This window comes from Mugil cephalus, chromosome 6 (genome assembly GCF_022458985.1).
Source record: "Mugil cephalus isolate CIBA_MC_2020 chromosome 6, CIBA_Mcephalus_1.1, whole genome shotgun sequence".
Classification (NCBI taxonomy): domain Eukaryota; kingdom Metazoa; phylum Chordata; class Actinopteri; order Mugiliformes; family Mugilidae; genus Mugil; species Mugil cephalus.
In genome coordinates, this window is record NC_061775.1 from 6552579 (window position 1) to 6612243 (window position 59665).

Consider the following 59665-nt stretch of genomic DNA (forward strand, 5'->3'; position numbering starts at 1 on the left):
TTCATGTGACTTGTTTAACATTTAGTTTCTTGTCCTTAGAACTAAATATTTCCCATATCCACTTGATACATTTAATATGTATATATATATCTCTTAAGAGCTACAGCACGTTTAATTTGCTTGTCCTTTTTTGTGCATCCGTCTGTTTTGCAACAAACATCTTGTTGCACCGGAAGATAGAATAGACAGGAAAACAGATGATGGAAATTACATAGGGACTTGACCGCATGGTAACCCATCCCTTCCCTCATCCGCACAATCTATTATAAAGCATCACAGGCGTGCAAAGTTCCATCTAAGTAATGACTACATACTGTAATTAGCCTGCACTGCACCATATATTTTACACGAGACCCATGTCATTCAGAACATTATTCTACTCGTGCATATAAGTAGATTTAAATGTGCACAAAGTACATATTAAGTCATTAAATTGATTGCTTCTAGTTAAAGGTTGGTAAAAGTCTCCATTTAAGCCCGTTTATACGTTTGTATATTTACTTGTCTGCATGAAAGGAAGAGGCTGAGACAGATCACAAACACTCAGAGACTAAAAGTGCATTGCAGTCTAGGAAATATTAAATCGGTCATAAACGTTTTCCACGGGTTTTTTAACATCTCTAACAAACACCATCAACAGATTGTTACCGCCCAAACAAAACATAGGATTTCGTAATGATGGCTAATGGAATATATGTCCAAATATATGTCCAGCTGTGAATGGAAGCTGTTAAAATTAAAAGCGAAAGTCGTCAGTCCCATAATAAACAGTTCTAACATGGCAACTGACATCTCTTCCGGTTTGTGAAAACATCACATTTAATTTAACCAAGGCTGCTATGTCATAGATTTGACAGGAGGAATAGTTGTAGGTCACTTTTATAGGGGCTTAAAATTAAACGTATCAGTACATTCTGTCACGACCCAGCTGTGAAAGCTCTGCGTAAACGTCTGTGCGTTTACGTGGAAAATATTCGTGACGTTAACTATTCCTTCGCGCGGCGTGCGACGGAATCGTGATCTGTACGGCTGCCCCACGCGAGCGCAGTGATCCCGGTCCCCTCGGGTGACGTCTGCTCCCTCCCTCCCTCCCTCCCTCCGCCGCCTGTGGCCCCCTGCCATGTTTATTCATGCCGGCAAGATGGCGGCGATACGGACGAGCTGTTATTACCAGTGGACGTGAAAAGGCATTTTATTCAAATTATAAAAACCCAGACAAATACGTTTAGACACCTGGCCGCGCCGTGTGTGTATCTGCCGCGGAACGACCGTCGACGTATTTTTTATTTTACGCGTTTCACGGTGTTTTTCTCACAAAATGTTCACGCTGTAAGTCTCCTGCTAACCGAGCAGCTGGCTAACAGGGAGCAGCGATTAGCCGCTAGCCAGCTATCTATCACAGCCAAGCCGCCGTGGAGTGTAGGATGGGAGAAAAGCTGGAGCTCAAGCTCAAATCGCCGGTTGGAGCAGAACCTGCTGGCTATCCGTGGCCATTACCAGTATACGTAAGTGTTACGCCTCAAACATGAATGCTTAAAGATTTATGGTTTGTCTTTAGTTTTTGTCTTTGTTAGCTACATTAGCTCTACGCTAGCGCTGGCTAGCAGAAGGAGCCATAGCACGTTCGTCCGGGGAATCAGGTCATACTGGTCTGGATGGTGACAGCCAGAGACCATGACTTATCAGATAATCAGATTGTTATGTTTTTCTCCCGTGGTAACCGTAAATATACAAAACCGCCAAACAGGCGCAAACACTCTACGGTACATTTGATCGGAGCAGAGCATCTAGATAGTAAAACTGGTACTGACACCCTGTAACGTTACTCGGTCGCTGTTTTCAAACTGGATCAACTTGATCAGACACCATTAACATCCATGGCAGCCTCTTGGTAACTTAATGTCAGTGTTGAGGCTCTTCCTGTATCATACTTGATCACAAGGGGGTTGCGGTCCCTTCTTTGCGTACATGTTTTGAACCTAATTTTCTCTGCTTAAATCTGCAATGTCATATCTAAACATTGACAAAGTGATATAGCGCCTATATGCAAGATGCACAGGCAACATGCAGTGTTTGTGCGTGTATGTGTATCCTCTCTGCATGGGAATGACAGCACTGCATTCCTCGAGTGCCTTCAGTGCTCTGTTATCTTATAACATCCTTATGAGTGAGAGCAGCTGAGTTGTGTTTGTCAGTTTAAAGTCTGTACATACTGGTGCTCCCTAGTGTGTCTGTTCTTAGTGCAGTCGTAGTAGTAAGAGGGGCCATTTCTGTTTAAGGTAGTTATTTCCATGAAGCTGTCAGCACGTCAGCTCATCACTTGACTCATTGAATAGAAACGGAAGGGGAAGTGGTTGCATGTTCTGCGAGCGTAAAGTTAGTTCAAAGCACGTTTCTCATTTATAGTAACTGCGGTGAGAGAGTCAGCTAAATTCATCAGAAAGTCTGAGTGGGGTCTTTTCTGCACTTTTCCTTTCCACCTACACTGTCCTGTCTGCTCAGTTTCATCACTTTAGTCTGTTTATCCCATCGTCACTGTGTGACTTGAAAGAGTTTCAAGTCACTGAGTCAGTGGTAGTTGACGCAATCAGCCACTCCCCTCTGCTCTGGCTGACAGAGATGACTCTCCCTTTTACACCAGGACAGAGCCTGATAACACTCACAGTGCCTCTCTCTCAGTAATTACCTTATGCTGTGATCTGTAGGGATGAACAAGGGAAGAGACACGTCAGGAATTTTATTTATTGTTGACCTTCGTGATAGCTATTTATACTGGGACTAGCTGGCGTGTATTGAATTAGAAACAGCTGATGCATGTGGAGTTCTGCAATATGGAGCTTATTCATGCGGCGCTCTCTTCTTGTCTTCAAAGTGGAAAGACTTCCTCGGACTCCCCCCCCTCGTCCATATGGTCAACTCTGCAGGAAGGAAGATATAAGAGACTGCTCCTGTCCAGCAGTGCTGTATTTATAGAGTTCAAATACATGTGCCGGTACCTATGGTTTTCTCCAGTCACGTTTAACCATCAGGTGTTAGCCTTGTTGAACTGCTCTCTGGTAACAACAGATCCCACTCCATGTAGATTCATCTTCACTCCCACAGAGCATTAAGATTGCTTATCACACCCACAGAGCATGAGCACAGTGGTGTCTGTGTTTTGACACACACAACATAGCTGCTCTACTGACTGTTGCAGTGCAAGGCGTGCTGTTAGAGCCAAGCCCATATGCTCCCTTTTGTTTTATTGATCTGAGTTTTTCCCCCCGTCTCCCCCTAAATCCTCACATATGTGGATCTGTAAGTGCTTCCATATGAAGAGCACCTCTGCTGTGGTGCAGCTTTTTGTCCATCTGGTTCTGGGTGCAGCTCCATGCAACATTTAAAAGACACGCCGCTGTTTAAGTGCTGCTGAATGTATTTGATAAAGGGATCTACTAGTGTCCTCAAACTAAAAAACGAAGGCGATTGTCATATTAGCTGTTATTTCAATATGTAGTGTGTGGCGTAAAACCCCTACACTCACAATATGTCCCGCTAATGTGAGGAGAGATTGACTGAAGAGGTGGCGAAGAGAGGAGTTGTACGTGCGCCCACTGGAACCCACTGAGGGGAGAGAGGAGGGTCTTCTGTTCTTTTTTGTCTGTCTCTTGCTTTCAGACAGTGTTTATTTTTAGCAGCAGCCCTGTGCTGGTGTTGCTGTGTGCCGTCTTTGTGTGAGCAGGTGACCTCCCCCCGTTGCATCTCATTCGCCTGCTCACACACTCTCTTTCATACACTCGCATACGTTTTAGAGCTTCTGTGTTTAGTGGGACACAGAGTGTTAAAACTGTTGTGCTCATATGCATTCACGAGCGGTAGCTCACGCTGCTTATTAGCCACACCACAAGCAGTTCAGTTGGCTCGATGTATGTCGCTCTCACAGCGACGCTGTGAAGACAGAAATAGAAGGAGATTTCCTGTGCAACCATGAATATTTGAGTGTGTGCGCATGTTTTAGCTTTGGCGGAAGTTTGCGTAGTAGTGGCGGGCAATATTGAGCGGGAAGCAGGGAGCTCCAAGCTGTGAGCTGTTAGCTGTGGCGGTTGTGCCAGGCCTCAAATAGCAGGCGTCCCCATCTCTTTCAATGTCCCCCCGCCCCCTCGCTCTCCCCAGTTATTAGTTTTTCTCGCGTTCACTTTCTTCGCTTTCTCCCCCTTTTACCTTCTGATTTATTCACATTTTTTCCACATTCCCTCTTTTCTTTCTCTCCACCAGAGGCTCTCTGTAGCAAGGCGCTGGAGCTGTAGAGAGAAAGTGGGTCAGTGGGTCAGCTCAGGCAACGGGCTTAGGCTGCCTGCGCTCTGGGTGAAACCTGAGTCCTGTTACTCCCACAGAGCTGCTCTGCACACTCCAGCTAGGAATACTAACTATAAATGACATTCCCTACATGCAACAAATATAATACTAAACAATGGTGCTGAGGCACGATTAAGTCTAATTAAGTCTACACAGAAGCGGTGGTTTGAGCAGCTCCAGCCCTCCCAGTGTTTACACAGTACTGAGCTGTAGGTCATCCCTTCTTTTGATGGTGTGCAAAACACATGTTACAACATTTTGCATTCTCTGGAAACAGCTGAATTTGTCCCTATCAGATGTGGTCCATGAAGAAATGGCCGAAACGCTTTCTGTGCAGACACATTAAACCGTTTTAACTGATATCCTGATATAAGGTTATAATTATTCCAGATTAAAACAAGATTTATGTCAAACCCACAAAGAGGTAGGTGCTACTTCAAATTAAATATACGGGAATAAAAAAAAATCCTATGGATTATTTGGTAATATATTGCTACAAGGTTGTAAACAGACTCTGTTTTTAATAGGTGACTAATCCCTGTTATGTTATGTTGTCTCATAAAAACAAATTCAACACCAGAAAACTTTTATATATTTCCAGCTCCTCATTTATAAAGGGAGTATGGAGGATTCATATTAAAACTTGACAGCCCCATCAAAGGCAAAAACTCCTCCAAAAGAAAAAATCACCTCAATAAAACTGCCCACTCGCAGGTCTGCACATTTTCCTTATAGATCAGCAGTGTGTTGAGGCATAGGGGCTGCTTTGTGTTTATTAAGCATGTTTATGGACAGATACATAGCTACTAATATTGCACAGTCGATGTCTGTGAAACAAACATCATATTTATCACCACCATACTAACTACTTTCACAGAGGACCATGAGTGCAGGAGGTGGAAAGGGGGAGAAGGCAGGGTGTGCATGGCAGGCCCATGTTGCCCACAGCGTCTCTATTGCCCCAAGCATCACTAAAAACAAATTGTCACTCAGGATTAAGTATTCATTGTGATATTTTCTCGTGTGTCAATTCTCACTCTTCCAATTCTTTGCAGAGCTTTGATTTTGTTCATGTGTTTGAGATGAAAACAAAACTTACTGTAAAAAAAACACGGCGGCCTGACTTGGCAGACTCTTGATGCATCTAACACTCATGCTGTGGGACACTCCACAAATATTAATTAGGAATCTTAGATAGCAGTCACATAGATGGTAGACATGCATCTTTTGAATTCTGAGGTATTTATGGAATGATTTTTATTTTACGAGCATGAACATAGTGTAATTAATAGGGAGGTGTTGTAGAGTCTTATGGCCTGAGGGACAAACGGCCTCCTCAACCTGTCCATGGAGCAGGACAGAAACCGCAGCCTGGCACTGTAGAGGGTGGTGGACATTCACAATGGACTGGATTTTGTTCAAGGTCCGTGTATCTGCTATTTGCGAACTTAAGTGCATGTAAACACGTTACTCCGACTAAAATCAGAGTTCTCTTTATCCGATTAAGACACCCAGATAAATCGATTGGAATTAGGTTTTCTCCGGCATGTATACACTTAATCATACAACTAACAGTGTGTGTGTGCGCATGCTCCACAACCGCTGCGCTGGCATGTGACCCTGGAACAAAAACAGCCAAAAAACGGTCGCAGAAGAAGAAGAAGGTAAACAGAGCCACTAGAAGAACCGTCTGAGGGACAGCGCGCATCTTATCGGCACCAGAAGTAGTGCACACATCATGTACGAGATTAAAAAATATATACTATTGTTTGAAAAGCCAGTCTGCCGCCACATGAACGACTCTTGTTTATTATATGATGTAATAGATGAACCGGAAAGCGAGCCGTAATAACATGGTATAAACCCGCTGAAAAGACACACATCGCCACCTAGTGTGGAGGAGGAGGACATGTTCCCGTCCGTTATTCGATTTTCTCCGTTGCATGTAAACTGGGACAAGGACTGTAGTCAGAAGGGCGAATTTCAAGCATAGCTTGATTAAGCTCTGCATGTAAACGACTGACTGATGTCAGGGACTCCAGATCCAGATCTCCAGATGCCCTCCCACAGAGCCTGTGGCCTGTATCACTTTATCCAGCCGTGAGCTGTGCTTCTTCTTTTGAGTAATTTATGCTTTTGCACTAAAGTGTTGCAGAGGCTCCTGCGTTAATGCAGACCCCTTTGGAGAATTTGCACGGACTTCGCTTGAGTTACCTGCCCAGAAATGTAACTAACTCCCTGTGGTGACGCAGACCACTAGAGCTGTGGTTGGTCCATTTGGTTGTTGCGTATTTCCGTTTTAGTATTTCTGGCTGCTTCTCTGCCACCATGGTTTTTGAATTGGTTGTTTTGGATCAATAAAGAATAGTAAAGGTTAACTTAGGCGGTTGGGGTACATTGTGTGAATTGTCATATGACATTTGTTGAAAGTGAAGCAGGAAGTGGAAACAAAAGTTAAACCAACTGGTAAAAAAGACACAGTGCCATCTAGAGCTTGGGTGGTGGCGTTACTGACAAATGCAAAAGCATAAATGTCACTAAATAGTGATTTAAATTGCATTCAGGCCCACTGGTGTTCACAGCTGTGTCTGAAGTGGCTGTTCCGGCCGTCTGATGTTATTGAAATAGGAGGATGAGTCAGAAGTAATGGTAGTTGTGGTCATTGCCCTGTATGAGCTCAAAGCTTTAATTAAGTCAGTGTGCTCTTCTGTATAGTTTATTTCCAAATGTCCACAGCATTAATTACTTGAGCCACATAATTAGCCTGTCAGGGAATAGTTATTATATAATATTTATTTTGATGTCCTTTAATATGATTGCTATTGTAGTGTTGAAGTTTTAAGTAAGTGGTGTAATAAAATTATCCACACTTCAAACGAATCTGTTGAAATCAAAAGCAGATACAGACAAAACTGACAATGGTCGTGTATTCTTCTACACTGATTGTAGTTTTGTCTTTTATTCACCAAATCCACTAGGGACCATGATTTTCCATTTTTGGTGCTAGCGTGACACGGAGGAGGGGAAAACAATATTCTTCTGCAAACTTCCCCTCACCATGGGCATGAAGTGTTTGTGTGACCTACTGCACTCACACCTGCTGAAGTAGAACCGATATTTCCCACGCTGTGGAGGGCGGGGTATTCCCACAGCGACATTGGTTGTTAATGCAACATAAGCAAACGCATAAAAGGTGGTGGATGACATCCCAGTGTGCACTCCAAATTAGAAAGTTTGACCTGATGGTGGCGCTAGAGGAAAGGTCATATCGTCACCAAAGCCCTTAGGGTCCAAACTCTTGTGGTCATTAATGTTGTCAGTAAATTTAAGAAGATTTGTATGAAAACGTTAGAAAATACATTAATTCTAATTTAAACCTTTGGCCTGTTGGTGGCGCTAGAGAAAAGGTCAACTCACTGGTGGGTTTCATTATCAAGGGGTTATTTATGTAGTCAACAAATAAACACAGTCCCTAACACAAACACTTGGTCAACAATTTCATGTAAATCATTTCCTAGAGGTAAATATCGCTTAAAAAAATGTGTTATTACGCAATATTTGAGGATAGTAGGAGGATTCAAAGGTTGTTTTCGATTAAACATTATAATTGCTATACTGTTGTTACACTTAATGGCTCACAATATTTTGTCTCTTTTTTGTCTACTTAGGATAAACATCATGATGCTGCTCATGAAATCATCGAGACCATTCGGTAAGCATTACCTTAACATTATCTTCCCCCACTCTGATGTGGCCCATGAACATGTCCCCAATCACGTCACTGTTGTGATTTAGTGATGATCTTATGGTTGTGGGTTTTTTTTTCTTCTAGGTGGGTGTGTGAGGAAATTCCAGACCTCAAACTGGCAATGGAAAACTACGTACTCATTGACTACGACACCAAGAGGTGAGTCTGAGATGGTGTCACTGTGAAATCTGTGTCAGTATGTGTCACTGGTAATGGAGAAAAATGGCTGATAAGGAGCGAAATAATTAACTTTAAAATAGAAGTTTATGAGACTTTCATCCAGCTAAAGTAACTACTGATCTAGCAGCATGTTTGTGTGTTTACATTCAAACATGTAAAGTGATTCAGCCAGGTTTCCTCAGAACAAACACATCAAACATGAGCTCTTGTATCGTCAGGAAGGATGAACTTTGTTTTTGTGTCTGCTTTTTCTCACAGCTTTGAGAGTATGCAGAGACTTTGTGACAAATACAACAGGGCCATAGACAGCATCCACCAGCTGGTGAGTACATGCAAAGTGTGAAGTTGTTCATTGTCCGTGACGGTGAAGTGAAAGTGAAAGTGTTGGTCACAATACATGTCAGTGTTGACTAGTTTCCAGTACATATATTATTATTATTGTTATTGTTATTATTAGCCTTTATTTATATCTCTGTTGTTTATTTTGACAAGGACATATTAATCAGTCCTCTAGACCTTCTCTGGAAAATGTTCTGGTACTCTTCATGCTACACACATGACGCTTATCCTTTGTGGGGCAAAAATGATGGTAGCCAATCAAATCAGTCATAATCTTATATCTGCAAAGGCTTAAACAGATTAGGGAAGGTTTACGCCACCCCTTTCTGCCTGGCCCAGATCAGACTGAGGTCATCACATGGGGCATTTTAATCCGATGGGGCTATTCCTATCATTAGTGTAATACTGGCGCCCATGTGAATGTAGCCCCTGATGTATTGAGAATACTCTTATGTCTTGCTCAGTATTTTGTTTTTGAATAAATTTACATATCCATTTCAGTGGAAAGGGACCACCCAGCCCATGAAGCTAAACAAGCGTCCTTCCAATGGGCTGCTGAGACATATCCTACAGCAGGTGTACAACCACTCAGTGACTGACCCAGAGAAGCTAAACAACTACGAGCCCTTCTCCCCTGAGGTTTATGGGGAAACCTCCTTCGACCTGGTAGCTCAGATCATTGATGAGATGGAAATGATGGAAGAGGACACCTTTGTTGACCTTGGCAGTGGTTAGTTAGCTGTTATTTTGGGATTCATCTTTTAACACACTCCTCACCTGATCTTTAAAATATACAGATTCACATTACAGTGTAGTGGAATAGTAAAGGTAAAAATGTTTTGGTGTTAAGAGACGAGAAGGGTGTGGAAAGTTAAGGGTTGGTTGGTTGGTTGTTGGCATAAACATGTTTGAGACTTAAGTGGCTTGTTTCTAATTTGCAGGGGTGGGGCAGGTGGTGCTACAGGTCGCAGCAGCAACCAACTGTAAACACTACTACGGTGTGGAGAAGGCAGACATTCCAGCTACCTATGCAGAGGTAAGTGGATGGTTTCTCACAGGAGCGGAGCGGACAGTGCAAAGCAAGACTGAAGGCTCTGAGCTTTGTCCGCCAGGGCCGGTGCAGAAATATCTATGGAAGTCTACGGTTTTAGGCTGCACATGAGTATTTACATGTGCTGAGATGCACTGTCTTAATACATAATTCAAATATAGCATCAAACTGCTATTCTCAGATAATATTGACCCACTGTGCAGTAAGCCTCATAATAATCATAATGCAATAATACTGCATCAGCACAGCAGACCAGAGCATAAAACCGCTCAGCACGTGAACATGTTCTCTTAGTGTGCACTAAAACTGCTTCCTAGTTGGTTCTTTGGAGGAAAAAAAAGTCATTTTGCTGATTTCTGTGGCAAGACACCAGCAATATGTCAAACTGAGTAGGAGAAGAGGAAGCATTTCAGGCTGTCACTGTGACCCAGATTGTGTATTTTATACTTTCAAGTATGTTTTCCTGCTTTTTGTATGCGTAACTGCAGAGATTTGATGTGGAGATTTGAATGTCTCTCACATGTGGGTGCTCCACATTCAGTACAGTGCTCTGTGTAAAAACCGGTGGCTGCTCCATTTTGTATAAAAACGAGTGTTTCCTTGCTTCAGTTAATCTGAAGAAATGTAAGTCGTACTCAAAGGCTCCGTGTTAGCTGTGATGTAAAAGACACAGTCAGGATTTTGTGTGAACGCTGAATACAGTATTGTTCTCAAACCAACTCTGGTACACACATACTCTGTGTTGATTATGTATTTGTACAACTACTCAAATTTAAGATTCATATGTTTGCTTTCAGACCATGGATAAAGAGTTTAAAAAATGGATGAAATGGTATGGGAAGAAACATGGGGAGTACACAGTAAGTTGACTCCTCCTGTGAGATTCATTGAGAGTAACGCTTCATTCTACACAAAAATACAAGAAAAATTAAATGTTTTGTGTTTTGCTGACCCACGTGTATCCAGGACTTTCTTTACTGTAACTATACTATTTTCTTCAGCTGGAGAGAGGTGATTTTCTGTCTGAAGAATGGAAAGAAAGGATCGCCAACACAAGGTGGTGTACCAGACCTGGTACCACACACACACACAATTCCCATTTATTGAAAGTAGCACCAAGTTGGGTTCATACAAAGTGGGACCAGAAAAATAGAATCCCCTTTTCCATGCGTGTGACTAAAGGAAAGTTCAGTCGTGACTGAACTGTGTTTGACTTATTTTTAGCTGTTATTAGTCCTCTGTGAGACCAGGTCATTCTGATACTTGATTTATTTAATTATTATTCAAGATATTATTTAAAAACGGACCAAATGTGCGACTACATGAAAACTTTAGAGGAAAGAGAGAACTCCTTCTGTTGAACACATCTCGCCTCATAACATTTCTATGAATAAAAGTATTGAAATATCTTTCTCTGTCTGTTTTCCAGTATTATTTTTGTGAATAACTTTGCCTTTGGCCCAGAGGTAGATCACCAGCTGAAGGAGCGCTTTGCTAACATGAAGGAAGGTTAGTACATTTTCACCACAGTTCCTCTATCTTTTGCTTGACTCGTGGATTATCTCTTTGTTCCTGAAAAGCCGTGACGGCTGAATTATTTACTTGCGTTCAGGCCAGAAATACACACACATATACAGCTGCAGAATATACAAGACTATGTTGTCTAGAGAATAAAAAAAGAAAATAATCACATTTGAAATCCAGATGAAACATCTTCAAAAATCTTTTAGCAGCGTCAGAAACGCTGTGGTGCAGCTTTACAAATCTGGAAAATATGGTGGATTCAGAGAATATTCTGACTTCCGTCTCTTTTTGTTGGATTTATTATTGTAGATTTCAACATGCTTTACCCAGGTGGATCAATGAAACACAAAATACCTTTATTCTGTGCAGTGTTTAATGTGTTGATTTGTTATTTAAAATGTCTCGTATAAGTTTATAATTTATAACAAATGAGGAAACTAATCAAGGATTAGTAATTGTCTTTTCTTATGAGAACAGACCTTCGAAGTGTCTATGAAACATCAGTGCCTTATGTTGATGATGAGAGTGACGCCATTCTTATTGTAAATTAAAGTAATAATGCGTAATCATAACCAGTCGTCATTTCGCTTTGCTAATTCACTTGAATCTCAGTTTTTAATGCGAAGTGGAAGTTAATGTGGTCGCTTTTTGTGGTCAGATGTTGGAGTTGTCACATGTGTCCACTCATTTGTCTCTTCGTTTCTCTTTCCAGGGGGGAAGATTGTCTCCTCCAAACCTTTTGCACCTTTAAATTTTAGAATCAACAGTCGAAACTTGAGTGGTAAGCACCAGCAGTTATTGGAAAACAACATTTAAATATTTACCGCTTCCCATGACTCCCTTGACCTTTCTCCTCTTTGTCCTGCAGACATTGGCACAATAATGCGTGTGGTGGAGCTTTCTCCACTGAGGGGCTCTGTGTCCTGGACTGGGAAACCAGTTTCCTACTACCTTCATACCATAGACCGCACCATAGTAAGAAGTTATGATTTTCTTCGTCGCTGTTGCTGTAACCATTGATGAGAACCAGACAGTTAAAGTGAAACAGTAGATGACTACAGAAGCAGTACAAAGTATACATTAGGGACCAACGGTAGTCTAAACTCAAGAGATAGGATGCCATAATAACAGCTGGCATCATCTTAATGAGTTGTCGGTCCTGAGAGTAAGCAATCTGAGGACACGGAGGCTTTCGCATGCTACACAAGCCCATTAGATAACTGTGATACATGCATCATCCCAGTAATTGGTTGAAGTCATTCCTGGTAAACAGCAGCAGTCCCAGTGAGAAAGCTGGCAGGCTGCCTGGAAAATGCTGATGACAGTATTTTATGTGTTTCTTGTTCTTTTTTTCTTCTGAAATCAGATTGCAGCCATATATGTGGAATAACTAGGTTTGTTACTGAAATGTAAATGCTTGGACGTGTAATGAAAATAAACTGATATATTTATATATTCTTACATTTTTACTTCTTGTCTTTCAGCTTGAAAACTATTTTGCTAGTCTCAAAAATCCTAAACTCAGGGTAAGACACGTTCTTCCTTCCTTGACGTCTCACTATACTTGAAGTATATTCTGTATTAAACAATTGAACCGATTCCTTTTATAATCACAGGAGGAGCAAGAGGCAGCTAGGCGACGTCAGCAGAAGGATACAAAGGACAGTAAAAGCAATAGCACCACACCCACAAAAGCTAAAGAACAACCCAAGGTAGGACATGGACGAATAATTTCCAAGTCAAAGGTGATTTTTAAGTGCCTCTCTTAGTCCTCTCTTCTCTTACGTACAGTTTAATTAATTCATCACCCTCATAGTGTTCGTCACCGTGGTCTTTATATGAATATATGAATATATCTGTGTGCGTTTGTCCTTGTGTATTTGCAGCAGGACTCCTGTGGTGAGGAGGAGCGTCCCAGCTTGGTGACAGTGGTCAAGCCCTCTGCCAAACCCAGAAGAACCCGACTCTTGTCCAAAGGTCGCAAGCTGAACAATAAGAAACGTGGTCGGCCCAAGAAAGCCACCCCAGCTGCTGAGAAGAAAAACAAGAAGAACCAGAGCGCGTTGGATTTGCTGCACGCCAAGACCCTTTCTGCAGCACCCCCTCAGGGTCAGAGGACTAACCCACACACAACATGCTGTCTGATTTTCTTCTGCTAAATGGGACCATGTCACCACAGTCAGGACAAACAAACGATTATTTGACTTTAATAATGAATGTTCTTGTGTGTACAGATGCATACCGACCACCTCAGAGTCACTTCTACCAGCTACCTCCCAAGGTCCAGCACTATCCCGCTAGTCAACTGCTGCTGAGCCCAACTCCTCCTGGTCTGCAAAAACTGCTAGGTGAGCTGATGGAGACGTGCCAATGTGCTGTCTAGTTACAAAAGCAGATTTTTATACAAAATATAATTTGATTAGATGAGATAGATACTTAGATAGATGCTCTATTTATCCAGACTGATAGTTTTAGAGTCAAGAGTTAAGTCTGACAAGACTTTATGTAAGAAGTCCACTTGAAGACTTTGTCTGCATTAAGTTTTAAGTTCTCTCCAACAAACTAACAAAAATGTATCGTCCGTCTGTTATGTCCTCTTTGTCTGTGTTTGTCCCCAACATAAACCTTTCACAGATAACATCAAAGTTCAATACCTCCAGTTTATGGCCTACATGAAGACTCCTCAGTACCGCTCCAACCTGCAGCAACTCTTAGAGCAGGAGAAGGTAATTAGCAGTGTCAGCAACATACAGATTTAGCTGCATAATAGTGCATGTTTTCAGGGGCATTTAAGCATTTAACTGTTCTCTCTCTCTTTCCAGCAAAAACACAGGGACCTGTCAGGGCAGGCGGAGCAGCTCCATTCGGTCTGTCAGTCTCACAAGGACAAGATCAAAGGTCTCTTTCAGACCAAACTGGATGAGGTAGGAATTGACGCGTTATTGCCTCAGACAGCCAACAATGTTGCTAAAAATCCCATCAGTAAAATGCATCACTCATCATTTGTCGTTCTGTTCATTAGGAGTCATGATTGTGTTGCTTTGCGTTTCAAAATCTGATTTTAAAAACAATATTTATTGATACTAGATTGATAGATTGGTGGGGTATCCGCAGGGTAGGAAATTAAATGAGCCCAAATTAAGGCCATTGAAAATGTAGTTAAAGGTAACAAACGCAAATGAACTTGGTAGTAAATTTTTCATCACCCCTTCAATTTATTATCACTTTCCCATTGATGCTGAATTTTTGTTTTAAGATCATTTATTTAAAATAAAAGAATATGTACGAGCAGGGCTGCAGGACCTGCCGTCTGCTGTGAGCTGTTGTAGATTCATGACTGAACCCCAGGGGAAACACTGATTGGTCATTGCATTTTGTTTATATCCTTAAAGTGGCCGCTGCTCGATGCCGTGTTGGTAGTATAACTTATTGTAGAGGTAGAATTCCTGTATAAGCCCTGTATGAATAGCTTGTAGATGGCATGGCTTAAAAAGATGAAACCCAGCTTATATATGTAAGATGCGTTGCATACCCTGGGGGTTTTTGTGGCTACCATATAGTTAAAACAGAAGAGTTTCCTTGCTACAGTGTTCACCTGCACCTCACATCTATATGAGATGTAATCAGACATACGGTGAAAGTTAGGTAGGGTTACAGTGAACTTAGCTCGAATACACTCAGCAGAGTGAGAACCGGTAGGTGTCCGGAAACACTGTTTCCACTTACTTAACATTAATTGATTTCCAAGAATTATCTTTTGTAGCTAATGTCAAACTGTGTGTGTGTGTGTGTGTGTGTGTGCAGCTCGGAGTAAAAGCCCTGACTGTGGAGGACCTCCTTCAGGCCCAGAAAGAGATATCAGCCCACAATCGTCAGCTCAAAGAGCAGACAGATCAGCTCGAGAGAGATATGGACTTGCTTAGAGACCACAGCCTGTTACTGGTGAGACCTTTGGTTTACTGTAACCTCCAACGTGTTGTTACGGCATCATCCCCAGTGACTCACACCTGCTCTCATTTTTTTATGTCTTGAAGGTAGGCAGTATTAAGTGCCTATTGTACATTTTGAGAAAATAACCATGAGGGTGTTTGCTGTGTGTGTTTCCAGCTGAAGTCTCGATGTGAGGAGCTGAAGCTTGATTGGGGCTCTCTGTGTCTGGAGAATTTGCTGAAGGAGAAGCAGGCTCTACGCAGACAGATCTCTGAGAAACAGAGGCACTGCTTGGAGTTGCAGGTACACAACTAACCTCTCCAGTTTGTAGGTTCCTTTTTCAAGTTGTCCAACTCCTCTGTAAAACTCCCTCTGCTATGCTCCGGCCTCTTCTTTAATCCTGACACACCCATTTTATTTGTCCCACGGGCTTTACAGAAGGCAAATTCACGAGTCACGTGTAGTTTTCAGGAAGAGCGGATGAACCATTGTCATCGCCGTTGCGCGCCTGTTTTCTTGTGTAACGCCTCCCCCTGGTGTCCGTTTTTAGATCAGCATTGTGGAGCTTGAGAAAAGCCAAAGGCAGCAGGAGCTGCTTCAACTTAAATCCTACAGCCCCTGTGACGGCTCTCCGTATAGAAAGAGCCTGGATTCGCGCTCTTCCGCCGACATGGACTCCTCTAAGCATGGCCTGTCTTCAGCCCCAGCTCTCAATGGCGTCAGCCCGGAGCTTTCCATCAACGGCACCAGCTCCCCCTGTTTTGACCGGGCGAACACGAAGAACGAGCTTCTTTCTCGCTACCTGCCCATCTCTCCAGACCACGAGATTGTTCCCGCCAGCACCGATGTACGACAGAGGCAACAGTTCTCCTCCCACACCCTTCCTGACTACACGCGCTTCTCCCCCGCCAAGATTGCCTTGCGGAGACACCTTAACCAGGATCCCTCTGCTCACTTGCGAGGGCCCGGGCTGACCACACACAGGTTGGTCGCAACTATAAATTTCCCATAAATAAACCTTTTATATATTTACGACTTGTTTCATAAATCACTGAAGTCATCGACTAACAAAATAATTTTTTTTTTCAAAGGGAACTGGGTGGCGTTAACTCTCCACTCGGAGTCAAACAGAACTGTCCATCTCCCAATGCGTCTGATACTCAGAATAATGCGAAAACCTTCGAAAGGGTAAATTTCTTTTCACATGTGCTTTTCCTTTGTCTGTATAGTTCTGCAATTCCCCCAGTATTAGGCTATTTTGCTGTTGTGATATTGCCGTTGCTTTCCGATACAGGGCAGCAAGGAGAGGAGCCCAGCGGTTCAGGGTGACAACAGCATTAAAAGCCTTCCGATTAGTATCCCTCTGAGTACTGTTCACCCAAGTAAATTGCCTGTCAGCATCCCACTGGCCAGCGTGGTGCTACCCAGCCGTGCTGAAAGACTGGTGAGTATTTTCATGAGTTACTAGAGACAGTAATTACTTTAGAGTACCACTATATTAGGACCCTGTTCTAGATAATAACATTCATGTGTAAAGTCAAAATGCCAAGGTGAAGAAATTCTGGTCATTTCATACTGAAAAGTATGGATTTTGTTCTCTGAAATCTGAGATATTTGGAGATTTTCCTTTGTTAAATAACCTCTGCTTCCGTGATTTCAGAGAAGTACTCCAAGTCCCGTGTCTCAGACAGGTCAGACCAATGGTAAGGATGAACCATCAGCTCTTGTTCACATGTGATATTTACTATGACAACCATGAAACAACCTCATTAACTCTGGTTTATATTTGCTGCTCTTCCTTTGTCTCCACTGTCATGAACTGGTCTATGTGAAGGATATTCATCCAGTTCAGGGCTGATGAATGGAGGTCCCCATCCCGAGGACCATAATGGTGCTTCTTCATCACCCCCGCACAGCAACACTCCTGTGACCGGACCAATGGGCAGAGGAGGTCCCACACAGAGCCCCCCACTCGGCACTGGCGGGGTGCTCCAGTATGCCGACGGACCCCCGAGGATTCTTCCAGAAGATGGACCAGACCGCCAGGGGGGCGAGTCCGACGCCGAACATCAGGACAGCGAACTGCGGAGGAGAATCTTCTTCTCTTCTTCCTCCTCTTCGTCCTCGTCTTCCTCTTCGTCAGGCAGCGGAGGCAGCGTAGCCGGAGGATCACGCCTCCACCATCACACTGGCAACTCAGCCAAGCAGGGATACCACAGTAACCATGGAAACCACCACCACCAGTCCCCCAGCTCACAGCACACTCACACGCCCACACACACGTCATCTTCACACAACCTTGGCTCGCAAGAGGGACGCAAGCGGGGGAGAAGGAAACGCAGCTCTACAGGTTCCGCCATGGCCAGCGGCTCCCCAAAGAGGAGGTCATTCCCTGGGATCAGCTCTAACAACCACTCCTCAGGCTCCCCACTCAACATCAACTCCATGGTGAGAAAACAAACTAGGACTCTTTGTGTACTATCATGGACTCTTGAGTTGTCAAAATATATTGTAATTCTAAGATACATCATATCTGCATTTAACCTCCCAAGTATTTTGCCCAAACAGGTAAACAACATCAACCAGCCTCTGGAGATCTCGGCCATCTCCTCCCCAGAACAATCAAGCTGGAGCCCCAGTGGTGCTGACCTCGACCAGCCTCCCATCTTGAAGAGAGAGCGCCCCCTGGAGCTCAACGGCACAGGTCGATACTCCACGGCCCCCAGCTCTGATGATGAGGACTCAGGATATCCTGCTGACAGCTCCAGTTCTCGGTAACATAAAGCTCATGATGCTGAGCTGATCATAAGATGTCGCTTATTTGAAGGATTTAAAGTTGTTTAAAGAGCATCCAGTTACAAATACAATGGCCTCTCTTGTATCAACCCTTTATTGTTGTTCTTTCTTGTAGAATTGAAAGAAAAATAGCCACTATATCCCTGGAGAGCAGAGACGGACCTGGTAGATTAGGCGATGGTGAGCGAGGTAAGGAAAGAAGATGCTCATGAAATATTATTAACTTGAGCTTCTCCTACATAATCAGAACGGCTCCTATTCTTTTCCTCCTCCACTAGGGAGAAAATCTGGTAACAGCAGTGGCAACAGCACAGGCAGTGAAGCTTCATCATCTTCATCCTTGTCTTCTACCAGCAAGTGGAAATCCACCTTCTCACCCATTTCTGATCCCAAGCAACCCAACTCCGACCTGAGACAGGGCGGCTCTCCATTCAGCATGGGAGGGTCCAGCCGGGGCACGGACTCCGATTCCGAACACAAACAGCAGCCGAGGAAAGGCAGCGACGGGGAGTCGTCCACCTACATGACCCCCAACCCTTTCCTCAGTCAGGAGGCAGGGACTCGGGGTGGAGGCAGCGGCGCCGGCGGTGTCCAGGGTGGCAGTGGTTCAGACCAACGCCAGAAGCAGAAGGCTTCTCGTGACTGGGAGCTGAAGACCAGCAACAGCCTGGCCAGTCAGAACCTCTTCATTTCTGCCGCCGCCAGCAACGGCGGAGGCATCATGAACGGAAAGGTGGGAGGCAGTCCTGTAGCAGTTTCCTCAACCACAGGGTCGTCTGTGGGACAGTACCTGGGTTCTCAGTTCCCACTTGGAGGGACCTCAGTCTTGCAGTCCTTATTCGGGGCCCAGACAGGTGGAGCCACGGTGACTGGTGCCCCTCGGCTGGTCAACGGACACTCAGCCCTGGGAGGCTTCTCCAGTGCCGGTCTGGCAGGGGGAGCAGCTGGAGGTGAGAATGATGATCGCATAAAGTATTATCTTAGGAGCAGTGGAGTGAGTAGTGAGCTCTTATTCTGGGGGTCATCTTCATTAGGAGTAGAATGAGTGTGGGAGAATGTGCCAGGTAAGTGGAGGTCCAACGCTGCTGTCTGCTCGTTTGCCTTATTGACAGTCTGACTGACTGTCTGCTGCCTCGCTTTGATTTGGACTGGCTGCTTGAGTGAAACACCCTTGGAAAATGTTTCTCCTTTAACCAACAGCAACAGCAATTTAACAAATGGAGAAATTTGAAAAGTCTGAAAAAAAGTGTTTTGCACTGAAATCTGACCAAGAACTGGAAACATGACCTGTAGTGATTTTATGATTTTGTCATTTTCCCTGGGTGTACCTGTTGGATTTGTATGTCGGAGTCATTTCACTTGTAAGCAAAAATAATTCCAGAAATCGAATGTGTATCGACAGTAATTCCTATAGTGTTGATTGGCCTCATGGTTTTGTTTCAGTACAGTTACAGTGGACTGACTCTGTTTGCTTTATGTGTGCTTGTCTCAGACTTGCTTGGCGCTATGCACAACCTGGCTCAGCCCTTGCTTTTCTCTTTGTCCCCCCTCCCTCCCCCCACCCCCCCTCGCTCACTTCGCTACTGTTGTCTGCTCTCTCCTCCTCTGTCTCCACTCTCTCGCCCTTCCATTTCTGCTGTATGATTTGCAGGTATATTTCACCACGTGGTTCCCTCAGTGTCTTCCCATCAGTTTGGGGCGACGCTGCCCGCCCCTGGAGGCCTCGGCTCTCGGCTCAGTCTCTCCTCCTCTTCCACTTCCTCCCCTCAAACCCAGCAACTCACCACTCCCCAACCAGCCTCCACGCGCCTGGCCTCCGTGTCCTCCCCCCTCCCCCTCTCGCTGTCCCAGGCCCAGCACGGCCGCACCCAGTCGGTCCTGCACAGCCCCTCTCCTCCCACGCTCTCCCTGCCTCCTCCACCACCCCTGCACAGCGTCCCCTCCTCCTCCTCCTCCTCCTCCTCCTCCTCCTCCTCAGCACCCACACACTCAGATGCCCCAGCATCTTCTCGATCAGACCCCCTCCACTCCTCGCGTCTGTCCCACTCCTCCCTCCATCACCAGAGAGCGCAGTCATCCCTCTCTCTCTCTGTGTCCTCCTCCACAGCTTCTATGTCTACTGCTGCTGCTTCTGCCTCCCTGTCCTCCTCCTCCTCCTCCTCCTCCTCCTCCTCCTCCTCTCTGTCCACCTCCTCGTCTCGTCCATACGCAGTGCATTACTCCCCTCGGCTGCCCCCTCCACCACCGGCGAGCGGTTCAGGTGGTGGCGGGAGCATGTGGAGGACTCAGGGCATGCATGGCACCTACACCACCTCCCAGCTCCCTGGCTCCCGACCTAGATAGGGTTTGGGTGTGAGGGGGAAAGTTGGAGGATGGAGAGGGTAAGGGCGGAGGGCAATCAGAGGGTGGATAGAGGGAGAGAATGAGAGAGAGGCTGTTAGGGAGTGAGAGGGACAGGGTTTTTCCTGTGCTCCCACTGGCTGTTGTTGTGACTGAACAAGGTAAGACACTTCCTGGGCTTTAGTCAGGGTTTATTCTGCTTTGGCTTATCCGTTTGTTTGCTGTGTTAAATCTGCATGCTGTAAAATCATTGACGGTGTGTTTCTGTCTTTAAATGTTTCAGGTAATTGATGAGAACTACCTCAACACTGAATAAACTATGCAAATGTCCAGGTGTGGACCAAGGCACTCTCCTCATTCACTGGTGCTTCAAACCGTCTGCACTACCCAACCGCCTCCAAGACCGGCTTCTGTTCTGGGATCGTTAACACACACATACACGCGCACACACACACGCACACACACACACACACACTAACCACCACTATGGTCACCTTGAGCAGACTTCATGAGTACTGGTTGTGTTTATGTAAGGTGTTATTAAAACTCCAGTTTAAAGATTTTACTATTTGGCTGTTGTCCAGCTCTGAATGAATTTGCAATGACTGGTTTAACTTTAGGGTGCTCTATGATATAATAGTACAGTGTGTCGTTTCTTAGCGGTTTAATTTATCATTTGACAGACTGAAGCACACAGGCCACCTTTTCAGAATTCCGCCTCACTTCCCTCACGCACACACACACACACACACAGGCACAGCCAGTTCATTGAACTCTGCTCAGATGTCATGCAGCTTCGCCTCTCTGCATGCATGTTTTCTTATCTCCGTTTCCTTTCCTCTGTGAAATTCAGTATTTTTGTTTCAACATAATTTGACTCTCCGATGAGCGACTTAAAGGCTAACTTCACACTGGACAGAAAGATACAGTTTCTCATGTAGCAGAAGATGTACGAGTTCTGGCCAGTGAGGTGACACCCCTGTTTTGTTCAAGATTTGCGATGAAAACTCGTTCAAGTCAAGTTACTGTTACAACTCAAACCTAAGTCACATTTGATCTTAAGCTACTTTTAGCTCAACATTTCTGCTTTTTTTTGCTACTAACTGGAGCAAAAACAATTAAGTTCTCAGTTTGACCTAATTCTTGACGTGTGCTCTGATTAAGTGTTTGTCTGCTACTGTCGTATATTTAACATATCAGTGAAAGGCTATTTACTTCAGAAATGAAATGAGATTTGTGGTATTTAGCGACTGTGATTGGGCATGTTTCACAAATTGGTGAAGGATGGAATGACGTATCATTTTGGGAATAAGGTGACCTAGCATCATCACAAGGGGTGCCAGTAATGCTGAGCTGAGCTGAGTACATTTTCATTGTTTTTTTTTTTTTTTTAAATAGATACATTTACTGAGATGGTGCTCTGTGTAGACATCGTTGCCACTCCCTCTAGTAGAGACGCCCTGTTGTCGTTCTCAGAGAGCTGTGGCTGCACTGTTAAAGTTAAGCTGAATCAAGGTGTAAAGTAATTCCAGTCAACAACAGACATTTCAGCTCGTTTCTATATTTATTTACGTTTTCTTCTTCTCTTTGGTAAATCACACTACTATTGGGGCCGCGGCAGAAATAACATGACAGCAACATTTTTAAACTCTCCTTAAGCTAAATGAATTCTTATTTATCATGATGGGGGCATGCAAGTTTAGACAAATGTGTATGTGAAGTTATTCTGCGTTTACCTACCGCCAACACACACACACACACACACACACACACTCATTCACACACTCATTCACAGGCATGCGTGCGAATCCACCACACACTGGGAAAACGATGAACCACAACCACAACAAACTACTGGACTCTCTTCACACCTTCATGTTTGCTTTTTAATTTGTTTTTGTAAACAATGTTTGTACTGTGAATGTGATTCATTCTCTGACTGTATAGTTGTGGATAATTTAGATGATTATATTTATGCTGTCAGTCTCTCCATTTGCCTTGGTATTTGTTTTTCACCTTTTTTTTTTTTTTTTAATCCTGAATTGTGTGGACGTTATAGGATGCAATAGCGTGTGTACTTGACTCACAGTCTGAAAACAATGGTGCTAAGTTTGGACTGTGCCTGATCTTATTTATTCTATAATGAAAACATCCAAAACAAACGGGAAAAAAAAAAAAATACAAGCCGAATACTTGGTGCTGTACACAGGGACATTTGTAAGTTTGCCTTCTTTTTGGCATTCCTTTTCTGATAATTTAATATGCTAATGTCTCGTTCTTTGAATGCCTAGTGTACAACTGTAGACACCACCTTTGGATGAACGTGCTCCCCAACAGCTGCATCAGAGCAGTTTTAAACTTACATCAGGCCACTTTGCTCTCAAAAGTGAGCTTCCTGTCTGTTAGTGAACAAGACACACTGTTTTTGTACATAACTTTTAATTGTACATCTCCATTTTAAGCAGAAAGGTATATGAAATAAGTATCTATATACAGTCTATACATATATATATATGTGTGTGTATATATATATATATGGGTGAAGAGGGATGTTTTGGTGCTGGCGTAGTGACCCTTAATTTCAACCTGTTCAACAGGAGGCTTGAAGCCAAGCAGAGCAAAACATTGCCACCACAGGACCTTAATAGATGACGCCTAAGAGCCCGGCGACACAACAGCACCCGAACACACACCAGAGTGTGTGCGTGTAACCCAGAGAGGTGCCGTGGCTCAGACACAGCTAGGTTCCAGCACTAGAACTGTTATCACTTTTACCTGACCTTTGGTTTGTTTGTTTGTTTTGTTGTCGTCGTCGTTTGTTTTTTGTTGTTGTTTTTTTTTACCGACCAGGATTCTGCAGGAAAAACAAAACGGTGCTTCTGTTTCTAAACAATCAGATTTTACAAACTAAATCGTTACTGGTGCATAAAGACCTACGTGTCAGCGTCTTTACACACACATACACTGTCTGTCTTCGGATGTCTCGCGGTCGAGGCCGTCCCTCGTCGTGTGAGCGTGTTGTGTAATTGCTGGAGACGTGCTGATGTGAAACACTTGTCTTGGTGCGTGTGAGTGAGTGCTTCCTTTTTTTTCTTCTGATGGTGGGAATACGCTCGGTCTGTGCTTTCCTCTCCACTTGGCAGTGCATATGTAAGGGAACATTAGACTAATAATCAAAGCTTTATAGTGGAACCTCCTGTCCTGTGCACTCTGTAAACATAAATGTGTTTCTCGCAAGTGTCGGAGTGAGAAGAATTTTAGAGCCTAATTAGAGACTAGTCCATTCGTTACCAGCACTGAGAGGTATTTTGTAATTATTGTTGATGCTGTTTTGATTTTCTTATTCTTGGTGTTTGATACAACTGCGGTTACATGTTAAGCTTTTAATTGTGTCCTCAGATTCCTGTCAGTTTTTAATACTACTAGTCAAGACAGACAGCACGGTGCTCTCCTTCACTTAAAACAAGGAATTTGCAGCTATTGATAAATACTACTCTTCTCCTGTTGTGCTGCAGGGTTTTATGGTTTGATGATCTTCAACACGAGCTCGCCTGGTGGCTTTTCTCATGGTCCGGTCTAACCGTTGGAACGTTTCTCTGATCCAGAGGGGCCAAGTGGTGTATGTGCAAGTAAGGGGGGGAGGGGGTTTGCGGAAGTACTCCTTTTCTACTCATTACACCCATTAAACAGGAGGTAGCTACTCGCGCGAGCCCTTTAGTGTAAGAAATTTTGAATTCCGAGCTTCTATGCAGTTCTCCGGCACACTGCATCCTGGTACATTATCGCTAGATAATCTGTGAGGCTGTTTACTAATTCCTGCCAAAGGTCTTAACTCAGGAACTTCCCAAGATTGCTTGAAATGCTAACAATTTTCTACAGACTACTGCATGTCACGTTTATGTCCCATCTGGTGGCATGGTGAAGTCCCTTTCCAACGCAACTCAGGACCAGGACCACCCCTCAGTGAACATATTCCAAGTTAACAGTAAATAAATAAATAAATAAAATCCCCTTAGAGTCGCTCCTGCTGGCACATACACCCTGCCTCCTCTGTGAAACTGAGCTTTATGAGTCAGTCTGATCTCGAGAAGCTGTGATATGGCTACGACTTTCAGCAACTTCCTCATCTCACAAATGCCTCCGTCAAGATTTGTGTCTCTAAGAAGGAGGTCCGGCGTCCTTTGTCGGGATCCCTCTCATAACGCGAGGGGGGGAACTGGCTCTAAAGGGCGCGCGCGACCGACAGTATGTGTACAGTGATCTGATTGATGAAGCCAGGGCAGGTTTGAGGTGCAATAATGGCAAACCTACTTTCCAAAAGGCCCTGGGTTTTTCATGGGGAAAAAAAAGAAATAAATAAAAAATGTTACTGTTTGATGTTGGTGCTTTTACCCTAAGATGTTATAATGAAACAAATTGAATTCATGTTTTTTTTTCTGCGTTTGATTATTAATAAAAATGTTTCCTATAATATTGAATTAAACTTGTTGCGTGTAGTGCGCTTTATGTTGGATCGTGCTGTTTAGTTGCTCGAAGCAGCTTCATAGCATTGACAAACAGGAGCTCTGTTTGTCCTCTTTCACAAAAACACAGCCCCCAGTACCACAGTTCATACGAGAGTGACCTGTTTTTGTGCCAAAGTTCTTTAAATATCTTGGTGAAAACCTCCCAGCAAGTCTGCGCACTGAAGCTTTCCACCTCAACCCCCATCAGCTTTAGTTCTGAGAATAAATAGAGAGATGTGATGGTAGACATGAAGTATATTTTAAACAAGGTGTTGATTCCCAACAAACAGACGATAGAATATTTGCTGCGTGCAAGAAATAAACATCAACATGAGACGGTACCTGCTCTAAGATGAACGGAGTCACTGATAAGTTGCAGTTGGTACAGACTACAGAGTTGTGCCGTACAAGAATGAGCCTTGGCTTTATCTCTTGAGATACACGGTCCAGAGACCTTGACTGTCTGCAAAACACGTCTGCAGCTGATCTCTTTCTGAGAACGAGATTTGGTTCAGTGTTTTGAACCTGCACACATCTGTCAGAATAAACCTCAGAATTAAGAGCAGATCATGACTTTATTTGGGGAGGTTCGTCCACATAGTGCTCGGTGTCACACCGACAGGTTCACGCAGACCCCACACGGGACGGACACAAATGTGAATGAGCGGTTGTTTTTGATGTGGCTCTAATTAACGTGGTCAAGGAGAAACGTTGACCTAATGACCTTAGGCCGTTCTTTAAAAGACTGAAAACAATCCTAATGGAGTCATCTCGTTAAATCCTTATTCCTAAATCAGGTAATAGTGTGATACTTTCTTCCCTTGGAGTTATATTTATCCATGAGTCTGACACCTGTTCGTTAATAATTAATGCAGCATCGTGTTAGCTCCACTGAGACGACCAACCTGAGACCGTTAGCTTAGCTCAGTAACGTTTTTTCATGGTGGTTCAACCATTTAAAGATAATTTAAGGAGACGTGGACCAAGACGCTTTCACTGCTGGATGAAGACGCGAACTGCCTCGAGTTCATGACTGTGACTTGTACAATCAGGCATAACATTATGACCACTGACAGGAGAAGTAAATAACTTCTCCAGTAAATAATATTGACAATACAATATTCTGTTGGGAAACTTAGCATTCATGTGTATATTACTTAGACATGTACCACCCACCTAGACCAGACCAGACACCCCCACCCCATAGCAATGACACTCCTTCAGGACGCAGCCTGACACAGACACACACAGAAACACTTTAGGAACAACTCAAAAAACATGAAAAAAAAAAAAAAACAGCACGAGGTGTTGACCTCACCACAGAGGCCCTTCCTCTCAACTCATAGGACCCAAAAAACCCCACTAACAACATCCTGTTTCTAGACACCACAGGACACCCTCAGAAGACACATGTCCATTCTCTGATGAGTCACAACTGTTCTGGAGAGAACGAGAGAGACCTACAGAATATTACGAAGGTGGTCATAATGTTATGCTTGGTCAGTGTATTTGCACTCAGTGGATTTTTAAAGTATTACATCATGAAAGATTAACAAAGATGCTCATAGGTCATCTTTATGCCTACCCAGGCTAGCTGTTTCCTTTATGCTACAATTAGCTGTCGTCTGGTTTAACATGCAGCACAATGCACACGTGTCAGAGAGGTTTCCAAGTCCTCATCAACACACGGCAAGAAAGCAAATGTTTTTACTTACCAGCCCTACAAACTATTCACTAAAACCTCTTTTGAAGAGGGCTCATTGTTAGGAAAATATTTCAGCTGTCTAGTACTCTCGAACCTCCACACATGTAGGGTATTGTCTCAGGCCACGTGTGTGTTTTGATCTCATGATCCCCCTCTCACCCATAAAAAATAATAGCACTGAAACTCATCTTTGTTCTAGAGTCATGCCGGTTTGGAACGACACACGCTGGGTCAGGGTATCGTTTGTTTTGAAACCACGTGAAGGCGTACAGAACTCCCCAAGCCTCCTCGACGTGTGTCCTCACTTCCACCTCTTTTTGCTCGTCACGTTCGCCCGTCCCTGAGGATGGAAACCTTCCCATGAGGCAACAGGTGAGTGATTCAGCCACAACATTAAAACCACTAACATTGACCATCCTGTGACAATTCTTTGTTTTGCTGGGAAACTTTTGCACCTGGCATTCATGTACCACCCACCTAGACCTAGACCAGACACCCCCACCCCATAGCAACGACACCCCTTGATGGCAGCAGCAGGATGCAGCCTGACACAGACACACACACAAAAACAGTTTAGGAACAACTCAAAAACAAGAGCCACTTGATTATTTAACCTTGTTTTTGAAATGTTTCTCATCTATGATGAATTAAAAACAATGACTTTAAACACCTTTCTGTGCAGCAGAACCTCTCAAAACATCCAGTCCAGTGACTGAATGTTCAAGGACAGAAAGTATTCCTTGTTTGGCAACCTGCTCCACAGCGAGTGAGAAGGGAAGGTGGGAGGATGTAACTCCCATCCTCTGGAGCTTGACCCATTCAAAACAAATGATTGAGAAGGGACCACACAGACCGACGGTGAGCCATGCTGGATGTGGTGGTGCTGTGCAGCGGAGCGTTGCTGCTCTTTTGGACCGGGCTGTGCGTGGCTCAGCAGGTCTCACACGGACAGCAGCTGATCCCAGCCCACGACCCGACACTAACAGGTCAGACCACAGTTTTGTTTCTGTACCTTTACATTCAATGTAAAAGCTTGTCGGTGAGTTCTGAGGAACACGTCTGCGTGTAGTTCCTGCCTCAGTGTATTTGTTTTTCCACCCCAGAGCACACCTTCCCGTCAACGAGGAGCGCCTCAGCCTCCGCGGTCCCTCCAAATCCACCCTGCTTTGTGGATGACATATTCACAGTGTTGGGTGAAGGAGCAGGGAACGACGGCGAACTCACACACAGCAGTTTGGCTTTGTTTGGGGTCTGCCCTGCATCTGACAATTCATCAGGCTCAGTTTTATTAGAGCTCGCAAAGGAAATCAGAAGAAACCAGGGAACGGGTCTGGACATTTTGTTTCCAGCTGCAGGTAACGGTGCCTTTCCTGAATGCAAAGTCGTGCCTTTGGTTGTTATTTAATCCTGTTGCACGTCTCGTTTTCTCCGTCAGTGCTTCCGTCAGAGGAAAACGAGCGAGGGACGCTCATGTTAGTGTTTGACCTCCCACAGTCTCCCTTGCTCAGGCTCAACCCTGTGCTGCTCCTGGTGTTTGAAAGTCCCCCCTCAGGAGGAGACCTGCACGTGGCTTTCACTAGTCAGTCTCTGCAGCCTAGCTCTCAGGTAAAATAAAATAATGTAAATCCGCAGTGGAAATGTGTGAACTTGGTCTTACTTTGTATTACAACATTCATGCAACACAGTATTTGTGCAACACAATCATAGGAAACACTGATGATGTTCCACACGGACCTTTCATTTTCTTGGTATTTTCTTTTCTAGTCTGTGTGCATGTCAGGAGAAACGCAGTACATACTACTAACGGGAAAACCATCGGAGGGCAGCTCTGACCAGAAGTGGAGGATTTCTGCTGAGACGAAATCCCCAGACATGAGTGAGGTGTCCCTCGACTGCTTTAATTTTTTGTCTGTTTGTTTCATTTTTGTCTCATTTCTCACATTTCCTTTTGCAGGCCAAAACCTTAAAGACGTCCTCATTGGTGGAAAATCAGGAAGTAACACGAGCATGACACCACTTCTGCTTTTCTCTGGAGAAACAGGAACTGATACAAGGTTGTCTTAGATTTTATGTTCCCTGTTAAAAATTGAATATTGTCAGAATGGGGCCTAGTGACACTTTTTGCTTGCCTTCGCAGAAACACACACTTTTCGTCCCCGGCCTCCTCGCAAACCCCCTTCCTCTGCGAGCTGAAGCGGTTCCTGAGGGCTGCCCTGCCTCAGGAACACCCCGAGTCTCCTCTGCTCCAGCTGGCCTCCTTACAGTCCCTGCCTCCGCTGTCCCTCGGGCCGTCCTCCAGTGAGACCTTTCTGGCAGGGATGATCAACTCCTCGGCCCCCATCATCTTCTCCTTCGCCAGCTGGGGCTCCATGTACCCAGTCAGTCACGGAGAGTTGTCCCTGTCCTCTGCATTGTTAGAGGAGCTCAGGCAGAAGCTGGAGCAGTCTGAACGTCAGATAATGGAGATAATAAGGGAGGAAGATTTGCCTCGCAGAGCCACGGAGAGGCTGGAGAAACTCAAAGAGCTCAGTTTGTTGGGGAGGAAGGAGCAGGTAGCAGGTGATGTGTGCAAGAATATTCTGCAGATTATGCATTCAACTCGGAAGTCGGACCCAACTTCCCCCACCAACACAGTTTTTTGCGATAGAGAGTTGGTCTTGAACCCCTCTGACGGGAAGTGATTATGCTCCGGCAGATATCAAACCAGTCAAATCGTTCCAGTGGGCTTTGTGCAATATTAACGGAATGGAAAGAATGTGGAAATACGGATTCAAATTGTTTACAACAACATGCCTCTGGTAGTAAGACTATCCAGTTACATGCAGTAGTATTGGACCATGTTAAGATGAGAAGTGAGACTGGCTATGCTGAACTAAATTCCTGGAAAAAAAAGAGGATTTATTGCAAGGCAGATACCACTAGGGGATATTGATGAGAACAAATATTCTAAGAATATGTGCTGACTAGGAAAATTTTGACATTCAGCGAGCCTGTTCAACTGCACTTGTACCAAATGTATGCGTTTTAAACAGGACGTTGTTTAGCAGATATTTAAGGTTGCATGTTTAGCACGTTTAATTCAACTAAAGATTATATCCTCAGTTTAGTTTTTGGTCATTGGCATAATCTTTGCCAATTACACATTTTTTATATATATTTTTTTAAATTTTCCCCCACAAATTAAAATTTCTATAAATACACATTAACATGAATCCAACATATTTTAGTGAAGGGATAAGGGATAGCTGAATAATGAATGCAAATAATGTTTGCATATATATATACAGTTGACTTATTACCGATACCAATATTAAACAGATGCTTTTGTTTTTTCTCTTCTGCATCCAACAGGACAGACACAGTACCGTGCGTTACTTCTGCTGAAGGCCTTGCAGACCGTGTCCCACAGATACGACGTGCAGAGAGGACTGCGGGCCACCAGAGCGGGGTCCGGGAACCCAGCGAGGGGGAACGTGTGCGGGCTCAGGAGCCTCACTGTGTCCTTTGAAAAGCTTCTTTTGAGTCCGCACACTGCCAACATTTACAACTGCCACGGCTCTTGCACTTTCCCGCTGGCCAACGCTAACAACCACGCCGTCCTGCTCAACCACCACATCGAGAGCCACACTGTGGACGAGCGGGCGCCGTGCTGCGTGCCCGTGGCCTACGACGCCCTGGAGGTGGTGGATTTTAACGAACATGGAACCTACCTCTCCATTAAGCCAGACGTGATAGCAAAGGAGTGCGGGTGTCGCTAATGCCGTAGTCTTCTCCCAGTGTATTTGTGAAATAGTTTTTGATTTGACACCCATCAGCCAACAACAGGTTTTGTTAATTAAGTGTCATTTAATTGTCATTTATTTGGTGTATGCAGTATTTATACACTGGCAGTGAATGTACATAAATATTAATAAATATTTAATCAAATAATAATACAAGGCACACATGCCTGATATATATCTACCTTTTTAAGGTACATCTGCCATTAATAAGCTGATCATTACTGCTGAAGACAACATTTGAAAGTGTGTTATTATGTGGCATTTCAAAACAGTTGTTACTTAAATGAAGATTTTTGTCGACCCATGATTAAATCCAAAGTATACTTTTGCATCCTTTATTCAGTAACCTGTTGTTGCAACGTCTGTTTCTCGACCGTTCACCTTTACTGCAGCAGCTGGATAGTATGTCTTATTGTTTGGCTTTGGGTTTCAGGATGATTTTGCTGCCTAACGGCTTTTTTCTTCTCCTTATCACTCCGACCTCGTCGGATCCCCACCACCACATGACATTGTCCCATATGGAAATCTGGAGGCAGAGAGAGGGAAACAACACGTGGTTTAATTCACAGAGTAACGGCATGAAAACTATAAAAAAAGAAAAGAACCACTTTATTTAAGTTTACTTTAATTTGATATTTTTCTGCATAAAAAGAAATAAACAGAGTGGCAATCCTATGTCATTGGACAGGTTTATCCATAACTTAAGCTACAATTGAACAAAACCAATTCCAATAAGTTATGATCACATTCCTAACATCTGCTGGATTAGAGTCTTTCACATGTTGACCTACTGTTATTATTGCACAACTTGACCTGGATTACTGTGTGTCAAGGATGATAAGGTGGCTGGAGTTATTCAAGCTTTAAAGGCTTTTGTAGTTGTTCATGAGCCAAATCAAAAAAGGCACGTATTAATTCTCAGCCTAACAAATTTATACTTGTATGTCTCTCCATTTCCATATTCTGAAATGCTGGCTGCCCCTAATTTTAGGTGTCCGTCTAAGCTCAGACTTGATGCCAGGGCTCATGGTGTAGGCGCTGCGTTATTAAGAGGACTGTAATCGTGTCAACCATCTGCTGAGCTTTTTCTCTAAGACGTTCAACATGAGCCAGATGAATTACAGCACCACGGAAAAGAAAGGCTCTGCAGCATTTTTGAGCTTCACGTTGGCTCTGCTACCACCCCATGAATGGTTTTCTCACATCAGAGACTTTCTATGAATCTCCCTAAGCGTGATGAGTGAAAGGTTTAGCTGTGAACTGTTAGCTCAGTGCTGACGCTGATTCAGCAAATGAGGTCAATTGAATCCACTACACGATGATTTGTACCACTTTGTGCAGGACTTCAAAAAACGACAAATAAATAAAAATACAAATTGCCTGTGTCTGCAAAAGACAGACAGTACCTGAGGTAGTGAACCCTCCTGCAGACTTCCAAAGAAAGACCTGATTCCTGTTTCCTCAACAAATGTATCCAGAGCCTCTATAAAAGAAAAGAATATAAAAGGCTGTGAAGGCCTATCAATTTAAATAGAGGAGAGTGAAATACTATATGTAAGTGTATCAACTATGATATTAAAGTAATAAAATAATACATTAGACTGTTACAAGCAGATTGTGTATACTAAATGTTACTGTAATACGTATGAAGCCGACCCAGTCAAACTGTCTGCCATCATAAAATCCTTTCACATATATTCTTCCTTGCTGTTTCTAAAGTGATTTCCAACACTCACCGTGCAGTTCATTCACTCCCGAGCTCACAAGCAGTACAACTAGTGCCACCACCAAACACCGGTTCATAGTGAATCCCTTCCATGGATTTCGGACATCACTCAAATTTTCAATGGCCAGAATCCGTTCATACGACACTATGAATGAAGACACAAATACGGCACGTGCATTTACAGTGGTTTTCACATCGTGTTCATTCAGAAGGTTGTTTAAGGCGTATGTAAGACATGTCTTACTTCTGTTTTCAGATGGCCCAGCTCTGGCTTCTAAAGCTGCTATAGACTGAGGTGTGAGGTACAATTGGATCCAAAATGCAGCTGTAAAATGAAGAAGTAGGCTTCAGTTAGTAACCTGCACATTTACACCGACTTTCAGACCACACTGAGACACACAGACTAACAAGACGGCTTAAAATAGGCGCATGCAGCTCCTGAAAAAGAGACAAATATAACTACAGGGTTTAGTTTTATCTGAACCGAAAGTGTAGAAAAAATAAACCAACCTGATCTGTGCTTTCGGTTGTGTGTCACTGTAGATGTGCAGGTCAAAAGAGTTGTGTTGGTGATTTCTGGTCAGTGGGCGCCAGAGACGGTGTTGCATGCACAGTGCTACTTGGCCTCTTGACTGACAGGCACAGATGAGAAGAGTGGAAAAAAAGGAAAAGGACTTTCATAGTTTGCCCTATACTGTTGATGTTCACCAGCTGTAAGGCTATAGGTGGACAAAAATGACCAGCATTTACCATCTATACACCAGTCAAGAAAATCTAGAGTGGATGAGACAGTCATACTTTCAAGATGAACCAGACAAAATAAATACCTGTGGTAAGTATAACTAGTGCAGTGGAAAGCCATAGGAGCAATGGGGGCCATCGATGGTGTAGCTGTTGCAGGTGCATGGAGGGTTTCTGACACTTGACACTCGTATTCTAGTCACAAATCAAATTTTCTACAGTAGACATGTACAGTAACATACACTCACTAACAAATTCATTTGGTCTAAGGCCTACTTAATAACAATACCTCAGTGGGAATTAAAGCACATTTGCACAAAATGATAATAATAATAATGATAATGTTTATAAGAAAGATAAACACCAGAATCTACCTTGTGTATTTCAGCTTAAATAATGTGTGAGAATAGTGCTCACATATCTAATACATCAGCATTAATGAAATATGCCAGCACCTGACAATTTTTTGCACTATTTGCAAAACTATTTCTGCTTTTTTTTCTCTTCTTCTTCTTTTTTTTTTTTTTTTTTTAAATTGTAAATAATTCAACTGCAGTTGTCCAGGCTGCTTATTGCAGGCTGTTGTTTTTACATGTTATTGGAATTGCATAAACAAGAAATGTGTCAAGTTTTAGTCTTAATAGAAACACAAACAGGGTTTTAATGAAAAAAATGTAAAAGAAATGTATTTCTTTAAATAATAAAAACTGAATTGAAACAAATTCCAAAGCAGATTCCCCTCGTTGAGAATTAAAGTGGAAGCCAAAAATAAAAAATAAATGAATAAAATGGAAGTTTATTGACCGTGGTCGGGGTCCACAAGCTTTAAACTTTAAATGGTTCAGTAGAGGGGCTCATTGAGTGCGTCATGTTTGACAGTGGGCGTCCCGGAGGACAGGAGCCTCCCTCTCTGCTGCCAGCGCTGAGCTCCACACAAGGCGAAGAGGAGGAGAGGACAGAGGCAGCAGCTAGAGTGGACGCTGGCCGGATGGTTAAATCCAACCTACAGACGATTTTGAATAGTCATTGTTTTGTTAGAGAAAAAGAGAGAAACTTATCCGAGATGCCTGTGAATGAGCAGTCCAGTAATAAACCTGAGATTGGAAGGTACGTCGTTGTCCGCCCGGGATTTAGTGAACGGAGCTGAGTTTAAACGCCGCGGCCTAGCTGCGTGATGACTACAGTGGCTAGCGCAAATCTTCATGTCTCTTGTTTACATAACAGCGGTGTTTATTCCCGTCCATGTTTACACCCTTTAACCGCCCGGTCCCGTTGTTTCATTAATAATTTTACGTAGTTACAAAATCGCCTGACGTCTTAACAATGTGTCGGATCTGTGAATATTTTATTGATCCAGCAAATAGACCGAACTCCCAGTCAACGCTCCTCACAACCAGCTAAGCTAATGCTAAGCTAAGGCTAAGCTAAATGCCAGGCTAATGCTAAGCTAAGGCTAAGCATAATGCCAGGCTAATGCTAAGCTAAGGCTAAGCTAAATGCCAGGCTAGCCAGCGAATGTTAACTGAGAAAATGTTATTTATTAAATTATTAAAAACAGATAGAAAGGCCTGGTATAAAACGGGGCACTTTTTATTTATAGTTTGGGACTCGGCTCCACATCAATGTCACAACTAATAATTGCATCCAACAGCTAAGTTAATGCTGAAACGTCAGTTCGTTTATCGGATGTTTTCATCGTTGGCTTTGACACTGTTTTACATCGAGTTTATTATTGGAAGTTACTGGTAGTCTTGTGAGTATATAAATATCTATATAAAACATTTACGTGACGTTACGTAAAGTTAGCTTGTAGCTAACGGACGCTTAGCTGAATGATGGCGAATGGATTATTTGGCTTGTTTTTTTCTTAATTTTTGGCCCTCTGCCTCAGGTGCTAGCGATAAGACATCGTGTGAATCGTCGAAAACGATTTTATGAGGTGAATTAGTTTTCAACTGGGTGATGTGGCCACACAGTTAAATCAACATTAAATATAACCTTTGCGTTGGACTTTAATCTAACTTGTTTTCTATTAATCGCTGTGGGGGCATTTCATCCTCCGGAGACGGCTCGTTTGCTTCTTCAGTTCACATTAAAATGATGATTGATTGAAAATTAGATCTACGTAGGCTTAAATACCCTTAAATAATGATTCATGTAAGCCCTGTGATTAGCCTGGAGGTGGTGTTATATCAGTCGTGTCCTGACACGATTTTTGTCGACGGTTACGCACTGCTCTATAGTGTTGTTGTGAAGCACACGTTGGAAATTTCCACTGCGCTACAAAGGGCTGGCATGGGAATCAGAGCCCACTGGTGACATAGAGTACACACAAGATAATCCTCAAACGGTGGACAATTGCATGTTCCTTGTATTTAATGTCAGAGTTTAGATGCAGTGACGTGAGACTAAGATGACATAGGGATTATTAAAAACCTGTCAGAGGACCAGATCCTTATGTTTTTTCTGTCTGTTTTTAAGATGCCAGCAGGTCCCTTTTTAAACCGACTCCAGCTACCCATACAGGTCAGGCGGGTGTAACAGCACATTGTCCATATGAAGTGTCAGCATTTCCCCCCCTTTAAATACTTGCTTGTGATACCCTCCTGGGGATTAGTGGTGCTTCACATGACATTTAGATACAAGGCTGTGCTTACACACTGAAACGGGACGACTCAGAGGTTCATGTGACCAGAGCAGCTGGTTTTAGGGCGTGAATGTGCGTTGCTGCCTATTGTTTACTTTCAGAGCATGCTGAAGCTGAATAAAATCCCTTGATCTTTTATACGGGGAGACGAAGTTGGTTTTCCCAGTCTGCTAATTGGATTTTCCGAGTAACGGTGTTAGTTTTAGATCTCGAGGGCCTTGCGATACCAGGCGATACGCTGGATATTGACGTGGTTGGTGATGAGAATGACACTGTTTCTCATTTGATCTTCACACATCTGCTCCACATATAGCACAGCAGTGGCATTTGCGCAAGAGAGCATCTGTGTGTGTCTGAGAGCGTTCCCTTTTGCTGCGGCGCTGCTAATGGGTTTCGTTCCCAGAAGGAGCTGTGCGAACGACGCCCGCTCTCGACGATGTAAATGTATGCAGTCACACGCGCAGACCTCCGCAAGCCGGGCTGAGTCTCTGGAGTAGTTTGACAGAGCTCTGACTTAAAATGCCTGAGTGCTGGTGTTTGTCTGCGTGTTGTAAACCAGAGTGATGCGGTTAGTGAAGGGCTAAAGCAGGCTAATGGTTAAACAAACAGAGCCTGTTACTCAGGCAGCTTTACTGTGAGAGTAATGCAACAAGCTTAAAGTGACCCCAGTGAGGCCAGGTTGCACAAATATGTTGATTGTGTGATGCCTTTCCTACCTGAACAAATACTTTTTCTTCAGAAAGTGGAAATGCGGACATGGATATATTTTTTTTGGAGTAAATGTTTCACTGGCAGGTTGGGAAATTGCAGCCCGTTTCAGTGAGTCATGTGTGATGCGGTATTGTAACATAAATGACTCCTGGTTCCTCCCTCAAATGTTCTCGTCAGACAACACATACAAACGTCTCTGCCTAAGATGGGACAGTTACTGATTGAACCCTCTTCCTTGGACTTCTACGACTCAGCATTAGCTAATGTTTCACTGTCATTTCACAGATGAATCACTCAGCAGTGTAATGTGTGCCACCCTAGTTGTTTATATTGGGTCTGTGGTTTGTGTTTGGTAGCAGAACCTCTGGTCACTACTCACCTCATAATGGCTCCGTCTGCATTTGTATCACTTTCCAGTATCTCCAGTCCCAGGAGGTGCTCCCGCTGTTGCAGTAACCCGTGTCCGGGGCCTCTGTGGTGCTCCTGATGCCCCTCTCCCACCCCTGAAGATCCCAGGTGGGCGAGGGAATGATCAGCGGGATCGCAATCTTTCAGCTAAGCTATTCTATTCCGTAAGTCATTTTTTTGTCCCAGCAGACTGGGGGGTTTGTGTCATCCAAACTGCGCGTATTTCTTTCCCCTCACACTTTTGCTCCCTGTCTTCCCAGGATGCTCAGTTGCTGGTTCTTGAGGAGCCTCCTCCAGCGAACGGCAGAGTACGTTTCTTGCTCTTTGAGCCCCGCCGCTCTGAAGGAAAGCACTGTGTCTGGAGGGCGGCGCTGAAAGGGGGGAACCTTTACGTGGAAATCCCTCCTGGAGCTTTGCCCGAGGGCAGCAAAGACAGGTGAGTTACAAAAACAAAAAGCAACATGTTTTGTTACAAAATTATATTAAATTAATAAATTACATGCTTTTGTGAAATGACAAAGTAAAAATGATGTTATTAGCCAGTAGATTGGTTGTTTTTTGTACCAAAAGAATGTCTGTAAATGTAATAATGACTTCAGCCTGATAGACTGACATCACGACTTTATGTAACATATTCATTTATGTTGTGGTTCTTTTTCATGGAAATGTTGTAGGACTTTCATATTTTCTCTGATTATTAACAACGCTCTGATGAATCATTAACACCTTTTACCTCCTGGATTCCTTTACAGTTTTGCTCTTCTGCTGGAATTCGCTGAAGAGCAGCTGCAAGCTGATCACGTATTCATCTGCTTTCACAAGAGCCGTGATGACAGAGGTGAGACTGTTTTCTTCATCTGAGAAACAGTGCGTTGTGAAATTTACAGTTAAATTTACAATTAAAAAAAAAAAAGCACATCATTTCAAAACATGTCAAAAGCAATTTCTAATTTTTACTACACTGGTTATATTATTTGCTGTTCAAATATCCAAGTTTGATATATATATATATTTTTTTTGTCTTGCACCTGAACAGCTAGAGAAAGCTAGGATGAATAGAGTCTCCTTTTTAGATTTTTCTGGAGCATTTGTCTGTTCAATTTGCCAAATTGGTATAAATGTTGCGAAGTGTTGAATATAAAGTGTGGTCAGTGGACTGGTGCTTTACAGTGGCAGTGGGATTTGATCACAAGTTTTGGGAGGTGTTATCTCTGTATCGAGGTCATGAACTCTTGCTGATCCGCGTTTCTCCTCAGCATCCCTGCTGCGTACATTCAGTTTCCTGGGCTTTGAGATTGTGAGACCGGGTCATCCCCTCGTCCCTTCCCGCCCCGACGCTTTCTTCATGGCTTACAGCATCGAGCGAGACTCCTCCGACGACGATTAAAATGACGCTGAGCAGTTACAAATGTTTGTTGTTCTTATTTCAATCCAAACCCACACGTCTTTTTTTTTCATTTTTGGAAATCAAGATATTCTCCAAGTTTAGTACAGTTGAGGCTCTTCTTTCGTTTTACCTTTACCTACCACGTGCTGTGTTTCATTGATATTTGCACTAGGGTAATATGTTAATGTACCAGGAATGTAAAGCAAGCACCCATGCAACATCTGGGCTGTGCATCCTCACCACTGTATTACTCTCTATGATGTGTAGTGTTGACTTTACTGTTCACCCTCTCTGAATTGTTTCCACAGTATATTTATGGCAAATTCAAAGTAGAAAATGTTTTCACAGTGATTATCAGTTGATTCTCCTGTTAATATTGTTTTTTTTTTAATGTGTGCATGATTTTAATTAGTTTTGATCCACTTGATAGAAATCTGCATGTTGTAACTGTACTAAATAAAAGTGCTCACCTTAAAAAGTGGCGTCTGTGGTCTACAGACAGTGTGCTATTTAGGACGTGGGTCCTCTCAGGCTGTCTCCTCTGTGCATTGCATGGTGTTGCATTCATTTTTACACAGAAATAGCTGAGTAAAGGTTCAAGCTTCGCCTTAGTTTTCCACCTGTGCACACATGTTGTGCTATGGATGTGATTGTACAAGTTTGGAGAAAAAAAAAAGTCGGCTCATCTTTGGTAAGGTGGTTTTCAAATTCTGCCAATTCTTTTGACAGTATTTCATTGACCTGCTCTGGTTGCTTGTGATTTATTGATATCCAGGTCACCACTTCACAGAGCTAACAAATAGAGACAACAGTTTGCACTTGTATGCAACTCTACGACTAATTTAGAATCACCGCTTAACCAAAAGAGCACGTCTTGTCAAGCCAGTTGTCAAGTGTTAAAAATTATTTATAATATTCTGTAGCTATTAGAACTGGATTTGTGACTAAACAACACAATTAAAAATCAATCTCACAAGATCGGCTGTTAAAGAATGTCTCCCGCTCTTTCATAAAGCAAACCTTACCAGTTAATGCCAACAGAAAGAAAAAAGAAAGAAGCTGATGAAGAACATCTTGTTTTAGGGCTTTTAATGACCAGGTAGACATTTGATTAAATCAATTACACATTATGAAGGGATAGACATGGATATTGTTGCCAAGCCGTTTCTTTGGACTGTTCAACATAATACGGACTGACGACTTTACTATGTGGACTGATAACTGCGCGAGTGTAATCAAAGCGTTGATTTCATTTACAACAGATGATCGCATATCTACAAGAGATCTCAGTCGGTGCTCAGAGCGTGCCACAGCGGACCGGTCACACTAATAACGGTTTCAGAGTCTGTGAATGACAGATATTGCAGGCACATGCAGTCTTCCCAGTCCAGAGCAGACTGATCCTGGATCAGCGCCCTCTCTGCCAACTTCATGACCAGCAGGGCTCGCTTGATGGTCAGCCAGTTATGTACAGTCGTGGTTGTGGAGCCCCTGGGGTTGAAGAGAGGGACACGGGGACCCCAGAGGAGCACCTGAAGCATGACCACCATGTCTGCCACCTGGGGCCCCCTCTCACTCGGGAGCACGGAGGACACATGAAGAAGGCCCCTTCGGTAGGAGGACAGATATGGAACTGAATCCTGAGACTGTGAGCTCTGTTGTGGTTTGAGGCAGAACTGAATTAAGGCAGCAATCTGTAATTTAATGGAGGCAAGGGGTGGAGGTGCAGAAGACGATGGCACTAACACTACATGAGGAGAACCTCGGGTCCTCCACAACGTCTGGGTCCTCCCTTTATCCTCCGTCTTCTCCCACTCCATCTCTTCTTTCTGTGTGCCGGTCTTGGAACTTCTCGGCTCCGCCCGTTTCATCGTGTCTTCGCCCGTTTCCGTCTCCCTGCTCGGCCACACCAGAAGGATGTCCTGGGGTCTGAGCTCAGCCGCAGAGACTCTGTTTTTGTACAGATGTTGGGAGCCCATTAGTATCTGCAGCAGCACGAAGCACACCTGTCTGTCATAATCCAAACGCTCTGCGCTCTGCAGCGGGCGACTCTCCCGAACAAAGTCCTCTAGAGTGGCGTGTGGCAGGTCTCTCTCTATGCTCACGGCGTGTCCTCTCTGGAGGAAAGACTGCACAGTGGGCACACTGGTGCTGGCAGGATCTGTGGCGCACTCAGCGCTGCTACCACCTGGTGGTTCAGCGGGGGAACAGTCTGACTGAGAGGTGGAAGAGGCCGTGGGAGCATTGTTTCCCAGGATGCTGCTGGGTTGAAAACAGGCAATAACATTTTGCACATTCACATGAGGCGGTTGGTATTCGACGGGAGCTGGGGAGGTTTCAGCAGCCCGTTTGTGGATCTGCAAAGAAATGATGAAAAAAAAAAAAAATGTTATTGCAAAATATACATGCGGGTGCAGCTGTGACACCTGACGACAGTTTAAAGGAAGTGTTTGTGGGACGGCAACTCGGTGTAACAGTTTCTGATGTTGATAAAGATCGTTTTTGTATTAGTGGTTTCTGCAACATGGTTTTCTCTGCAGAAAACTTGAAGGGGAAAAGTAGCTGCAAGTGGTGATCGTGGTGTCATGAAGTACAACTTAAAGAGCTTGTTGTGAACTGTGTGGAGAGAATAAAAGAAAGGTTGCATTACCCTTAAGCCCAGCACCCTCCCGGGGAACTTGGGGCTGCGAACGCTGTAGTAAATCATGTCTCCGATCTGCTTTGGCTTGCCGCCCTGACACAGCAGGAAATCCTGAGCTTGGTATGAGCCGACGTCCTTCTCTGTGGACTCTCCCTGTAGCAGGCTCCTGGCCTCCACACTCTGCGCCATAGTCCTAAGGAAGAGGAGGTGGCGATGCTGAATCCCCTGAGAAACAACCATCTGGTCGACGAAGCTGCTGAAGAGGTAGGGCAGATGCTCGTCTGGGGTGTCAAAGGACAGCTGGGAGAAGGACAGTGAGGGGACGGGGCTCCCTCTTGCTGGTTTACTCTCCTCCACCTCCTCGTGCAAACAGGCGTCAGGCATAAGGCCCATCATGTAAAGGGGGTTGGCAAAGTTCTGGGGGTATGTTTGCTGGGGAGAGAGTGGAGACAGAGGAGAGAAGGAGGGAGCGTTGCTGCCAGGGAGGGAGAGGGTGCGCGCTAACCTCTTCTTGGGGACTGGCGGCGGGGTGCCGTCAGAGAAAAACCTCATCTGGTGCCTGGACTGGTCTGAGGAACTCAGGGAGAGGAATTTAGATCAGACAAAACAAAAACAAACAGTTCAAACACAGCATCTCTTGAATAACAAAAGGAGTTTGTTGAATTTAACACTCCTGCAAGTCATTGCGCATTGCTCTTTAACCGCCGCACGCACTTTACTGAAAGTAAAAGTACCAGAAGGTGACTTCCTCTCTTCAGTTCTCATGAACTGAAAGGCGAACTGAAAAGACTGAACCACACATGGTAGTGTTTTTTCACCCCCGTCACTCATCTGTGTACGTCAGTAGATGGTTCAGTAAATTAACTGATGGGATTTTATGGTAATTTAGTGCACGCCAGTTCTATTTCACAGCTTTGGATGCTCAAACTTGCCGCATCACTCCGTGGGCTTACCGTAGCGCTGGTGTATGGGGCACTGTGCTGCGTGACAGTCAGTGGGTTCAGAGAAGACTTCATTGAACGCATTGTTCTGATGCTGGAGACCAGCGGGGCTGAGCGTAACACAGTCAGAGTCCGCACTAGACCGCCTGAAGGAATGAGTTACAGCCCATGAATATATGCAGAGTGCAGACTACTAGCTGCCTGCTGCTATCCTGTACTGTAAAGTTTGTGTAAGTAGCAGAAAAGCCTGAATGAACTGAACGACAAGTTGTGCAATTTTTATCTTGGAAGTAAGACTATAAGCGATCACCAAGATCTATAAGAGACAGACCAGATATTTACTTACCTGTGCTGTTTGACAGGCAGTGCTGGAGGAGAACCAGACGCCATCAGGAATGTGCAAAGTTACGCCGCGTAACCTGCTCCTCCACTTCTCTCTCACGCCTCACTCCTGCATATGAAGCTCAGGAGGCGAACTCTGAGAGACTTCCCTTCTGTCAGCGTTACTCCCCCTGTCAGTTTTTCTCGCTCTTATCTGTGTAAATGCATGAGCTTCTTCTTCTTCCTCCGATGATGCTCCGTTTATCTGCCTCTGCCTTTTTTTTTTTTTTTTTTTTGTCTGAGCTTGAGGTTGGCACCGGAAAAGTTGTGTCTGTTCTGAGGGCACAACTGCTCTCTGAGCTAACCTCAACGTGACAGAATGGGGAAGAGCAGTTACAGCAGAGCCCCTTCAGTTTGCGCCCTTTTTTCTTTCGCTCAGTTGCAGCTGATCCACATTCGTTATGTGAAGCATCAGCATGAAGTTTTGGGTGATGCAGCGCGAGCCTTTATACATGCAATGCCTTCTGGAGGGCCTGGGGCTTGCATGTGGGAGTTATTGCGTCTACCAACTTTAAAGGAAAGTAGAAGAAACCCTGTAGGCGATAAAAAGAGGTGTAACACCTACAAGTTACTGTTTCCATTTCTACTAAATGTCTGTAATGACATGAGATTACATAACGTAATACATAATAAACATAATAATATGTTCATATATATATAAAGTTTATTTTGCAGTTATTGTTCTTATGTCATTTTCACATTTAGATGCAATTTCTTTAATTTTTAAACCAAATGATAGCTTTTTGACACAGTAGTTTGTCATTCTCATATGAGGACGTTAAGTTTGAGGTTCGTCGCAGCTTCTTCTGCTTCATTTCGACATTTATCCTCATAACTAGATACTAGTTGGTGTAAAAACATGATAGCGGCCATTTCAGTGGATTCATTCTGCAGCCAATCGCACAACAAAAGTGGACAAGGCACAAAACTTCATGATATTTTACAGCTGAAACTTTTATGCTTATTCAATTTTCATAAAAATAACAAATTACATCATTAATCAATCGCTAATTAGCAAATATGCGTTTGAGGACAGAGGGAATTCATTATTTGCAATTCTGTCTTTGCACAGCCATGATCAGTTTCATATTTTGTTACATATTGGTGACTTTATTATAATATAAAGTGAAATAATCCCTGTGTCCACATATGAGGACATAATGTCTTCCAAAAACTACTTCCACTTCAAAGATGCTAAGTTTTTATACTTCTTAGGTCCTAGTAATCCTAAATACCATGGAGAAATAAAAAGTGCATAAAAAACTAAAGCTCAGGTCTCAGGAGGTTAAAGCACCCCTAAAACTCTGACCCTACAGTCGCCCCTGCCAATAAGGATGAAGTTGCAAGTGTGTGTACATGGTCAATATCTGTCTATGGCATTTTTAGGCAAAATGAACGCATGTACAATATGTACAATATCTGTTGTGCCACATTACCACATTACCAGTCATTGGGTATTGTGGGATTGTGTCTAAAAACTGTTGTGTGTAAGAAAGAGCCCAGTAAACACGTGGCTGGAGGAGTCCGTGGCTGCTCAAGAGGACAACATGGGACAGGTTGTCTCTGCGTCCACCCTGTCCACTTCCGTCCCCACTTCCTCTGCTTGCCCAGCTTGTTGTTACCACGTCCACAACACATCACACTACGGACATGTTTAGTACACAGGTTAAAGGACCTGAGTCTCCTAAGAAAGAACCGCCTGCTAAGGGCCAAGGCCAAGGTGCAGGTGTCTGTGTCTGTGATGCTTGTTGCATCAGGAGCTATCCACTAGGTCTCTGTCTGTCTCTTATAGTCCTCGTCATTCACGATAGACCAGAGACTTTCTGCAAGCGTCACACTGAAGCAGAAGTCAGAAATGTCTGGAACATACCAACAATTACCATGTGCTGATATTTAGTAAATATACAGCATAATGGTTGCTGTGTTCATATGTTGGTTTAGCAGTCTAACACTTAGCTCATGAGGAGTAGTGGAATTAAACAATTGTCAAGTCTCACACCCAGAGGCAGAGACGGCCACAAGAGTAAAAACAAGAACCTAATGGTCGACTGTGGCCATTATCTGCGCTGTTTCTTGTTGTGACTCACACATCCTATGGCTCAATTACTTAGAAGCATCTCAATAAAAGACCACGAAGAAAATGTGCAAACGTGACGCTGCTGACGATCTCCACGTCACGTCATATAAAGCAGCTGATAAAGCAGCTCTTCCTTTGGTAGAGGCAGCACCATAAACGTCTTCTGAATTTTCACTTCCACCCGAGAACAGAAACAGAGAAGAATGCACACATGAGGTTTTCACACTGAGTTACCTTTTCCTGTTTCCACAGATAAGGTGCGCGGTTGAGGTGGACGTTGAGCTTTTCACATTTAGTTCATTTTACTTAATTGTGCGCAAAGTGGCATCTTTAGTTCTAAATGAGTGGTGTGGAGTTCAAGTTTTTATTCGGAACTATGGGTGGTGCATATCTGAAACACGTGACTGCTCACATGAATCTGTTTTTAGTTTGAGGATTTTACCTCCAAGTTTAAATGAATGAAAGGCAATTTAATGAAAAAAAATGGCAATTAAAATGTAGTATGATAAATGTCGTAAAAGTGATAAAGCTTAAGTCATATGCGTCCCCCCCACCCCTTGGTGCCAAGTGCCCACGCAAAGGGAAATAGTGACTTATATTGTGACCCCTGACTAAAAAAGCTACTTGGTGCCACATAAATAAAGTTAACTATTGGGAAGCATGAAATTCTCGAACAGGAAATATATACTTGGTCCACTTTGGTAAATCCAGTGCACTCTAATACAAATGTTCTGCAATACATCTTTAGGTTCTCTACTCTATGTAGAGAGATGATGATTCAACTGTGTTGCTTATATAGATATGCTGAGTGATGTTTCTGAATATTTGGTCGCTGAATACTGTACAGTATATCTTTAACTCTCAGTATAACACAGTACGACCGAATTCAGAGATAAGCTGTGGTATATTGAAAATAAACGTCTGGTCTTTCTGTGTGTGCCTTCTCGAAACCCCACAAACCCATTCTTTTTCTTACGTCGCCTTTTACTCAATTAGGCTACTCCGAAGAAAGATTTAATTAAAGCTTAGGTTGTTTGCCTTGAAGCATTACTGACAAATCCCTGATGTCACACATGTAAACAAATGCTAAGTGAATGTAAATTTAGATCACCTTCTTGAGTTCAAGGACTCTCGCTTGTACGCTCCGCGCTCTCTGCTGAGACCTCTGCGTCACAGCGACATTAACCCACCACATATCAGTGTGTGGGGGAGTTATGTATGCCAGCCTCAAGGACGCATTCTGTGACCATCATTAAGGGTTTCTCCTATGAACCTCTTCATATGCTAAAGAGGTGTTTCTGGTTTCTCTGCTGGAGGGACGCATTGAGCCCTGCAGGACGCTCCATTCAGGCTAACTGTGCAAATGATGAATTCAGTGAGGGAGTAAATAGAAGCAGACGGCCTGAGAGGGGCTGACATTTAAGATCATGAATACGGTGGAAGAATTCATTAACTATAAACACATGGAGCACGTGTCACCCTTACGAGACTCTCTGCCTGACCGCCAACAGTTTGATTTTGCAGAAAGCTAATTTCTTAGAATAAATAAAAAAGAAGCAGATACTTGGATATCAAATTACACCGTAGTTGTAAAATACTCAAACGTTCATAAAATACTGCAGCAGTGACAATGACAGGCACATTTTTTAAGGGGTTTCACAGTTTAATCACACTGAAATCAGTTATACCAGACAAAAACAGTTGGTTCCTGGAAACGTGTTGCAGTTGAATAAATATGAATAAATATGAAATTTAAACCTGTGTAAACAGCTGTTTTTGGCATTGTTGCTGATTTTTTTTTTTCTAATGGCGGGAGATAAAATGTTTCTTTATAACCTCGTAGAAGCGACGTTTAAGCTTTCCATCAGGGTGACTTGTTGTAGAAGAGGATGAAGGTGGAGCTGAGGCGTTGCTGGAGGAGGCAGAGGGAGTTTGTAACTCCTTCCTTAATAATCTGCCCTTGGTCTGAGAGTCAGTGGAATCTTTGGGTAGTCTCTTATTGGTTTCCGACAGGTGGGAAGAGCTTCCTTTGGTGTCCTCTGCGTTCGTCCCTGAGCCTTTGCTGTGAGTCTTGTCGTTTTTGTTTAAACGCCGTAGCCCAGCTTGGCAGAGCAGTGCCTCCTCGCTCGCCATCTGGGGGCTCTGGCTGAGGGTGATGAAGCCGTATGGGGTGGTGACTTTGGCGAGGTGTGGCAGCGAGAGGGCGGCTTTGCTCGCAGGGTCCAGGCAATGTTGGGCCTCCTTGTGGGAGCAAGGGTAGTGCAGCTCCCTCTGAAGGAGGGATCTCCTCTTGGTTAAAGGGTCAGAAACGCACCGCTCGGCTTTGCGGTCTGACAAGACCAAGCTCAGGCTGGAGAACGATGCAGATGATGAGATGGCGGGGAAGGGTGGAGAAACAGATGACTCCTGCTCTGCCCCGGGACTCCCAAGACCTCCTTCTGACTCTGCATCATTCTCCTCTGTCTCCTTGTCCAGTGACCTCAGGCTGGACTGCACAGACAGACTTGGTATTGTGAACTGGGGGATGCTGCCAGGTGTCAGGATGTTTGGAAATAAGTTCTCGCGGCTCGTCTGGGAGTCGGATGAACACCCAAAAGACTTTGCGCTGCTGGTAGCCCACAAGAGTGCACGGATCCCAGCACTGCTGTGTCTCCGCTCCGTGGAGAAATGATCTGAAGCTTTGGTCCCGCTGCAGATAGCTCCGATGCTGAATGTTCTTGTGACTGGACTCTTCTCCATTTTTAACGTCTTCTACTCCCTTCACACAGTTTGTTGTAGTTTGGATAGAGCAGTGGGGACAAACAGCTTTTATACTTCTCTACTTCACGCATTACTCCAAAAACATCATTGCATACGCAAATGTGACGAAAGCCGTCGGCGGAAGCAGTTTCCAATTAGGGAGCTGCTCAAGCATGGAAGAACAATTATGGGCCTCTCTCTTAAACCTCTTCATATACAAAGGAGCAGCCTGAGCAGCAGCAGCATCGCCTGCCTATTTTTTGGAAGAAGACCATTTATCTTATTACGAACAGATGCTTTTAACCATCAGTCTAATCAAATCTAAATCTAAAAGGCATGAAACATACTGACAAATTGTGTACGTGAGAAGTTGCGAGGAAGTGAGGAATACTTTTTACATTTTTCTCTGGTAAGTGATTAGTCAACAAATGTTTCAGCACCTCTGTGCAGTAGGACACAGACACGTCACTGTGCGTCACTGTGCGTCACTCTGCATGACAGACATTACTTCCCATGGGCTAATTTGAAAATAAGCTCCAAAACAGTTCATAGACGTCATATTCAAAGATGAAGCCTTTTGTGCTTTATGGAGTGATCTATCAACTGAATAATAATAAAGAAAATATACACATTCAATGACTGCATCATTATGGAGCAGAGAGATAGTAACCTTTAATGCACTGTCGGCAGTAATTCTGACAATGGAGAACATGATACGTTTCATTTCTACATATATGTCTAACATTATATGAGTGAATGCTGTTGAAAAGTACATTAACATTAAGTTTCCTTAATATTTAGCACTCATTGTTACCAGTTACCAGTATTTTAATCTATTAAGATTTCTGAATCTTTCTGAATTTATTGCAATGTTTCAGGTCCTTTTTTCCACTTATAAACTTAAAGCTAGAAAAATATAACTGTATGTATGTAAAGCTCTAATTGTACTATAGGCCTACGCAGTAAAACACGTTATGCATGGTTGGTTGGATTTATGTTTCCTAACAGCAGCAGTGTTTTGTTTAAAGCTTGATTGGAGGGATCTGCTGATTGGTCCGCGCTGATTGCACCAGGTGCACGTGTCTGCTTTGATTGGCCACACAGTGGCACCTTCAGGGTACATCTCACCCTACAGAAGCTCCTCAACCTCTTAGCCCTTTTGCCTCGGCTCCTCCTTCCAGACGTTTCTAAGGTTTAGTCCCGCAGCAAGATGAGTTGTGAAATCCGCAGAGACGTCGTGGAGCAGGAGCAGAGCGAAAACACTGAGGTAATGGATGGGTGAGCGGCTGCGTTGTGTAGCAAATTAATCAAGTCATTAACGCGTTTCACCGGCTCTGTCTGCTTACCTGCAGGACAGAGTCGTGAGGAGGGACGGCGTGCTTCGCTCAGTACTCCGCGGCCTCTTCTGGCCTTTTGGGATCGTGGTGCGTAAGTCCTCAAATGTGGAGTTAATTCCCTGCTTCCAACCTTCAAAAACTAACGCGACTCTGGCTGAAACAGGTCCGCGCGTACCGCCGGTTCTGGTGGGTGCTGGGCTTCCGGCAGCCACAGGAGACCGTCCGCGTTAGCCCAGCGGTTTCCAGCCCTGCGCGGCACAGCCTCACAGGCCGCAAGCGGCTGCATCGGGTCACTCGGCTGCTGCTGTCCATCCTACCCCGCCGGGTGCAGGGCGCCCTGGGCTACCCGGTGTCGAGCAGCATTGGGCGAACCCTGTCTCCAGGTTTGTGTTAAAGTTAAAAGAAGTTTCATTGCACTATGCCAAGTGTTGGGATAGTGCGCATCTGATGGCTGAATATTTACACTTGGACAGCTGCGGTGGTTGAAGGATCATGGAGTTTTTACTGAAAACCATGATCTGTTTTGGAAAACTTAAAACGGGACTTGAAGTCGAATGGTGTCAAAGAAACTTCAGGCTTAAGATGTTCAACTGTGTGTGTGCGGTTTACTTTGCAGTGGATGTTTTGATGTTGGTCTTTTACAGCCATGGACGATCACAGCACTCCTGCCTTGTTTCCCTACAGAAATCCGAGTCTCTCCTACTAAACCTTGTGGAAAGGGCAGCAAGCGAAAGCAGGATGACTTGGATGAGGATGAAGAGGAGGAGCATCAGACGTGGGTGGAGGCGCTCTCTCAGGAGCTTGCCGACGAAGGACCCGAGGAGGATCCTGACTATGAGGTTGGTGCCGTTTCACTGCTGTAATGCTGTAAATAAAGGGTGCCTATCAGGATGTGCCCACAGTCACTGGTATAATATCTTTGGCCTGAGGTTTTGGAAGGGATGAAACCCTCTCATCTGCATTGATGAGAAGGGTTCAAGGTCTCGGAAACATCCGTTGTTTCACTGCCAACCATTTCTCAGCCTAGTACCATAGAGACGGAGAGTGAAGAGTACCGTTCACACAACAACACAGAAAGTGACATAGAGGTTCCTGGGAAGGGCATCGTCATTGAGGATGTGAACACGGTGAGAAACGATGACTGCACACTTTATTAATGGTTTCGAGGTTTTGAAATCTCTTTGCATTGAGCAATGCATTAACGGTTTGTTTTATAGGATTTTGATCGGTCTGCGCCGGCTGAGGTCTCCTGCCCTGCTGACTAATATGTCATATTGACAGTATGTTATGTTTCAGTGTTTTGTATGTTTATATATTCAATAAAATGTCCTTTTGCCTTGATGTGAGTGTGACTTCCCACTAGATGGCAGCAATGCCATTTCTATTCATTTTAGAGCAGAGGGCCATTCGTCAAATGGTTCAAGTATTTCACGTTTCTTTAAATTCATCCTAAACCTCATCAAAGAGTCTAGATTTTGCATTGAAGCCTGAACCTTACGACCCCAACACATCCAAAAACACAAAGCAGAGCAGACAGCAAAGACTGGTTAGGACTTCTCTGAATGCCTGGTGCATGTAAACCCCAAACTAAAATGCACAGTATTGAATTACATGTTCCGCTTTTCATTCCTACTCATCTGTATGTGATGGCTTCATTCTCTAAAAACCTAATTTCAGGCTGTGTAAGTGGTAATGCAAGTTAAGACCCATGGCCCCTGAAATCCATAATGTGAGCTTACTGTGTGAGTGACAGAGTTGTGGTTTCTAATGTACACAAATCTTTGAGCTGGAAAAACCTTCAAATGACCTAGACGCATATTAGTCTGCCATGTATAAAATATGTTCAGTTTAAGAACGCATAATCCTGGAGGGAACATTACATTGAGAGTGGACATTATGGTCATTGTACGCCTTGGCATCTCTAATCTGCACATATGATAAATACTTTAAGAAGTGACTGTTTAAGATTGGCATGGGGAAATTGTACTAAGGATTTAGCAGAAAGTGACTAACATCCCACTGAAGCATCAGTGAGTACACAGACTGTTACGGTTGTAGCTGCAGGAGCAGCATGAACTACTTCATATTCAGCTAAATATAATGTGTGTTAGGTTTTTCCTTTGATTTTGTACGGTGCTGGATCATTTATTAAAATTAAATGGAAGTTCAGAAAATTGCTTAATTGGAGCTGTAAACCATTTTAAAAATCTCACTATGTAATTATGTTTTTTAATTTTATGTGTAAAATCTTCAAAGACTGCCTGAATGTTGGAGTTGAAAGTACAAGATGCTTGTACTTCAAGTACAGTACTGTTGCGTGCCAAAAATGAGAAATTTATATACATCATGGTTCACCAGATGACCATGTTGGTGTCACTGCTTTGTGCAGCTGTTTTAGTCAATAAATCCTTCCTTTGTGGCTATAGGTGGGCAGGTTAGAGTTCATCCCCTGTGCGTGTTGTATTTGGCTGCACTCTTGCGTCACAACAAGACAAAACAGAAGATTTTTATTCACGGGATGATGAAACCGTTTGATTTTTTACAATAACACTGCAGACTTTTGCATCCCCTATGTGTTTTCTTAAGAAAAATATGGGTGTTTACCGCTCAGTTTATAAATGCTTCTTTATTTACATATGAATGACTCACTCTTCATGTGTGACATGCACATTAACACAAGAGTGTTAACTTCAAATGATTGAAATAAAGGTGTGACAGTGGATAAACCAGAACTATTTTTGACTCGTCACCATGTGACTTTCAGTTGTTTGACTATCCAAGCAGAAAACGACCACCATCGCAGCTCTCACGTCTCAGCAGCTCTCTGCTGCAGGTGAGGGGGAAGGCTGCAACCATGTGGCTCTCATATGACTGGCGCGTGAAGAGGGCTCTCGAGTGTAATTTTACTGCTGCCCACATGCCGAGTCCTAGCTCTTTTGTCCATCTGCACACGTTCAGACTCTCAGTTTGCTGCTGAGTGTCAGGTGTATTTATAGGAGTAGGTGGCAGGCTTCTGTAAAGAGCCTCCCGAACCGCTTGATAATAACTAGTGAACTGGTCCTCGTGCTTGCTCGACAACCGCCACTCGCCCTCCCACGCTATAGAACAGCTGCTACTACTTGCTCCTTTGCCGCGGTCTCCGATGGTGGAGCAGAACAGATTATATTAGAGATAGACTCGTGTTGGTGTTCTGTTGCCCCCTGTCCACCCCGTCTGAGTGGGTCGTCCAGTTTACATACAAGATGAATGTAAATGAAGCTGGAGGAAGCACTTAAAGTACCACTGAGCTGTTATACTGCAGGAACTTTAAAGGGGAACTCCACCTCTTCATGAAGGTCAGTTTATTAGTCATGGAGAATATTAACTCTGGGAAAATGGGGGCTTTTTCACGTCTTTGGAGACTAATACAAATAAGCACTCAAATAAATGCAAAGTCACTGCTGGTTTAACTGTTGGAAATGTAGGATACCATAATTTAGAGCTTAATCCGCTTGATCTATACTAAAAGACTGAAAGTGTAGAGTTTTTATCTCACCGTCTCCTCGGAGCCTCACACCTTTGAATGAAGTCATGTACTGGGAGCACGATTCTAAGATACTTCATTTCCATTTGATGCTACTTTCTCTTTTGACTCCACTACATTTCAGAGGGGATGTCGTATGTTTTACTCCGACACTGACCTGGCGTTCATGTGGATGTTGCTTAGACACATACCACCCACCTAGACCAGACCAGTTACACCAACCCCACAGCTGTGACACTGCTTGATGACAGCAGCCGTCCCTAGCAGGATCCAGCCTGACACACACACACACAAAAAAAAAAACGGTTTAGGAACAACTCAAAAACGATGAAGAGCAGCACAAGGTGTTGACCTGGCCTCCAAATTCACTAGATCCCAAACTGATCAAGTATTTGTGAGATGATCCACAGAGGCCCCTCCCCTCAACCCAAAGCCCCCCACTAGTAACATTCTGTTTCCAGACACCACAGGACACTCTCAGAAGGTTCATGTCCATTCTCTGATGAGTCACAACTGTTTTGGAGTCACAAGGAGACCTACACAGTATTAGGAATGTGGTCATAATGTTATACCTGATTGGTGTTAGCTTCCTGACAGTATATACAGTTAGCCTGAATCACTACTTCAGTCAGCTGCAACATGTAGCTCCATGTTTGTAGCAGAGCTAAGAAGATTTCCTTAAAAAAATAAACAACTACCCCACTGCCTTTATGCAAATAGAATTTTAAAGCACTAGAATATCCCTTCAAGGCAATAATTGCATCTGGCAGCTGACAAGAAGTTGAGCATCAGGTTCATTTTGCAACTGTTGTCAAGCTCATACTAGCATCACGTTATCCTCGTTAGCAGATGGAGTTTGTAGTGTTTTTGTGAATTTACCCAAAGCTCTGTTGCTGTGCACATTAGACAGGCCATTTCCAGTACATTTAGGGGTTCACAAAGTAATATAAACTGACACACGCCCTTATCTGGAAGATTCCTTCATCACTGCCATTTCCCTCAGAGACTCTGGTGTGTGCAGGAATATTACGTTAATGTTTTATGGAGCTCCGACTGAGTCCATTGTACATTATGATATTACCGGCTACTTCGGAAGCGGTCGAGCCTGAGGCTCAAATATTTAATCTGGTTAAAACGGCGGAGAAGATTACGCCCACACTCCTCACGCCCCAAGACAATCTTGAGCAGGCTGATGTGATTTTATCTGACCCCTCAAATGTGGTGAATTGTGCGTATGTGCTAGTGAACTTCGGGAGGACGTACAGGTTCCCTTTGTGTATTCTCAACTGTTGGTTACTTATTATAAGTTCTGGACCGACGGGTCAGCAGCGAGCGACAACTGCATGCCATGACTGCTTGTGTTGCGAAAAGCATGTGATTGAAGACGGTGGTTGCTTACAATGCATGTGTAAAGATATGCGTGTGTTTTGAAAGCTCTTTCTTAGTGAACCACCACGTCCTCCTCCTATAGGAAACAGTACGACAACCCTATCGGGGCTTACGCTGTACTGCTGCACGTATGCGTGACATGTACTGTATGTTTTTATATATTCTGTAACTTCCTGTTTACTGCAGCTACAAAGAAGTTCACTTGAAATTGCCACAGCTTGGAAGATTGTTGAAAGTCTTTTGTGAAGGCAATACGTGATATTACGAGATGAAAATGGACCAGCTGCTTTCTGTTTAAACTGCATCTGTTGCAAAATTACATCGTAACAGGAAAGTCAACCAGTGTCACATGCTCGACAAACGCTGACAGCTATCAGGCTCATTAAACTTGACCACACTGTACGTATGAGTTCTTCAACGCAACTCTGACTGTAAAAGAGACCCCACATTTACCATAAACTGAAAGGAGTTCAGTTATTGACACCAACATCCAGCTGCCTTCAATTAATTCCTGAAAACACGTTTGTTTTGACAGAAAACTAAGTGACTTCCCTTTTTTCTTCCCCTCAGATGTTTTTCATCTCCTGACGCTCGGGTGTCTCAGTGAAGCGGTGGAGAGCAGGCTGGTATGAATTAAACGCTTGATGTTTGTGTTTGTGAGAAGGGCAGCAGCAACGGCAGCGAGAGCTGGATACAGAACAGGAACTGATGGTCTCTCGGGGTTCTCAGCGCTGTCTTAACGTTTGAAGGTTGGCGGCGGAGGCAGCGATAGAGAGCATCGACCTCTATCTCTGCTGTTTGTAGCCAGCTGGAGACCTGCTTTTAAACCAGAAGCTCTGTCTTTGTCTTTCAACTGCAAGGTGAAAACACGACGTCTGGAGGGGACAATGAATTTCATGCACATTTCCAAGTGTGCGGCGGAACAAAGTACGCCCGCTTCACGCTGGGAATGATGTGGTGATCTTGTTGTGTAATAGATGGCTGTGTGTAGTTAGCCGAGTTAAGATGCAGGGCGGTTATGTTGAAGGCAGCGGGTGCTTTCATATTATGTCACAGCTCTTTACCGGTTTCCAGTGAGCAACTTTTGTGTTGATGCATCACAGATGGTTGAAAAACTTCCCTGACACACAGGCACACAAACAGGCCGAACCGTGCCGAGCCTCCAGGACTTGGCAACATCGGCTTATTGTCACCTTGAATGAATGGCAGCAGGTGCCGGCTGCTCCCCAGGCCCCCAGTCTGACCTGCAGGCTATTATCTGCTGCATTACAATGCGACGCCGTAATGTCAGCCAACTAAAGCAGTCATACTCACTCTGCATTTTTACTTTTTCAGTGTTGCGTTCTTTGCTGCCTCTGTGCCCCCCCCCCCCTCCTCAGCAGAGTCACATAGCGTGAATCACTTTACCTCCAGCCTAATGACCAGCTGTCCCCGTAGATTTCAAGAGCATCCATCATCTTCAGAGAAGTAGAGCGGGAACACAGGCATGAAAAATGCAGTGGACAGACGCAGCTTTCGGTTAGTCATACTCTCTGATGCTGATGACAGGGAGGTGTCAGAGTAAGAGAAAACTGGACTTTGTTTCGCGGACGTCGATCTCAGCGCTGTGGAGTGAGTCGAGGGCCAACTGTTGATGAGCAGCTGCTACCTCAAAGCACTGTCTCTTGAAATTAGGTTTGGAATGAGACACAATCCACTGAATTTAGAGTATTTTCATTTCCTTAATGCTCCCTCAGATAGTTTTATACGATAATCTGATGTCCTGGACTATGACAGGGCAGCTTATCTTTAAAGCTCACCAGAGGTTAGGCCAGTGTTACCTCATCTTCTCATCAGGAGGAGTGTGTTTCATCTCCCCACATGCTCCTTGACCATTGCAGCTGGATTTAAAGGCTTTGCTGCTATCTGTATTGCGATTGTCCTCGTCTGTCCGGAGACTGGTTACACGTCTTAATTCACAGCTGAGATGGGCAGCAAACTGTGCAGGGCCCCCAAAGTGTGCGACGTCAGCTCCCGCTGATGCCAGTTAGCAAATCCATTCACACATTTAGGATGCTATTCTGAGCGGCGGCCCAGACATCAGCAAGATACGTAACAGCTGGTGTAGACTGAGAGAGATGGTGTCAGTTCAGCTTGACAGCTTGTAAATCTTAATTCACAATCAGGAGCTGCGGTGCTGAGGGATTCCTCTGAGTTCTTTGACCTTTGACTCACTTCTATTCAATTTGTTAACACCAGTTGGAGAAATCCAACACTTTCTGTTTGCAACAAGGTGGGTGAGAACGGGACTGGTCGAGTGTCAAGTCATCCAGCAGGTTATAACAAAAGACTGCCTAAGCAAACGCATGTAGGAATGATGGAATAGTAGCAAGTGGATGTGTGCTTTAATAAATGTTTCCAGGCTGTTTTTTAAATTAATAATCGAAACAGATGTGTTACTTATTGTTTCCCTCCATTGGAATTGTGGAGAACTGATTGGAAGTCTTGTTATTTCATAGAGACGTCTTAAAACTTTAGTAATATGTGTAAATATATGCAAATTGTGATCCCAATGAGCTTATGTTGTTGATTTCAGTGACTATGTTTGCCCCGGTCTAGAGATGAACTGATTCGATTTTGATCATATAAAACCATATAAAGCATGTTTTTTTTTTTTGGCCATAACTCAGCAAAATCTATTCTAACTACATTGAACTTGCCTGTGACATCATTAACGCCATAACACAGGAATAGAGTGGGAGCATTGTGATAATTTCGGTTCACAGTAGACCTCTTGACTGATCACACAAGGGAAAGCACAGGTCTGTTATTGACGGTTCAGCCTCCACAGGGGCGGTGGTGGTGGGTGGGGGGCGGTGGGGGGCAATCTGGTTAACTTGCTACTTTCAAACCTGTTTAAAGTGTCCATGAGAGGAGTCTGTGTGGACAGCCCACTCTTAAGGTATTTACGTCTTTGTATGTAGATATTTTCTGAAATGTGGAGGTGGGCGGTAAGTTAATATATTGTGATTAAATTGTAATTTATAAAAATGCTGCTCTTCCTAACAGACCCTTACTTTCCCTGCGCGTAGGCATTAAGTTACTATCAGACTTGGTGGCTTTTAGATGCCAACACTTACCTAGTGGCAGTGTTCTACTGTGTTATGACTGATGCCACCACTTGAACGCAGCACATTTTGTGTATCCGATTTTGCAAGTCATAGTCACAAGCTCTCAAGTTCCAATTGAATGCAGGGTCATGGCTTAACTCACAGTCCTCTTTCATGCGTCCATGCTTTCCCTTCTGTGTCAACTCTAAATGTCTGCTATGACCCTGTGGGGACTGTATAGATTTTCTGTGCAACTCGGTTAAAGATGTGTGTGAGACATCAAAGGTGTTGGTGTTGTAGCTACTTTGCAGCAACCTCCGTATTTGAAGTGTTAACGGTTGGGGTGATTGGATGGGGTAGGCATGCAAAAACAAGGTGGTAATTTCCAGGCACAAACACAGCGTCACACTTTCAGACGTGCACTTCCTGTTCAGTGAATGTTTGGACGGACTTCATAGGCTCCCTCTATACCATCCAAGGAAATGTGACAAACAAAGCAGTGTAGTAAATGTGTCCAACTGCAATAAATATACTCAGTCAGTTTTATGCTTCATCATATGATTAAAAATATTGTTGGCTCCAGATTCAGGTCTGCGACTTCAAAAATAGATGGGACAAAAAATTGAAATGTACATTATGATGTCCAGCACTTAAAGCTAATGAATCAACCCCAGTGACTCAGCAAATGTAAATGGAAAATACATGAAATTGGATTTACTTTTTTATCCTACAGTGTCCATCCAAGTAAGACTGTGCTTTTGGAAGTTTGGATCTTTAGGAAAACACATGTGTTCATCATTAACCCATTTAATATTAAATAATATTAATAGTTTTACTGATGTAGTCACCATGGAGTCTACAACAGTATAGACACATTGAAATATGTCCATCAAAAGTATTGGGAAAAAAATATTGCCGCACTAAATATTCCATCAGTCAATATTTTGAAACTCTAAAAAGAATAAGACATTGTGAGGAGAGTAAGAAGTGGAGTAAGAAACTTTTTCCAAGTGTGAACAGTATAAAATGTTCTAACCTGTGTCAGCACATCAAAACTGTTCTGACAGTAGGTGCAGCTCTTGAATAAAGACACGTTGGCTCTTTCCGTCTTCTGTCATCTTAAACTGCAGCAGAGTTCGTGACTTTACATGTGCTCTCAGTTTCTAAAGCAGGTTTTAAGTGTCACACTGAAGAGGAATGAAGGGAGCTAAATGTCTGACACTCAAATTCTCCTTATTTTGCCCCAAATTTGGAGTTTATTGGTTTAAAAAAGAAAAAAAAAGAAGACATCCAGTGTCACTTTTTTTACAGTGTGACTGCTATCCCTTTCAGTCAACCATAGCGGTGGCTTTTTCTGGTTTCAAGAAACAGACACAGGGGATTTATATTCCTCAAGCGACGGTGACAGGCAGCTGCTTCCTCTGACGTTGCCAAAAGTGCACCCACCTGTTCTTATATTGTGTGCACGGATGATTCAAACATTTACTGTAAAATCGATTTATAAGTTTCCTACAACCCCAATACTGATCCTTCACTAATGGAGAGATTTGTGTCTCTATTAACATAACCAGCAGTAGGTGCAGCTCAGACCAGCTGCTTCAAGCAATATACATAAATGCATGATATTACTGAAAGTATTACACAGTGGTACTTCCCTGGAACAAATGTTTAATCTGTTAGAGTTGAACTGTCTAAATGCGATTCATTAGCAGACATATTACAGTGGATTATATTGTGGTGCCATTGCACAAACAAAAAACATCTTACCTTCACATTATTGCTTAAAACTACATAAAATAAAAGCACCCAAACGCAGCACATCCAAAAGTACACTTCCTAAAGCTGCTGCCATTAGTGTATTTGTGATAGCAAATGTGAGGAGACACTGCAACATTGTGAAAAGGATTATTTAGAACAATGAATGGCCAAAGATTTATTTTTTTAGTTTCTGCTAAAAATGTTTTTATATTTTCTTATTCAGTTGTTGTGTCCACAGCTTGTTTCTTATTCCGTAGGTGCCCCAAAAGAAATTAATATTAACTATTGCCGATTTAGGTTAAAGCTTCAGTCTTGACATTTTGACTTGCCCTTGTGGCTGTGAAAAGAATTACATAAGCACCACTATATACAAGTGCATCATGTACGGTATGCCTGAACTGTGGGATTTCCATTTCCATTTGCTACCATTGTTTCTGTACCGCAGCGATGTGTGAAAAACAATAGGGGTGTTATTAATGACATTCTCAAAATGAGAAATATTGCTCTGTGGGACGATGTACATGCAGCATCTGTGCAGCTCATCTGTTCTTAACAATGTTTGATGAGTTATCTGGCCACACACTGGCACAATGCTCTACATGCAGCTTGTATCCAGATACCTGTATCTCGGCTAGGTGTGATTCTAATTTTTTTGTACACAGTCCCTTTTAAAAATAAGAGAGGTAAGGAGCAACTTAGCAAATGTTTAACTTCATTTGATCAGCTATCTTTTTTCCTTTGCCATGATTGCTCCCCTCTTCAGCTGCAGTAAAAGACATTGTTACAGATGGACCAGTGCAGAAATGGCACCACAGATGCCAGATTTAAAATTCTGGTATACTGATAGACGCACAGAGATTTACCTGCCTCTGCCACAGTTTAATCCTGATTGTGTGCACTCCTTTGAAATGAAAAAGTAATAACTAATGAGGCTTTGGAGACTGGCATTAAACATTTAGCGTTGAAGCTGAAGCGTCCATCTTAAATTATGAGATCCCGATAGGACCCTAGAAGGACGTGTCACTATGAGTTAATCCAACAATCCTGTCTGTGATCTGAAATGAAACGTGCGCATCCTTTTTTGTACATAATAAAGACAAGTGCGGAGACCAGCTGGTTGATGTGATGTTTGGATTGTGATATTCTTCCCTCCTTTTTGGAGACTAGTCCCATGTGTTTTATTCTCCACCACACCAGAGTGTTTTTATGCTGGCAACAGCTTGAGATTCTCCCAAATGCCCCACTTTCCTGTTCTCGCTGAACTCTCTCTGTGGCACCAAAGAGACTAATACGCTATCCAATTAACTCGTGTTTTTTGTGCTGTTCCTTGTTCTTGTGGTGAATCTGTTTGTGTTATATGTTGGTGATGCTGGTTGCAGAAGTGGGGCAGATAAATAAAAGGACTCTGCGGCTGCGATGGTAAAGGCTTCTGCTGGGGGAGAGGCTGAGCATCCCCCGCAGAGGATTTTTGCTAGAGCTTTAGATTTTCCGGCTTATAAAAAGTATTTATTTTGCGGTCAGATGGCATTATATATCTTAGAGGAATCACATTTTTCGTGTGTAGTGTGTTTCTCAGATGCCGCGGCTGTTCTGGGATGCGGTTCTCTGTGGTTCACTGTCTGCCGTCATTTTGTTTGTCATTATGTTTTTCCCCACAGCTCTCTCTGCAGTCCTGTTCTTTTTGAGAATGTGCCAGGCACAGCTGAGTGACGGCAGTGATAACATGCAGAGTGAATGCGGAGCTTCCTTTTAGTCACAGGGAGACCTCGCGCGCGCACAAACATGGGCGCCCACACGCGCACGAACACCAAACCTGCATCTTTGATGTTGCCACTGGCACTAATGAGATTTGTCATCTTTTCAGACAGAATTGCTACAGTCCGTGTTCAGCGTTTGAGTGTATTTCCACACACAGCTCCCTGGCTGCAACCCGAC

The 59665-nt window shown here is 43.7% G+C and overlaps 5 protein-coding genes and 1 long non-coding RNA gene across 8 annotated transcripts; 4 read left to right on the plus strand and 2 right to left on the minus strand.

The window, feature by feature from the left end:
• Nucleotides 1-1114: 1114 nt before the first annotated feature.
• dot1l (DOT1-like histone H3K79 methyltransferase) lies at nt 1115-24726 on the plus strand. Of its 3 annotated transcripts, XM_047587035.1 has the most exons (29): nt 1115-1505; nt 8004-8047; nt 8168-8242; nt 8522-8585; nt 9104-9332; nt 9544-9638; nt 10451-10513; nt 10655-10710; nt 11083-11162; nt 11890-11958; nt 12046-12152; nt 12662-12703; nt 12794-12889; nt 13064-13286; nt 13412-13525; nt 13812-13903; nt 14000-14101; nt 14982-15119; nt 15285-15410; nt 15658-16091; nt 16199-16295; nt 16402-16551; nt 16768-16810; nt 16942-17555; nt 17676-17881; nt 18019-18092; nt 18182-18853; nt 19555-20404; nt 20527-24726. In XM_047587035.1, exons 1-28 carry the CDS (start codon nt 1425-1427, stop codon nt 20244-20246), a joined length of 4878 nt encoding a protein of 1625 aa, XP_047442991.1. In that variant the 5' UTR covers nt 1115-1424; the 3' UTR covers nt 20247-20404; nt 20527-24726. The 3 variants fall into 3 exon arrangements, with proteins under 3 accessions (XP_047442991.1, XP_047442992.1, XP_047442993.1); XM_047587036.1 differs by lacking the exon at nt 19555-20404; XM_047587037.1 differs by lacking the exons at nt 1115-1505; nt 8004-8047; nt 8168-8242; ... (1 more) ...; nt 10451-10513; nt 10655-10710 and having other exon boundaries at nt 9296-9332.
• Nucleotides 24727-27143: 2417 nt separating this feature from the next.
• Nucleotides 27144-30579, plus strand: amh (anti-Mullerian hormone). Its single transcript, XM_047588168.1, has 7 exons — nt 27144-27439; nt 27557-27808; nt 27889-28058; nt 28218-28329; nt 28408-28507; nt 28591-29012; nt 29805-30579. The coding sequence occupies exons 1-7, from the start codon at nt 27319-27321 to the stop codon at nt 30209-30211; spliced, it is 1584 nt and encodes a 527-aa protein (XP_047444124.1). The 5' UTR covers nt 27144-27318; the 3' UTR covers nt 30212-30579.
• LOC125009920 lies at nt 30280-32621 on the minus strand. The gene is made up of 5 exons (XR_007112994.1): nt 32472-32621; nt 32206-32286; nt 31972-32106; nt 31642-31718; nt 30280-30761 (listed from the first exon to the last, which is right to left on the minus strand). It is a non-coding gene; the product is annotated as an uncharacterized LOC125009920 (long non-coding RNA).
• A 934-nt stretch (nt 32622-33555) lies between these two features.
• oaz1a (ornithine decarboxylase antizyme 1a) lies at nt 33556-38337 on the plus strand. The gene is given in 6 exon segments (XM_047587508.1): nt 33556-33809; nt 36478-36544; nt 36546-36632; nt 36729-36904; nt 37221-37306; nt 37725-38337. Coding segments are annotated over 6 exon segments (786 nt in total). The 5' UTR covers nt 33556-33570; the 3' UTR covers nt 37856-38337.
• A 592-nt stretch (nt 38338-38929) lies between these two features.
• Nucleotides 38930-42159, minus strand: peak3 (PEAK family member 3). Its single transcript, XM_047587507.1, has 4 exons — nt 41784-42159; nt 41450-41583; nt 40506-41065; nt 38930-40212 (listed from the first exon to the last, which is right to left on the minus strand). The coding sequence occupies exons 1-4, from the start codon at nt 41825-41827 to the stop codon at nt 39142-39144; spliced, it is 1809 nt and encodes a 602-aa protein (XP_047443463.1). The 5' UTR covers nt 41828-42159; the 3' UTR covers nt 38930-39141.
• Nucleotides 42160-47742: 5583 nt separating this feature from the next.
• On the plus strand, nt 47743-49312 carry org (oogenesis-related gene). Its single transcript, XM_047587657.1, has 6 exons — nt 47743-47901; nt 47987-48058; nt 48135-48354; nt 48656-48810; nt 48994-49098; nt 49189-49312. Exons 1-6 carry the CDS (start codon nt 47845-47847, stop codon nt 49234-49236), a joined length of 657 nt encoding a protein of 218 aa, XP_047443613.1. The 5' UTR covers nt 47743-47844; the 3' UTR covers nt 49237-49312.
• Nucleotides 49313-59665: the final 10353 nt, after the last annotated feature.

Excerpts from the sequence above, each read along its gene's own strand:
- dot1l (XM_047587035.1), top strand. The coding sequence starts at position 1,425 with ATGGGAGAAAAGCTGGAGCTCAAGCTCAAATCGCCGGTTGGAGCAGAA. Across the intron at positions 8,048-8,167 it reads GAAATCATCGAGACCATTCG|GTGGGTGTGTGAGGAAATTC; the intron begins GTAAGCATTACC and ends TTTTTCTTCTAG. Across the intron at positions 8,243-8,521 it reads ATTGACTACGACACCAAGAG|CTTTGAGAGTATGCAGAGAC; the intron begins GTGAGTCTGAGA and ends TTTTTCTCACAG.
- amh (XM_047588168.1), top strand. The coding sequence starts at position 27,319 with ATGCTGGATGTGGTGGTGCTGTGCAGCGGAGCGTTGCTGCTCTTTTGG. Across the intron at positions 28,330-28,407 it reads GACGAAATCCCCAGACATGA|GCCAAAACCTTAAAGACGTC; the intron begins GTGAGGTGTCCC and ends TTCCTTTTGCAG. Across the intron at positions 28,508-28,590 it reads GAAACAGGAACTGATACAAG|AAACACACACTTTTCGTCCC; the intron begins GTTGTCTTAGAT and ends TTGCCTTCGCAG.
- org (XM_047587657.1), top strand. The coding sequence starts at position 47,845 with ATGAGTTGTGAAATCCGCAGAGACGTCGTGGAGCAGGAGCAGAGCGAA. Across the intron at positions 47,902-47,986 it reads AGCAGAGCGAAAACACTGAG|GACAGAGTCGTGAGGAGGGA; the intron begins GTAATGGATGGG and ends GCTTACCTGCAG. Across the intron at positions 48,811-48,993 it reads AGGAGGATCCTGACTATGAG|CCTAGTACCATAGAGACGGA; the intron begins GTTGGTGCCGTT and ends ACCATTTCTCAG.
- peak3 (XM_047587507.1), bottom strand. The coding sequence starts at position 41,827 with ATGGCGTCTGGTTCTCCTCCAGCACTGCCTGTCAAACAGCACAG. Across the intron at positions 41,584-41,783 it reads CTGCCTGTCAAACAGCACAG|GCGGTCTAGTGCGGACTCTG; the intron begins GTAAGTAAATAT and ends TCATTCCTTCAG. Across the intron at positions 40,213-40,505 it reads GGAGGGTGCTGGGCTTAAGG|ATCCACAAACGGGCTGCTGA; the intron begins GTAATGCAACCT and ends ATTTCTTTGCAG.